Here is a 72,089-nt window from a genome sequence, read left to right as displayed (position 1 = left end):
TTTCATGAGTTACTACAACACCATTCTTGTCAAAGGCACACGTTAGTCCAAGATCACATAATTGAGCAATTGAAATAAGATTAAAACTAAGTGCTTCTACAAACAAAACATTAGAAATAGATAAATCTTTAGAAATTGCTATTCTACCCAAACCTAAAACTTTTCCCCTTGAGTTATCACCATAGGTGACGTGTTCATGATCGCCGGGGTCTTCAAGGGAGGTGAACATGCTATCATTGCCGGTCATGTGTTGAGAGCAACCGCTATCAAGTACCCAATGTTTTCCACCGGCTTTGTAGTTCACCTACACACATGAGAATTCACTTTTGAGTTTTAGGAACCCAAACAAGCTTTGGGCCTTGCACATGTGTGACAAGAGCTTTTGGGACCCAAAGTTGCTTGGGGAGCTTCTTCTTTGACTCCTTAGTGAGTTTGCCAATGAATTTGGCCTTCACCTTGCCCTTCACTTTACTCAAGAGAAAATGGTTATTTTCAAACATTGAAGAGTAATTCTTGGGTAATTTAGGAAGAGGACGTGATGGTAAAGTGCACTCCCTAGTGTGGTGCCCGGTGACTTGGCAATGTTGGCAATATGATCCAACTTCCTTGATGAAGCTAATCTTGATCTCCGGAGAAGGAGTAGTGCCTTGATTTGGCTCCGGAAATGAACCAAGACCTCTCTTGCCATAGTCACGTGCATTGTTGAAGAGAATTTCCTTGTGGATGTATTCTCCTCTTGAGAGCTTCTCCACACTACTCTTGAGGCTTGCAACTTGATCCATCAATTCCTTTTCCCTAGAAGGTGCAAGCTCGGGCAAAGCATTAGTAGCATTTGCATTAATGAGTAGGTCATCACATGAAGTAGAAGCATTGACCTTCTCAATAGTTTCATGAGCAAAGTTCTCAAGACTTGGGTCAATTGCTTCATAGGCAAATTCAAGTTCTTGATACTTGTGAGCCAACTCCCTATGCTCTTGTTTAAGCTTTTTGTGGCTCTCTTCAACTTGCTTAGCAAGTACAAGTGACTCATTGTGCTTTTTGAGCAAGTCATTGTACTTGCCAAGCAAATCGGAGTGGGCAAGCTCTAACTTGGCACGAGTGCTCTCAAGAACCTTGACTTTGCCCTTTTCCCTCTTGATGACGGATGTATACTCATTAATGAGGTTAGCAAACTCATTAGGGTCAAGCTCATCATCACTATCATCTTCACTCTCACATACCTTAGAGTTACCTTTGGCCATGAGGCACATTGGAGGTGGAGGTAGTGATGGTTCTTCATTTGTGAGGGCGATGGTGACTATGTCTTCTTCATCACTTGAATCTTCGCTTGATGAGACATCGGTCACCCACTCTTGTTTTTCCACCAAGAAACTTCTCTTGGTGTGCCCTTTCTTCTTTGGGAAGAGCTTGGTCTTCTTGTCATGGCTCTTTTTCTTCCCAAGTCTCTTGTTTTTGTTCTTCCTTTCTTCTTCTTCATCATCGCTTGAATCATGGCGATGCTTGCTCTTGTGATCCTTGTTTCTTTTGTCCGGCTTGGGGCAATTTGGACGGATGTGACCTTTTTCTCCACAATTGTAGCAAATTTTGTTCTTGACATCCATTGGCCGGAACATTCCCTTCTTAGAGTCAAAGTTGAACCCCTTCTTGTTGATCTTGTCATTCAAGTGGGTGAACTTTCTCATCATAAGAGCAAGCTCTCCATCATCTTCAACATCGGATGAGCTTTCATGATGATCATCTTCTTCATTGCTTGAGCTTGAATCTTGCTTGATCATCTTGAGCTTGCGGTGCTTGTTGGCCTTGGTTTTGAGAGCAATTGATTTGCTTGTTGTTGGCTCTTCGGTCATACCAAGGATACTCATTTCATGAGCGCGAATTTCGCCCACAAGCTCTCCCACTTCCATTGTATCAAGATTCTCCTTTTGAAGCATAGCATTGATAATGTTGTACTTGGGCTTCGGAAGGAGCATGAGAATCTTGCGGTTGATGGAGCCACTGTCAATTTTGGAAACTTCAAGAGCATTAATGTCCTTGACAATGACATTCAAGCGGGAATACATATCATTGCAATTTTCATGAGCAAGCATTTTAAAAGAATCATATTTAGCTCTAAACAAGTGATATTTTTGTTCACGGACTTTTGTGGAGCCTTCATGAATTTCAATTAGCTCTTTCCATATATCACTTGCTAAGTCCATGCCATTTACTCTAGCAAAGACTTCCTCACTAATGGCTTCGAAAATTGCATTTCTAGCCTTTGCATTCCATTTTAATTGCTCGGCGGTGGGAGTTCCGGTGAATCCGGTCTTAGTGGCCAACCACACTTCGGGGGCAATCGCATCAAGGTATGCGGCCATGCGAACTTTCCAATAGGCAAAGTTCTTGCCCTCGAAGTGAGGCGGCGATCCACCCATCTTGGCCATAGCTCTAGGCGGTGAAGCCTAATGATCCAAATGAGCAACGAGGCTTTGATACCAATTGTAAGGATCGATGGACCAAGAGGGGGGGTGAATTGGGCCTTTTTCAATTTCTAAAACAAAGTAAGGCAACCTTAACCTATGCAAAGCTAGTAGGGCACCAATTCACCAACCGGATAACTAAGCTACCTACACAAGCTAAGAGAGATAAAAACAAAGTAAAGCCTAGCAAGGTAGAGCTAAGTTATGATCTCTAAGTCAAGCACATGAGTAAATTGCATGAAGGAAAATGCTTGAATAAAAGGAATGGACAAGAGACAACCGGATTTTTTCCCGTGGTATCGATGTGTTGGCACACACCCCTAATCCACGTTGTGACACTCTCAAAGAGTCTTGTCACCTCCCAAGTCACCGAGACGAGGGCGCTCACTAAGAGTCTCCGTTCACCATCCCGGCGTGGTGGAGATCAAGCCACGTACAATCTTCTTCTCCGGGCTCCCACAATCCTTGGCAAGCTCCGCGAGAAACACCTCGATCACCAAGATCGCCTAGGTGATGCCAATCACCAAGAGTAACAAGCTAAGGCCTTCACTTGAGCAAGAACCGATCACCAAGAACGGATGCACACTAGCTTCTCTCTACTCAAGTCCTTAATCTTGCTTCTTGATTGATTGAATGCACAAGTATGTGAATGATGAAGCTCAAGGTGGCTCTTGACTATGGTATGAGTGTTTGGATGTTGCCTGGTGTCAAGAGTAGGCGAAATGACCCATTGGAGGGGTATATATAGGCAGCTCACACAAATAGAGCCGTTGGAGAAAAGCTGCCAGAAAACTGCGTAGCGCCGGTTAATCCGACGTACCCCCCATTGTCATCGTCGGTTTAACCGGTGAATGTAAACTGCCTCCTCTGAAAACTAGCCGTTACAACTGGGGCAGATTAACCGACGCAGCATCGGTTTAACCGGTGAGTGTAGTTGTCCACTGAACCACTGAAAAACCAAGTCTCTGGACAACTGCACCGACGTTATCTCAAACCTATCGTCGGTTTAACCGGTGAGTACAACTTTTGAATTCCTCTGAAAAAACCATCTCACTGGTCAATTGCACCGACGTCTTGATTCAAACAGCGTCGGTTAATCCGGTGAATAGAACTTGAATTGCCCTGGAAAAACCAACTCTGGACTAATGCACCGACGTTACATTCAAACACGTCGGTTTAACCGGTGTATTGAATTTGTCCAGACTCTGCTGACTTCGTTTAACCGACGTATGGAAAATTGAGAGCGTCGGTTAAACCGGTGTATAGACTTTTTTCTGATTTTGTCTTTTCTGATTTGAGTCTTGAGTGAAATCCAAATATTCTTGAGATATAGTTTGAGAACCACTTATTTGAACTTCTAGAAACCTGAGTGACCATAGTGTGCATCCATTTTCAAATGACCATGTCCATGCTCAAGTTACTAAGCCTTAACCCCTCTTAATAGTGCGATCACTACAAAACTATAAAACCTATACTAACCTAAGTGTCCTTCTCAACCTTGTGACACTTAGGACTAGAAAGATCCTTAGCCTTGACATATATAAGTTGAAAACCGAGATCGCCTTTTAGAATAACCGAAATTGAGGGGCCTCTTTTGACATATGACCAAATGAGCGATAATGATCTATTAAGCTGCACAAACTCATTAGTCACAATAATGGTTGTCATTAATCACCGAAACATACCTTGAGGGCCTAGATGCTTACAGCGGCCTTCCTCCGCCGCCCGCACCCCCAACTACCCTGAGCCGCCCGATTAGGAACCAACGGGTGAGATTAGATCCAGACCCAATCTGTTCTTAGCCATCCGATCCAGATCCAAGCGCCTAGATTCAAACATACCCCTTCGGCCTGGCTAATTTGTTAAAGAGCCCCTGCCTTTTTTGGTAATCAACCCGCCGTCCATAGTAGTGTAAAACTATTTACACCCAGGCCCAGTTTTTAACACATAGACCCCCGAATTTCTTTAAAATACAACCCGCCGTCCAGCCTGGTAGTTTTTGCGAGTTAGACCCTGGAGTTAGCGTTTAATTATGTTTAGGCCCTCGGTTTTAGCAGAAAAGTCCCTGGAACCCTGTTTTTCTTACAAATAAGCCCTTAGAACTTGTTTTTAGCATAGAATATGCGTTTTAGCTCCGTTTTTAGCGTTCTTTATATCCACGTGATCGTTGTAATGCGTAGAATAGTTTAGTGTGCTATTTTTATGTATTGATGTACTGTTCCTTAGTTTTTGTTAGTGTTTGCTTGTATGCTTATTATTGTGCATTGTTTTGGCCATGTGTTCGTGAGTAGACGTTGATCCATCTGAGGAGCCCCAGTACCAGTACCCGGAGCAGCCGTCTTCGGAGCAGTTTGAGCAGCAGCCTGAGCAGTATGAGGAAGGCAAGTGTAACATGAACAACCTATCACTTTAAATACATTTTCATACTGCATTTTAATACTGTATGCCCATAAGGATTTCCTAGCCACTTTATATCCTTTATATATATCCTTTGGGTTGCATTTTGGGTTAGTTGTGCTAGGTTGCTACGCTATAACACACTCTGGTCCTTTTTAATTAATTTGATTAATGGTTTACTTGAATTTAATTCTGAGAGTGGCACTCTGTGTGGCTTGAGTGGCTCACTTCTCGTTAAAATTGGTTTTTGTAGAAACATGGTTTAGGGGGCCAGCACGGTGCTTAGTGCTTGGTTGGCCACTCTCCATAAGGACCGGTTCATAGAGCGACAACCTGGGACAACAGCGCTACCAGAAGGCTAGAATGGGATAGACTTGGCTTACTAATTAGGTCTTTTTGGTTTGGAGTAACTTACCTGCGGGGCAAGAGTAGTAAGCTTCAATGGTCCCTGCTCCTCCGGCTTGGTCTGTGCTTGGATTGCGCTCCTGTGCTTGTACCCCCGGAGGTGGGCCCCATCGTCGCTGACCTAACTCTCGCGGTTACGCCTTACCAACGAGATTCTTTGTAACGGCCTCGTAGTGAGTCGCTAGTCATCTCACCTAAGGAAGTGTGATGAACCCCTAGCGTAGCTCACGACTTGTGGGTAAAGATGTGCAACCTCTGCAGAGTGTAAAACTGGGATACTAGCCGTGCTCACGGTTATGAGCGGCCCAGATCCTCCTTTTGATTAGTGGGGTTGTCTCCTTCCGACGAGGGAGGTGCCTCTCGGGGTTACCTTGGTGGCTTGGTTTTGGTTTGGTTCTCAGTAGTATCATGTTTAATCTTGATTAATTACTATGTAACTGGGTTAATGGTAATTCATCAACTCGTAGTAAATAGCTTTAATAAAATTTTGCCAAGACTTAAAAGCTAATGCAGTCAGTCAGCCAGCCTAGAGCCTCATAGTTTGTGTTATACTTGTTGAGTACAAGTTGTGTACTCACTCTTGCCTCTTCTCTACTTTTTCCTCTTGGCTACGCTACTGCTGCTCAGTTCCTGCCGACACGAGGGAGTTCGTCCAGCGCTACCAGGACTACGAGGACTTCTAGGCGTTCGTCTCCCAGTCGACGTCCCTGTGGCGCCCTGCTTCAGCTTCGGAGAGCTTTATTCGTATTTGTACTTCGCTTCCGCTGTATCAGACATTTTTGTCATTAATGTAATAAATAACATTTGTATTCGCTTTATTATGTCTTTTTACGTGATATGTGCTATGATATACTGTTCATTCTGTTGTATATACGTGTGACTTGATCCTGGCACGTATATGATTGCTCGGTTTATGTTCTTTTATAAACCGGGTGTTACAGAGTGGTATCAGAGCCGTATCGACTGTAGGACGAAGCCTAGATAGAACTGGTCGAGTTTTAGGACTTCTTCTCCCCAATCCTTGCCTGCTGAAACTATTTTACTATTATACCCCTTGACTTCTATGACTCTTTACCCGTCATGCCTTGATTTTTCTCTCTGAATAATAGTTTTTGTAGACTTTGGCCTGAATCAGTCGTCTGACCACCATGAGTAAGCTAGGTGACCCTTATATAATAATACAATAGCACGCTCCGCGACGTATTGTGTTAGTCGAGTCGTATGCTAAACTCGGCTAAGTTGTGAAAATTGTCTGCTTGTTATTATGTTATATGTATGATTTGGATTTTTGACTGATTGCATAGCTTAGTAGTTTAAATTTGTTTAAAGAAAATCACTTTTATGTTAAAAGTTAACTAATTAATAAAATGAGTTAGATCGTTGGGGGTAAAACAGTCCACTCTATCCTGTCTACTTTATCATGGCTGAGTCTTTTTCCGCAAAGAGTTATCATATCCATCTGAATTTATTCCTGCAATATCCTTACTCGTGAAATCTTTTGTCCAAAATCAGATGGTGAACACCAGGCGTGGTTCTGACCAGTAGGGGCAGAACAACCAGGGTCAGAACACCCAGGGGACCGGGATCCCGATGCCGCCACCCTTGACTCCGGAGCAATACTTCCAGCTCCAGATGCAGATGATGGCTACCCTGAACAACACTGTTCAGGCACTTCAGCAGGCTCACACTCAGCCTCCGCCGCAGCCTCGCGACAGGCGTGCTGAGTTCCTGAGGGGTCACCCGCCAACGTTCTCTCATACGTCCGACCCTCTTCAGGCTGACGACTGGCTCCGTGCAGTGGAGCGTCAGCTGGACATCGCCCAGTGCGATGATCGGGAGCGAGTTCTGTACGCAGCAGGACAGCTGCGAGGGGCAGCCTTGGACTGGTGGGAGTCCCACCCAGTTCACGGCCGTGAGGCTCTCACTTGGCTCCAGTTCAGGGAGCGTTTCCGCAGCCCCAACGTCCCCGTGGGCGTTATGAAGATGAAGCAGAAGGAGTTCCTTGCACTGAAGCAGGTAATCTTAAATATAATCATTCAGCGGTTTCTTTTGAGCTAATACCCCTTGTTCTGTCCTTATGAATCTTGAGTTAATCTTTCGATATCTATCTGTCTTTATCACTTCAGGGGACTATGTCGGTCACGGAGTATCGTGATCGCTTTCTGCAGCTTGCTCGCTACGCCCCTGCCGATGTTGCGGATGACCGCAAGAAGCAGGAGCACTTCATGGAGGACCTTGAGGACTACGTCCAGTACGCGCTGCTCAACCTCCGCTTCGACGACTTCAACCATCTGGTTGACAGTGCGCTCAACACTGAGCGCAAGCACCTGGAGATGGAGGACAAGAAGAGGAAAATTGTCCCCGTTGCTTCCGGCAGCAACACTCGTCCTCGACTCCAGCCGCCTCAGCCGTACCAGCAGCAGCAGTACCGGCCTCCCCAGCAGTACCAGCAGAGGCCACAGCAGTACCTGCCTCGACAGCAGCAGGCAGGTCAGGGCCCGAGGTTACCGGCACCTCCGGCTCGTACTGCTCTTCCAGCTCCGCCAGCACCACAGGCTCCACGTCCGGCAGCTCCTACCGGGCAGCAGGCTCAGGGACCTCCTCGCGCCTGCTTTCACTGCGGCCAGCCGGGGCACTACGCCAACGCTTGCCCTCGGAAGGCGCAGGCGGGACAGCAGGGGCGCCCAGCTCAGCCCAGGGCACCACTTCAGGGCAGAGTGAACCACGTGACGGCCGAGTCAGCGGCCGAGGCTCCCAACGTGGTTATTGGTACGTTCATGGTTAATTCATATCCAGCTACAGTGCTTTTCGATACTGGTGCTACGCATTCCTTCATTACTCAGTCTTTTGTCGAGCATCATGGTATTCATACTAGCACATTAAAGAGGTGCCTGTTAGTATCTTCACCGGGAGGACAGTTGAGGTCTCACACTTACTGCCCGAGAGTCAGTGTTTCTTTGAGGGGAGTAGAGTTCTGTACTGATCTGATGGTGCTAGACACCAAGGGCATTGATGTCATTCTGGGAATGGAGACTCTGGCCAAGTGGGGAGTCCGGATAGATTGTGCTCAGAGGACAGTCTTGCTATCAGCTTCCAGTGGCCAAGAGGTTGTTATCAGTGCCGTAGAGCCTTCGGGATTTCTTCATCAGATGGATGCAAAATGTTACATACTCCATATGGCCTGTTATCCTAATACCTTACAATTTGCCTCCATGGTTGTGTCAGAAACAATCTAACTGATTGTTGTCAATGTTGATACCTGGTCCAAAATCTCCTGGAATGAATATTGATGTATATTTGAGGCCCCTTATATTGGAGCTCAAGGAGCTTTGGGACAAGGGTGTTACAACATGGGATGCAGGGACTAGGAAGAATTTTAAATTGCATGCTCTTCTTCTTTGGACAATTAATGACTTCCCAGCTTATGCTATGCTTTCTGGTTGGAGCACGAAAGGAAAGTTTGCATGTCCATACTGCCACAAAGATACTGAGTATTTGTGGTTGAAACATGGGAGGAAGCACTGCTACATGGGACATCGACATTTCTTGCCCCCGGACCATCCATGGCGCAACAACAAGGTCAGCTTCAACAACAAGGTCTAAACTAGGGAGGCACCAGTACCACTGACTGGTGCACAGGTACTTGAGCAGTTTGAAAGTTTTGAACAAGTGAAATTTGGAAAGACGACAGCATCAAAAAAAAAGGAAGCACGACGAAGACAAAAGATGGCACAACTGGAGGAAGAAGAGTATTTTTTTGAGCTCCCTTACTGGTCTTCTTTGCTCATCAGGCATAATTTGGATGTCTTGCACATTGAGAAAAATATATGCGAGAGCATATTAGGCACTTTGCTTGAATTGTAAGGTAAATGTAAGGACGGGGAGAAGGCCCGGCTTGACATGGAGCATCTACGGATACGACCAGATCAACATCCTGTGATTAATAATGATGAGTATACCTTGCCACAATCCTTATACAAGTTAGATAAGGAGGACAAGGAAAGTTTGTGTGCATTTCTATATGGAGTGAAGATGCCTGATGGGGTTTCCTCCAATATAAGAAGATGTGTTGACGTAAAGTCATGTAAGGTGTCTGGCTTGAAAACTCACGATTACCATCTAATTCTACAGAAACTGTTACCCTTAGTGGTGCGTAGGATTTCGCTAGAAGCTGTTGTCATCGCATTGATTCAGCTTAGTAATTTCTTCGATGCACTTTGTTCCAAGGAGCTGGTGGAAGCAGACTTGAACAGACTTAGCAGTTCAATTAGGGAGGCTGTTTGTCGACTTGAGATGCTATTCCCACCTTCATTTTTTGATATCATGATGCATTTGCCTGTTCATCTAGCTGAAGAAGCTAAACTTGGCGGGCCCGTGTATTACGGATGGATGTATCTAGTGGAGCGGTACCTACGTACTGCGAAAGGATATGTGAGGAACAAGGCATACCCTGAAGGTTCAATAGCCGAGGGATACATACTTGAGGAGTGCCTTACATTCTGCTCAAAATTCTTGGACGTGGATACCAAACTGAATTGTGTTGATCGACATGAAAGAATTGCTGTGAATGAGCCACCATCTGGTCTGAGCATATTTGCTGAAATGGATTACAAGAGGAGAGGACAGGCTATCGAGATCATGGACACATATGAGATGCTGAAGAAGAGGCACTACATAATTTCAAATTGTGATGAAGCTAAACCATGGATCGAGTAAGATACGTTATTCAACATCATTACTTTTAAATTTTATATTTTAAACTAACAGTAATATTCATTTCTATGCAGTGCACATTTGGAAGAACTGAAGAAATATGGATCACAAAATCTTAATAAGCGACACGAGGATCAATTTGTAAGATGGTTCGAAGGCAAGATCAGAGATCTATATGCGAAAGGGGAAGTAAGTTCAGAGATGTTTGCACTTGCTCAAGGACCGGACAGTCGAGCTCGTAGATTGCATAGATGTCATATCAATAATTGGCTGTTTCGAACCGCTGACATTGAGAAAAGCCTCGTAACACAAAATAGTGGTGTGCTTGTCAAGGGCGACGGTACTAGTGGCAACATGAACTGGTATAGGGTGATTAAAAGAATGATCTCACTAGAATTTCCTAGACGAAAAGAAGTTATTTTGTTCCAGTGTGACTGGTTTGATGTGCCTGCTGCCACTACCAACAGAGGTAGAGGATACAATAAGGATCAATTTGGGGTTATTGATATCGATACTACTAGATACAGGTATAAGGATGAACCCTATATTCTGGCGGCACAGGCAAAACTGGTGTTTTATGTGAATCTGGTAAACAAACCTGGTTGGAGCAGTGTTATTACGTTGAAACCAAGGGACTTGTTTGCCATGCCTAAATTAGAACTTGAGGACTCAATTGATGTGGGTATCGAAGGCATTAATTTACTCGGTGGACAACAGGATTTGATGAATTGGACAAGATCGGACAAGGAAGGCACAACTGGGGATGTCTCAGTTATTACTCAAGTGCGATTGATGAACCAGATGATGTGGTCTTTGATGTTGATGATGAAGATGATCAAGATGACACATACATTGATGATGGAGTTGTTGCACCAGTTGATTCTGCGGTACAAGGCCAAGATGATGACTTTTTTATTTGATACTTGCACGATTTGTGGGCCATGTGTGAGCCAAGACGTGGCTGGGTCCACGCGTCAGGGACAAGGGGATTAGTGAATTTATTACTGAATTTATGTTTGATGCTATTCTGAAATTGGATGTGGGGACAAGGGGATTAGTGAATTTATTATTGAATTTATGTTTGATGCTTTTCTGAAATTGGATGTGGGGACAAGGGGACAAGTTTATGAACCATCCAAAGTAGTAGTTCATACATATACATAGGAAATTGGATGCTATTCTGAAATATAAACATTCACTGCAATACAACATAAACCAAAGTAGGAGTTCATAAACCAAACCATTTCTTGTTGCCCGGTGTGGCAAAGGAAAGGGTAGCAAAAGATTTAAACGTTTCCAAAAGAAGAAGAAACGACCCCAAACAACATCAATCGTCGCCCTCCTCGCTGGTAACATCAGAGAAATCATCATACTCAGCTTCAGGAGCCTCCTCCTCGTCACCATGAAGGTGTCGGCGAGCAAGCCTACGATGCTGCTCGGCGAGGGGGTCATCTGGGTTGAAGTTGAGGGCGTGCTCGATCAGGTGACACATGTTGTCCGTCTCCATGGTGTTGGGGCAGAACGGGCATTGGAACCACACCTTGCCGCTGGCCGTGGTCCTTTCAGAGAACCGCAGGGGCTCCTCGGCATGTCCTTGCGGCGGCGGCGGCGGCGAGGGAGCCGGACGGCTGGGGCCATTGCCACCGGAACCCTGCGGTGGCGGTGGTGGTGGCGGTGGCGGCGGCGGCGGAACCGCCGAGGCCGCCGGGTCGATGCCAGGGCAATGCCGCTTCGCCGGTGGCGAGGGATACCCGCTGCGCCGGATGGACGATGCTGGTGGCGTGTCGGAACCGCCGCTTTACTGCAACATGCAATGGACAGAAATCAAGAACACAAAATCCAAATCGATCTCACCAATCAAGAATAACAGTAGGGTTTTTTTTGCGAAAACCTTATTGACGACGAGGAGCGAGGAGGGGAGCTTGCCGACGGGATGCTTGCCTTTTGCTTCCCCTTGGGGTCCATGGCGTCGGTCGACGGTGGCGGAGCGTGCACAGGAAGCGAGGAGAAGGCGAAGAAGTTGCCGATGAAGATGAAGCGTGGCTTGGTAATTAATTGAAGTGATGGGACAGTTTGGGGGAGAAAGGGGAGTAGGAGGTAGAGAGAGGCACCCCCCGGCAGTTAATTGTTTCCATCCAAAAGAGAAACACCTTTTGTCCCCGACATGCGGGACCCACCGTCCCAGGCCGGGTCCACCTGTCGGTGCAAGGTTCATGGCGTAATCCTCCTGTGCGCTTTTGTATGTGTGATTGAAACACAGGCCCCACCTGTCGGCGCTGGGTTCATGGCCAAGTCTTCATCAGTTCTTCATGGATCTACGTATTTTGTGTTTTGATTCATAACAAAAACTTAAATCGTGGTTAGATTTCTCATTTCTTGTCCGATCCAGTTCGTTCTTTTTTCTAACTTCATATATAATCAATATCTATGTCATGGGTTCCACTGTGCACATAGACTCTAGTTTGATTTTGTACCTTGCTAGCATTGCAGACACTAAGTCCTAATAACTCTCCAATGTAGGTGTATTTGTCAATGAAATTTGGTGTATAGGCCAATATGTCACACATGTACATATAGAATTATATGATGGACTGTTTAAATGCACCATTTAAACTACATGCTCCACTCTCATTGGATTTGGTCTATAAGGACCATATAGCATAGGTCACATGCACATAGTCATCTTACACGAATGTAGGTTCAATTTTAAACGTGCCGTATGTAGGTTCTGTCCATAACATTTTCTTCTGATGTTGAGGCACAGTGTGTTGCTGTTTTTCTGGTTTGCTCGATTTCCATAGTCTTGTGGTGATCGGAATTCTTGCCCGAGCAATAACCCCATATTGGTTGACAAATTTCGTGCTAGCAGCCTCTGGAGCACTTGGACAGCCCTCCACGTCCACTTCTGTGACGACATGTCTTCCCTCCATTTTCTTGGTTGGCCGGCGTCTCCCTTTTGATTGGCTCAACGAAGTCGATGCGGAGGTTGACTAAATTACATAAAACATATGTTAATCACAAAACTAATCTACCGAAGGCACCATGCATATATAATTAAGATACGTACTGGAACGTGCTGCTGATGATTGGGCGGCGGCGCAAAGTCATCATCTTCTTCATCGGCATCTCTAGACATATTTAGAAATTAATCAGCTGTCCGGGTATCTTCTTCACCGATTTGGCTGGGTGGTGTTGGCCCTCGTATCTTCGTTTATTGCATCCAACATGTATTGCCCGGCGGCCTCCTCATCACCGAAGGGGTCCATCCTTAACTAAAACCGTAAAAATGTATAGAGTCTGTGACCATCCAGAACTGAAGCACGAGTGTATTAGAGTAAAGGAACCGAGTCGAGGAACGGAGTCGAGGGTTGAGGCTCGATACTTTGTACAATTGTGTTAGTGTGTGTGTGTGTGTGTGTGTGTGTGTCGAGGAACCGGGTCAATGAACGGGGTCGAGGAACCAGGTCGAGGAACGGGGTCGAGGGTTGAGGGTCGAGGGACGGGGTTGAGGGTCGGGGTCGAGGGTCGAGGGACGGCGAATGCGTGAGTGAGTTAGAGAGCGAATACGAACGGGTTCGAGCTCGAGAATTAATTTAAATCAATCTAAATTACAAATGCAATACATGTAATCAAGAATTACAAAATAAAATAATAAATACTTGGTAAATTGAATTCTTTGAATACAAGTACACACATGTCGTCATTACTCGTCGTCGTCATCATTAGTTGTCGTCATTATACATTATACAGTGTAATAAAATTATACATAAAAGTAATAAAATTCTAAAAAGCATTATTCTATCTAATACTAATAGTAATAGTTAAAAGCATTATTCTATCTAAATACTAATATACATAAATTATATAATATATACCTAAATTATATACTATATACATATATACATAAATAATACAAACTAAATTCTATCTAATTATACAAACTAATTAAAAACTAAAATCTATCTAATTAAAAACTAAATTCCATCTAATTATACAAACTAATATAATAAATTATATACTATATACCAAATTATATACTATATACATATATATACATATATAATACAAACTAATTATACAGAATATATAAATAAAACAATTGAGAAAAAAAGGGGCGGCGAGCAGCGGCGCCGCCATTCCTTACGTCGTCGACGCGCGCGGGGGCACTGCTCGGCGCGGTGGTGGGGGGCGAGTCGCCGGCGCGATGGAGGGTGGGCGGCGTCGATTAATTCTATTAATTGCCTAATAAATCATTTGAATGCACAATAATTCTATTAATTGCCTAATAAATCATTTGAATGCATAAGAAATCATTAAATTACATAATAAATCTGGTAATTGTCATAACAATCAGAGATAATCATTAATAGCATGTTCACAGAAAATATTACTAGACATACTCATTCAACTAAGGGAATATTAACGATGGTTCGCTTTACAATCGTCCCTTCATTATGATCATGACGTGCGTAGGGAGCCTCCTCTTTGGCTAAAAGAATACTTGTGTCAACCTCCACTGCGAACGGAGTCATATCTTCAATCTTATTGTATTCTTCTTCATCTGTGACATCGTCGACTCCCATAAATTTCCTTTTGCCTGCTAGAACAATATGGCGCTTTGGCTCATCTCCGGCAAGTAGAAAATTTGATTTATTCCTGAACTTGTCCTTTCTCGGTTTGCTCGACATGTCCTGCACATAGAAAACTTGAGTGACATCTTTAGCTAGGATGAATGGTTCGTCTCGATAGCCGAGCTCTTTGAGGTCTAACGTTGTCATTTCATACTCGTCGATATCAACACATTTTCCTGTCAGTTTAACCCATTGGCAACGAAATAGAGAAATCTTCAACGACCCATAGTCGAGTTCCCAGATCTCTTCAATGTAACTAAAATATGAGTTCATTTGGCCACTAGAGTCAGTGGCATCAATACGGACACCACTATTTTAATTGGTGCTTTTGTTATCTTGGGCTCTTGTATAAAATGTGTAACCATTAATTTCATACCCTTGGTACATCAGGATTGAATTTGCCGGACCCTTGGCTAGCCAAGCTAGCTGCTCATGAATTTCATCGTTGGCCATGACTTCCTTCTGCAACCAGGTAGCGAATGTATCGTTATGATGTTTTGTAATCCATGTCTCAGACTTGAAAGGGTACATGCTTCGCACAATTTGCATGTGCTCCTCCATGTATGGAGCCACCAAGACTGATTGTTGTAGAACTGTGAGATGTGTTTTGCTCAACGTGGCATGATCTGTGGCATTTACTGATTTTCTTCCAAGTGTGCCCTTTCCAATCCGCCGCCCCTCATGATATGATACTGGAATCCCAATTGGGCAGAGTTCTTCCACATAGTCAACACAAAACTCAATGACCTCCTCTATGATGTAACCCTTCGCAATGCTTCCTTCTGGACAAGCATGATTACGAATGTATTTCTTTAGGACTGCAAAGTATCGTTCAAAAGGGAACATATTATGAAGGAAAACAGGACCGAGAATACCAATCTCTTTGACCAGGTGAACTAGAAGATGCATCATAATATTGAAGAATGATGGAGGAAATATCATCTCAAGACTCACTAAACTTTGAACAACATCCTCTTGTAGCCTGCTTAAACTCGATGGATCGATTGCCTTCTGAGAAATTATGTTGAGAAAGGCGCATAGCTTTATGATTGTTGCTCAAACATTAGCTGGTAGAATACCTCTAAGTGCAACTGAAATCAGTTGCGTCATCAACATGTGATAGTCATGGGACTTTATGTGTGTGAATTTCTCCTCTTTCAAGTTTAGTAGCCTCTTTATGTTTGAAGAGTAGCCTGATGGGACTTATATACTGTTCAAACAGTCGAACATACTTTGCTTCTCTTCCTTACTAAGAGTGTAGCACGCAGGACCTAGGTAATGATGTCCTTTATTCCTTTTTTCTGGATGTAGGGCGGGCCGTTGTTTTATACGTTGAAGATCTTGCCGTGCTTCCAATGTATCCTTTGGCTTACCGTAGACACCAAGGAAGCCTAAAAGGTTCACACAAAGATTATTTGTTAGGTGCATCACATCAATGGCGTGGCGGACGTCTAAGACTTCCCAATAAGGTAACTCCCAAAAAAATACTCTTCTTCTTCCACATAGGTGCACGTCCGTCATCACTCTGCACTGATCTGCTGCCAGGTCCTTTTCTGAATACTACTTTTATATCTTTGACCATTTCAAACACCATTTTCCCACAACGGTGCCTAGGCTAGGTACGATGACATGTCTTTCCACCATAGTGAGCATGCCTCCTCCTTAATGGGTGCTTGATCGGAAGAAATCGACGATGACCCATATACACGATCTTCCTACAGTGCTTGAGGTACGTGATGTCAGTTTCTTCTAAACAATGGGTGCATGCCCTATAACCCTTTTTGGAATGTCCGAAGAGGTTGCTTAGTGCTGGCCAATCGTTGGTGGTTATGAAAAGCAATGCACGAGGTTAAAATGTTCCTCTGCGTGCGCATCCCACATACGAACACCCTCCTCTTTCCACAACAATAGAAGATCCTCAATCAGTGGTTTCAAATACACATCTATATCATTACCAGGTTGCTTCGGGCCGGGGATAAGCACCGGCATCATAATGAATTTCTGCTTCATACACAACCAGGGAGGAAGGTTGTATATACAGAGTATCACAGGCCAGGTACTATGGCCACAGCTCTGCTCACCGAAAGGATTCATGCCATCTGTACTTAAGCCGAACCTTATATTCCTCGCATCATTTGCAAATGTTGGGAATGTTTTGTCCACCTTTCTCCACTACGACCCATCAGCGGGGTGTCTCAACATATTGTCTTGCTTACGTTCTTCTTTGTGCCATCGCATTAATTTAGCATTCGTTTTGTTTATGAACAAACGTTTCAGATGTGGTATTAGAGGAAAATACCACATCACCTTGGCAGGCACCCTCTTCTTGACACGCATCCCCTCAACGTCGCTTGGATCATCTCGAGGGATACCAGCATGCATTGCATACAGGGCATGAATCCAAATTTTCATGCTCACCTCGATATAGGATGCAGTCATTAGGACAAGCATGTATCTTCTGTGCCTCTAATCCTAAAGGACAAACAATCTTTTTTTCCTCGTATGTTGTCTCCGGCAAGGTGTTACCCTCAGGGAGTAAGTTTTTTATAAGTTTCAGTCACTCCTCGAATCCCTTGTCAGACAAACCATTTGATGCCTTCCATTACAATAATTCCAATGTGGTACCCAACTTTTTTTGGTCTTGTTTGCAATCTGGGTACAACAATGTTTTGTAGTCCTCCAACATACGCTTCAGATCTCTCGATTCCTTTTCTATTTCGCAAACTTCCTCAGCTTCGCGCAGCATTTGACCCAGATCATCTTCTACATCGTGTCCTTCAATATCTTCTTCAGGCTCACCCACTGCAGTGTCATCAAAAAAGTCACCGTAATTGCCTGCAAAGTCAGGAATCCTGTCATCTTCTTCTTCATTATTATCCAGCATTATTCCTCTTTCTCCATGCTTGGTCCAAACATAATAGTTCGGCATGAAACCACTACTGAACAAGTGACTGTAGATGGTTCTTGATGATGAGTAATCCTTCTCATTCTTGCAGTTTTTGCATGGACAGCGAACGAAACCACCGTACTTGTGGTTCTCAGCAACTTTTATGAATTCATGCACACCATCGATGAACTCCATTGAACGCCAGTCCGTCATGTACATCCATTGCTGATTCATCTGGGTTCACATTTCATTTATTAACATCAAACGAGTGTCAACATAAACCATTTTTAAATAAATATTGGAAGTAATAATAATAAATTGAATTAATCAATGATTGATTACGAAACATATTAAATTGGAGTGTCATCAAAATTATATACTATAAATATATATATTATGCATGCCTAATATAAAAATAAAATAATTCAAATCCTAACTATATATAAATAAATAGTTATCTTATGCCTAATAATTTATATAACAATAATATGAAACCATAAACTAAATTGTGTCCAAACTACATCTACAAATATTTATCATGTGTAAAAACTAAAACAAGTGCTTACTACATCTACAAATTTAATTTCCTAAACCATTGGAAAAAATATTACTAACCTTTTAAAAAAATTGAAAAAATTTGCCCCCCCTCCCCTCACTCGACTGCCATGAACAGTGAGTTCACGGCAGCTTAGAGGGGGGAAGGGGGTGGGGTATTTATAGTGGGGGCACAAAGGAACCGGTTGGTGCCTAGCAACTGGTGCTAAAAGTAATCGATCAGTACCGGTTGAAGGCACCAACCCGTGCCTATATCCAGGGCATGCCCTGGCACCGGGTTATGGCGTGACCCGGTGCCAATGTCTGCACCAATAGCACCGGTTAGTTCCACCACCCGGTGCCATTGATGCATCGTCCATTTGGTACCGGCTCATGACATTAACCGGTGCCTTTGTCAGTGCATTAGCACCGGTTTGTGCCGTGGCGCGCCTTGCCAGCGCTCGGCGCAGGCCAAGAGTACCGGCTATTGTTGCAGTCGGTGCTGATGCCTCACATTAGTATCGGTTCAAACAACAAGTGGTACTTTTGGCCTGGATCTTTGGCCTGTTTTCTAGTAGTGCATGGACATACAAAACGATAGACTCAAGGAGTACATGACAGGTATGCACAAAACCGTCACACAAACACGTGCTACTAGCATGCACAAGCAATTCTCCACTTTTTTTTTTGACAAATGTAGTTTTCAATCATGGCTGGCATCACTTGTTCCCTCTGAAGTACATGTACACTCTCTGCATCCATAACACAAACAATAGCAAATGTTTAGCATTAGCACAATGCTTTACATGTTTCAGAAGAGGAAGCCAAAACATGTAATAATAATGAAAAGCAAAAGCAATTAAACATCATGACATTCATATTGGAGTTACTTCTGATGCAACAGATTCTTAGGATCATCAAAATATATCTTCTATGCAAAGAACTTAAAGCTTAAAAATAGGTAATTGCTCATCTATAATATTAACCACCAAGACAAGAACAGCATGGCACATCAGGAGATATTGTTAAGCATTCAGACACTAACAAATCGGTAACAATGTCATGTGTTTTTCTACGAAGTGATACTGTAAAACTATAGAGGGGAAATCAAACATCCTTTCCTAATTTACAATAAAATTACTTGACTCTGCAGATACAGATATATAAAACATAATTCTTAGACTTGTTACAACACTCATGAAGTTATTGTCCAAAATACTTTATTTATTAAAAAAAGTGAATTAAGGCAGGGAAATTTCAGACTTAAAACATAAATTCTTGAACAGTTTAGCATGCTGTGAACAATGGACCGTTTCCTAGAATGCATGCATACACACCAAGGGGAAAAGCAGGAATGAATGAGAATGTTGATTGCTGAGAATTAGATTTTATTTTAGACCTGAAGAACTGCAATGCTCAGCAGCGTCTCCAAACAGAACAGCCCAAACCCCACAAAGTAGAAGATCTGCAAGAGGAAAACATTCATTCTTAATGCCCTAAAACATCTGAAAGTTACTTCAGAAAACCTGACACATTCAGAAAATGGCAGGCAAACTTTGCGCGGCATTCACAGGGCTAGAGCTGTGAACGAAAGGTAATGTTCAGCTTACCCCAATTATGATATGGGCTGTGTTTAGTTCCAAAAAACTTCCCCCCAAAATCCAAATTTTCCATCACATCTCCATCACATCAAAACATTAAATATAGCAAATGACTCATACATGGAATACTAAATGTAGGTAAATAAAAAACTAATTGCATAGTTTTGATGTACGTTGCGAGACGAATCTTTTGAGCCTAGTTAGGTCGTGGTAGGACAATATTTGCCACAAACAAACGAAACATGCTACAGTACGCCACAGGGTTTTTTCTGACGCTACAGTGTTTTTTCCGGTGGAACTAAACACAGCCATGCTCAGAGAAGGTGTCGATCGCATCCAGTATACTGCTGAAATGGAAACAAAAAGGTTTTGCATTAGATGAAACAGAACATTTCCAAAGCAGACAGGTAACCTAAGAGCAGAAGATATCCACTGCCAATAAGAGCAGATTTGCTGGTTAAATAAAATGGAAAATGGCATATAGGTTCACCAGGGATATTAACATTCAACTGGTACATTATCAAACATATCTTGTTTGAAGAGAATGAAAACAGCCATCCCATTTCATATCTCGCAGATGGAGATAAAAACATCCAGTTTACAATTTTAAGGGTTGTATATTTTACGCAGGAAATTCCAAGATTATGAAGCCACCAACAAGAACTCTGCCAATGTATACCGATGCAATGAAAATTAAATATAACAATGGCTTGTCAGTGTAAAAACAGAAGTGAGACCTTACGTTAATGATTTCCCATTTCTAAAATGAAAGGGCGGGCAAAAGTCTCGCCCCAGGGCTATACATGTCATCCAAAATAGTGTCGTCCGTTCGATCTTTTGGCCATGTTTGGTTTAGACGTGAAAATGTTTTCATGAGAGAGAAATGATGCTTTGACCACTAATTAGGGGTATTAAATAAAGTCTAATTACAAAATTACCTCCACAACTATGGTACTGTATCACTTACTCTAATTAATGAGGTCTTTGACCGTACAATTAGTGAATAATTGAGCACGGTCACTGTAGCATCACTGTCGCTAATCAAGACGGGAACTTGAGTCATTAGATTCGTCTCGAAAAGTTACACTCATCCCTGAAAAGGTTTTGCAAATAGACTTCATTTATTACTCCATGCGAACATTCGTCTTTTTGTGAAATTGTGATGTGATGTGTAGCCAAACATGGCCTTTATCTACGTTGCTCCTGCCTTCAATGGTTTCAGCTTCTACACGCTCGTTCGATCTTTTCTTGCATTCACACGTTTGCCTGAGTTCGACGGGAAGCTTCCGTTCCCTTTCTCGGCTCGTGTTTTCTTTTACCCGTCCCGCACGCCGCCGACCGAAAAAAATCTCGCCCCCTCTATCCTGCCTGTCGCACGTCTTCCTCCTGCGTAGCTGCTGCTCCCGCCGCCAGTCCCCTTGCCCATACCCTGTCACTCCCGCGTGCCCCCTTCTCCCCGCACCGTCGTTGGCCTCCGCCTGGCTCGCCGCGGCGAGGCGCCGGTAGCCCCGCTGCCGCACCTTGCCGGCGGCGAGCACGGCGCTGTAGTGGGCGCCGTTGACGCTTCTGCTCGCCAACGCCGCCGCCTTCAGCCTCATCACCGCCGCCACGGCCCGCCCTGCATCCGCGCCTGCGACCACCGCCTTCGCTCCGGCCATCAAGGGGCACGGCGCCCTGCGCCTCCTCTGCGCCTCGCTCGCAGCCGGTCTGGCGGCCAGAGCTCGGTTCCCGGCCGTGGTGCTTTTTTTCTCCTTTTCTCTGATCCAATCCCTTCGACACCGCTTCTCTCCGCACCGTCCTCCTCCTCGCTCGCTTGCTCTCTCTCTCTCTCTCTCTCTCTCTCTCTCTCTCTCTCTCTCTCCTGAGGGCGGCTAGGGTTTCCTCTTGATCCAATCGAGATCTGGCGGGTGCTCTCCTCGCGCGGGCGACTCCGCCGGCCGCGTGCTGCGGCAGCGATGGCGGCCGCAGCTCAAGCAGGCGCGTGCGGTGGGGGCGGCGGAGGGCGCGGCTGTCCGCAGGGCAAGCGCAGCTCGGGCGGGCGCGTCGCGCACTGAACAGCGGCGAGAGCGGCGGGGCATGCTGCGTTGCGGTGGCTGGCTCGACTCCGGCAGCCGGCGGCGGGAGGCTCGTGGGTTGCGAGGCCAGCACGGCTCCGGCAGTGTGCTGCAGCAGCGACGGCGGCCGCGGTTCAAGCTAGCACGTGCCTGGGGAGGCGGAGGGCGCGCCTGGCCGCCGGGCAAGCGCGGCTCGGGCGGGCGCGTTGCGCACCGGGCAGCGGCGAGCGCGGCGGTGCGTTGCGATGGTAGGCCCAGCTCTGGCGGCAGGCCGCGGGCATCTCGTGGGCCGCGAGGCCAGCACGGCTCGAGTGAGCGCGTCGTGAGACAGTCAACGGTCTGCGCGGCTCAGTCGTTTCAGCTAATAACACTGGAGCAAAGAACCTATACATCATTTCAGTGAAGGGAATCAAAGGGCGCCTTAGGCCTTGTTTGGCTCCAGGACTTTTTCCAGAAGTCCCTATCACATCAAAAGGAATTTTACTATTTTATAGTATTAAATAAAATCTGTTTATAAATGTTTTTTGACAGCTGAGTGCTTTTTCGCGAGATGAATCTAATGAGCCTAATTAATTCATAATTTGTTATAGTGATGCTACAGTAACCATTCGCTAATCATAGATTAAGATACCTCATTAAATTCGTCTCGCAGTTTAACCCCAGGGTTCTGCAGTTAGTTTTATAATTAATATTTATTTAATACTTCTAAATACTAAAAAGTCCCTATGACTTTTTTGAAGTCCCTGTTTCTAAACACCCCCTTAACAGGCTTCCTTCAGCCTGTGTTGGTGACATGGTTATGGCAACTGTGAAGAAGGGAAAGCCTGACCTCAGGAAGAAGGTGATGCCAGCTGTTATTGTGAGGCAGCGCAAGCCATGGCGCCGAAAGGATGGTGTCTACATGTACTTTGAAGGTACATCTCTTATGATGAGTGGGTGATTGACTTTGCAAGGATTTAATTGTTTTAGCTAAACTGACTATACTTCTCTTGAATATGTGACTTCCATTCATTTGGTTTTTCTTTAGAATCTGCAGTCTACGGTCCTTCGCCGCTGCGACCGCCGGCGGTGCCTCTGCTCGCCCGAGCCCTCCGCCTCCACGCTCCACAACCCTCAATCGTGGCTCGAACACCCCCTCCGGCTGCACTTGGCTCCACAACGTGGCTCCGGCGCGCCACTGTGTACCCTCCCGTCGTGCCTACAGCAGCGTGGGTGCTCACCGCGCAACAGCGCGCAGCTCTCTGGTCGTCGCCGCTGCAGCAGCGCGTGGGTGCTCACCACCGCCTCCTTCGTCTTGAGTGCCTTTGCTCGCCCCTCCACCCGCTAGCACGAGCGCGCCTGCGCCGCCCTCACTGCAGCAGCGCCGCCCGTCGGCCGTCGTCGTCGTGATCGCTCACCACGGCAGAGTGGCGCCACCCTCCTTTCCTCATCAAGGTATGGAATTTGCCCCTCCTAATTTGTAGGCAAATCTCTAGTAGAATAAGCAGCAACACAATACATGAATCAAAGAACTTGGAACCAATATTGAATAATTATCTATTTTTGTTCTAAAGCTACCCAGCAGCACCACAATACTCTCATGTTGATCCATGTTTTCATTAATGGACTTGCAGATGGTGGCTGATGATCGGGGTTGAATGTACAGAGAACCCTGACATTGGGAGACATTACTAAACGGGGTCAATGGTTTTCTTGATAAAGCGGAGGAGGACATGAGAATCGGGCAAAAGAAGTTTGCACAACGGGACAATATTTTCGACCACTTGATCACACATGGATTCAAAAAGAAATATACGTGTTGGAATAGGCACGGCGAGGAAGGCAATAATGAAGGTGAAGCAGAATGCCTTAATGAAGGTGAATCGCTACGCCATGCTCGAGGCCTTAATGAAGGGGCAGCGCGACGCCATGATGATGAAGCCCTTAATGAAGGTGAACTCATTCATTTCTCATTGTTACAGGGTAAAGCAGAATGTCTTACCTCATTAGAATATTTTTATGACTCATTCATTTGTCATTATTATAGGGGAAGAATGCGGAAGTTTTGGGAAGAAGAATGCAGAAACTTTGGGGAAGATGAATCATTCCCGCCCGAAGATCTCACTGAACAAGAAATTTCTGGCTTCAATGATGATGATGTGCAAGCCCGTGTGGACAGCGTTGATGAAATGGTGAGGGATGCTGAGTTCCAAGGGGTGTACACATCTTCTGAACTAGCGAGACTGAAACAACTAATTGAAGATTCAAAGAAAGTACTATATCCTGGTTGTGCCAAGTACTCTCGCCTTTCTGGTGGCCTCAAGCTTTTGCAGTTGAAGGCAGATCATGGTTGGACTGACAAAAGTTTCAAACAACTCTCGGATTCGCTAAAAGACATGCTATCAAAGGGGAACCAAGTGGCTGAGTCTGTCTACGAGGCCAAGAAGATAATTTGTCCTTTGGGTTTAGAGGTTGAAAGAATCCATGCATGTAAGAATAGTTGTGTTCTGTTTCGTGGAGATTATGAGGACCTTGACAATTGCCCTAAGTGTGGGTATCATCGATACAAGAGGAAAAGAGATGGTGATAATGGCGATGACGTCGATGATGGGGGTCATATGATCAAAGGCAAGAAAGGTAACCGAGTGGGTCCTGTGCGGGTGGCATGGTATTTCCCAATCATTTTCCGCTTGAAACGTATGTTTGCCACACGAAAGGAGGCCCGGCTCTTGCGTTGGCATAAGGAAGGATGAAAGAAGGAGCCAAATAAGCTTAGGCACCCAACAGATGCAGCACGGTGGGGTAACATTGATTCCCACTATGGTTGGTTTGCCGATGATTGCAGGAACATTCGGTTCGCAATGAGCACAGATGGTGTGAACCTATTTGGTAACCAGAGTTCAACGCATAGCACCTGGCCTATTGTACTGACAATTTACAACCTTCCACCCTGGCTATGCAAGAAACAAAAAAAATGATGCTGACAATCTTGGTATACGGTCCAAAGCAACCCGGTGACCTAATTGATGTCTACTTGAGGTCTTTAGTTGATGACTTGAAGACACTTTGGAAGCTTGGTGTGAAGGAGATTTGTGATGAGTTCAAGCATGAGCGCTTTACATTGCACGACATGTTGTTCACCACCATCAACGACAATCCAGCTCATCGCAACTTGTCCGAGCAGAGTAAAAGAAAGGGTAAAGCTTGCCCCCATTCCTTAGATGAAACCTGCTCGTTGTGGCTGAGAAACTCGAAGAAATTTTTATTTATGGGGCATCGTCGTTTCCTCCGCAAGAAACATCCATATGGGAACATGGATGGTCAGTTTGATGGAAGAAAGGAGAATCGAACGGTGCCTCCGTATGTGTGTGGAATGGAGGTCCACTTGCAAGTGAAAGACATAAAAACTATGGAGGAATTATCGAAAAAGACCATCCTTGGCAAAAGAAAGAAGTGAGATGGTGAAGAAGAAGATGTGCAAGGGACATGGAAGAAGAAATCAATACTATGGGAGCTAGAGTACTGTGAGTTGTTGGATGTTCATCACTCGATTGACAACATGCACATCAAGAAGAAATCAGTAACGGGCGTTACCACTATGCCTATTACGTATGACACAATTCACAGAACACTTAACATATATGGCACATATGGTCTGATGCATTCCCATTCTATCAGGCATTTAGCAGAAATCATAGATGACAGATGACACAAGATATTCAAGCATTCCCAGAAGTTCATTTTCACTGACATAACACATATAACACATATATACACACATCACACAAACACATATATCATTAGGAGGAACACATGTCTAGAGAGTGTTATATGATCCTTAGTGGGCACAGACATGGACAAAATTTGTGTGCCCTATCCACTTCAACCCTAAATGTTGCAACTATCAGCTCGCCCCCCCCCCCAAACCAAAAGCTTCGACCACCAGCTTCTTTTAATCCACTAAATGTTAGGTCTTGCCTTCTTGGCTGCATCTTGAAGTGCACGCTGAAGTGCCTTCTTCCTTTGCTTTTCTTTTGCAAGCTCATCTGCAAGTGCCTTCTCCCTCTCCTGTGATGCTACCAAATTGTTGTGCAAGTCCCAGGAGCTTATCATTTTAAGAGGGACCTGCAAGATAAAAAATAACTACAATCATGCATACTGAATTGTATATTGAGATTGTAGTATACCGAATTGTGCTAGATGAAGACTGTATACTGAATTGAGATAACATTAGCACTAAAAACCATGCTAGATGAAGACTGTATACTAAATTCAGATAACATTGGCACTAAAAAGCATGCTAGATGAAGACTGTATACTGAATTCAGATAACATTAGCACTAAAAACCATGCTAGATGAAGACTGTATACTGAATTCAGATAACATTAGCACTAAAAAATTATTTTGCATAGTTACATGAATTGAAGCAAGCTAATAAATTTCATTAATTAAGACAAAAAAATCAAGGCTCGGAAAACATACAAGAGTAACAACATAAATGTTTCACACCACAACAGACACTTCAGCAAATAAATAGGGGATAAGAAATCATCATTGTTGCAAAATTAATTTCACACCAACATCATCTTCCAAGACAACCAGACTATTGGCTGGCAATATGGCCACCACAACACAACACAGCACAGATCCACATCACCTAAGGTTAACTAGCTCAATTATATTTGAAATAATTCCATAACTGCTAACAAAATATAGAACATAACACAAAACTCTGTGTCCTGAGGCCAAAATCCACATATATGCTAGAAGACCATAACAAAACACTGATCATCAATTGAGATCTGTAAATTGTTGGTTTATAAAAGGCTTCTAACAAAATATAGTCATAAAACAAATGCTAGCACAAGCACAATTAAATAGGCATCCACAAAACAACTTAACAACGAAGGTTGTGCTAACTGCTCAGATCTGAAAGCTATTCTTGCACTCTTATCTCATATCATTTGTTCCTAGCTTTGAACTTGCTGAATTATAATCTCACACCAAAATCTTTTGTTCCTAAGTCCACTCTCTTATCTCATATAATCATGAACTTGCTGAATTGAAATTGCATTGCAGGATTGACACTAAACCCTAAAACAAGATGGTATGCTTATTGTTTCTAGAGAAGTTGCATTGCAGGATTAACTCAAATATAATCATGAAGTTGCTGAATTTTTTTGCATTGCAAGATTGACACTAAACCCTAAAACAAGATGGTATGCTTATTATTTCTAGAGAAATTGCATTGCAGGATTAACTCAAATATAAGAACAGTGGATTGAACCCTACAAAAGCATCTCTTTGAAATTGCACAAGATGGTTGAATCGTTCAACCAGAGCTTGAGGTCCTTCCCCTTGTTCGCCGTCCCCTTCTCCTTCTTGTTAGAGGTCGTCGTCCCCTTCTTCTTCTCCTCCTCAGTGCTTGAGGTCACGTCGATGAAGAGCGCCGGCAGGTAGGAGGTGGTGCAGCGCCGGGCGTTCGAAAGGGCCGCACAATCGAAGCCCGGCGGGTAGGGTAGAAGAGGGGAAGCGCCGCGGGCCTCCAACTTCTGCCACTTGGCGCCTTCACCGCCGCCTGTTGGGAAGGGGGAAGCGCGGCGGGCCTCCAGCTTCTGCCGCCTGGCGCCGTCACCGCCGTCTGTTGGGGAGGGGGAGGTGCGGAGGGTCTACAGCTTGTGAGGCTTGGCGCCGTCGCCGCCACGTGTTGGGGAGGAGGGGCAAGTGAGGCGGGCGCTTGGGTACCGTGGTGGAGTAGCGCCGCCGCCGCCGCCTGTTGGGGAGGAGGGGGGAGCGCGGCGGGCCTGTCGGGGCTGTGGTGGAGTACCGCCACCCATGGAGATGAAAAAACCATCGCTGCCCCGAGTTTGTAGCCGCGCATAGATCTGCCGCTTCAGGACAACATCGTCGTGCGCCATCGCCATCGAGAGAGGGAAGGGGTGGGAGATGCGCCACCGCCGTCGAGGGAAGGGGTGGGAGATGTGCCGCCGCCGTCAAGGGAGAGGAAGAGTCTGACAGTCTGAGGAGATGAGCTCGAGGGAGAGGAAGAGTCCACATCCGGTCCATGAGTTATAGTCATGGATCACCATTTTTGTAATGGGCATTATGTGTATACTATCTATTTAAGTGAATAGATAGATTGATACTATTTGAACTTACTTCAGTAGTGCGATGGTATGGCTCTTTGCTTTGGAACGCCGCGACCGCGGTTTGAGTCCTGCTTCAGTCACCCCTTTTTTTTGCCAAAAAGAGTTGTGCCAAAAAAAAAGGAGTGGAACATGGGATTCGAACCTGAGACCTGCTGCTACTCTAGTGCAAGCACTACCACTGCACCACTTTGGCGTTTGGTCATGGACTCTGAATTCATTTTACCAATATTTTTTCTATAGCTGCAGGAGTGGAACATGGGATTCGAACCTTAGACCTGCTGCTACTCTAGTGCAAGCACTACCACTGCACCACTTCGGCGTTTGGTCATGGACTCTGAATTCATTATACCTGTATTTTTTCTATAGCCGCTGCGGGCACACTAGCATTTTACAGGTGTTAGCCCGCGATTGGTCCAGTTCTATGGGATGCAGATAGAGTTGGTATTTATCCTTCTAACCTAGAATTAAAATTTGTAACTGGTATTTCTCCGTCATACTTAATCCAAATTTGATGTTTCTTTTTCCTGAATTATTCTAAAATCACCCTCCTTTCGTTAATAGCATTTTTAATTACAAATTCTATTTCATAGATCCTATTTCTATGCCTTATCTTGTTTTTTCTAAATACCATATAGAAAAAAACATTTGTTTTGCACAACCATTACTTTCTACAACATTGTATTTTGTAATATTAAGGTGAGAACAATGTTATTTTCAAATTTGACATGCATATGAGTTCGAACATGTGGTAAAGTATGGAAAACTTCAATGTTCAAGTAATATTGTATGGAACTATGTGAGTGAAAACGATCGGGTGCTCTAGCCTAAGAGGGGGAGGGGGTGAATTAGGCACTATTAAAACCTTAACCTATGGCTCCAACTAGTTTGCACAAAAACTTAAACTAAAACAAGCTAACTAAATGTGCAACTACGGTTCACCTTAGTGTGTAACCCTCATCCCAAAAGAGTTTTGCAACCTATAGCCAATCCTATCAAGATACTACACTAAGAAGGTAAAGGCACACAAGTTGCAATATGAAATGCGGAAGCTTAAAGAGAGGGATGAGAGGAAGCGAACTCTCGACACGAGAATTTATCCCGTGGTTCGGATTGCCACAAAGGCGCCCCTATGTCCACATTGTTGAAGCACTCACGAAGAGTATCGCTTCCCGGCAATCAAGTCTCTTCCGTGAACACAATCATGGTCACCTTGATCCCGATCTTCATTAAGGGAGATTGCCCACGAAGGAGGGGTCTCTGTCCCCTACACAATGTCGTCGACGCCGCTCCACACCAAGTAGGAGGGTCGTTGACTTGCCGGCGAGCCACCAATTGCTCCAAGGGGCCGGCGCACCGTAATACAAGTGTGGTTCACTCTAGAACCAGCCACAAGGATCTCAACCTTGCTTGTTCACTCACTCAAGAGCTAATCTAGCACTCACACTTTACAAAGCTAGTGCTAAAACCTAAGGATATGATCAATGAGCTCTTGTATGGCTTGGAGATGTTCTCGGGTGTGTGTATGACTTCTTGCAACTCCAGCAAACTCCAAATGGCTGGGAGAGCACATATATATAGGCCTCCAAGTCGAACTAGCCATTTGTAGCCGTTGGCAGATTTCTGCGCAGGCATCAGAACTTCCGGTGCAGAGGCATCGGTTCTTCCGGTCACTCTGTGCTCTGAACTAGCCTTTGGCTTCTCTGACATGGCCGAAGCAACTTCAGGAACCATCGGTTGAACCGATGCTTAGGCGTCGGTTCTTCCGGTGACACTTGATCCGCAGATAGCCATTGCACCTTACTGACATCATTGCACCGACGCTTGCTCCGATGGGGCATCGGTTCATCCGGTGCTGAAAGGTTGGCTGCGGCATGCTTGACAACGTCTCTGGAACATAGTACGTTGATTGCACCGATGCTTTACTTGACACCGTCGGTTCAACCGGTGCTTCACTTCATTCTTCACTTGATCTCCAGAGGCGCTCAGTCTTGCACCTAAAGCAGGGCCGTCGGATCTTCCGACAACCATCGGATGCACCGATGCTATGGGCATCGGTTCTTCCGGTGCTACTGATTTCAGTAGAACTCGTCCAATTCAGTGTTTCTTTGAGTTCTTTCTTCGTGTTTTGCTCTGTATGGCCTTTTTACTTCATCCCTGGGATCTAGAAATGTTCACTTAACAAAATCATTAGTCCCATTGATTGCGTTGTCATACGATCACCAAAATCACTCGAAATGGCATAAAAGGTGCCATGTTGGTTACAGTGAGAGATGTAGGCATTTGTATACAATGTATATTCTTCCTTTATCGTAACCATTTGAAATTTTTATATAAAGTTTAGGGACCCAAATCAGGTTGCCACATCAATTTGTAGAATATTTAGACCATTAAGATGTTATTAAAATTACTATATCATAAATTTGAGATATAAGTTTGAATTATCCCTATCAAACTTGCACATTTTTGAACTATCTCCAAGATATGAGTTCAAATGGAACATATGAGCATCATAAGAATCATTTGGGCATAATTAGTGGAACATTCATCAACATTCATTTAAGTTCATGCATATTTATTTATACAACATTCATCATCTTGTAAAGTTAGTTATATTTTTATTACACAACCATGACTGATGTTATTTTATTCAAATACTAGATGTCAAATGATGAATTTTGACATTTTTTATGAATTTTAGGTGATATTTTCTGGGCTCTAAAATTAGTGGAACATTCAGTTTGGGTTGTTTTTCTTTTTGAGTTGTGATCAAACCATAGCAGATCCAAGGATGAACCATGTCTTAGATTGTTACCTCTATTTTTATCTTTCAGAAACATTTTTTGTTGATTTTGAACTCGAGTAGCTTAGGCATTTGAAGGCAGCAAGTTTAGTTTCAAAAAAATAATGTCAGGCCCACGCGTCAGCGTCTTCCTACCCGGCCAAATTTTCAACACGGTCTCCTCTTAAAATTTCGAACGAGGCCCGCTCCCCTCTTCTCTCCTCTCATCTCTGTCTCTCCTCTTCCCAAATCGCCGCCACCGTCGCCGCTCTCTCCTCTTCTTCTCCTCTGCCACCGCCGCTCCTCTCCGCTTGCCTTAGCCGCTGCAGCCCTGCTCTTCTCCAACCCCCAATGCGCGTCCTCTTCTCTAGCCCCGCTCACATCAGCTCAACCTGTTGTGGCTAGGGTTTCGACCAACAAACCCTAACCCATTGCGGCGTGATGATGGCAACCCGACCACCCCGAAGACGGTGACGCGGACGGATCCGGCATCCCCGGCCACCCCGAAGATGGTGATGTGGATGGATCCGGCATCCCCGGCCACCCCAAAGACGGTGACACAGACTGATCCGGCATTCTGCGGCCAGCGAGCGCCACCCTCGCTCGTCCGCTCGCCCTCCGCAGCGGCGGCTCATGTTCGAGGACGAGTGAGTTCCCTTCATCCCCCATGTCTCCTCAATTTTTCTAGTTGTACTTGCATTGATTTCTATGAGTAGTAGTTGAAATGAGTGAACTAGAGTTCATAGTAGTGCTTCTATTGTTCATGACTGCAATGAACTAGGGTTCAAAGGATATAGCTAGCCTATGAGGAGTAGTTGAAATCAGTGAACTAGTGCTTCCATTGTTGAATTCATTGAACTTAGTTGTTTCACCATGTCATGGTCCAATTATTACGAATTTCATCTATGCGTGCCTATGTGTAGTCCAAGGATATAGCTAGCTGAACGAATTATGTTTGTTTTGTCTTTGCATGCTTGATGAAATGGAGCAACAGGATGTCATATCATGTGTTGCCTTTGCATGTTTGATAATTGCTATATATGCTCGTGCTGTGTGCAAAATTAGTCTATTCTGCACTAATATCATTCAACAATGTTTCTTCAGTGATTACAAAATTCAATATTGTTAGTCTATTCTCTCCTCTACTAGCTTGCTTTGATTACAAAATTTGAAGTTCTGAATTTTCATACTATTGTTCAGTTAGCATTTATTCTACTCACTATTGAACTTAAGTTAGCTAAACATGCTGTTCTTCTTTAGGTATCTGGTGGGTGCTAGGCTGCGTAAGTCTTTATTTGGGGCAAAAAAAACCCAATAGAGCGGCTTGTGGTATTGTGGTGTATACCCTGTAAGACCCGGTGTGGTGGCCCGCTCGATGCATGCAAGCATAGCACCTACCATTGTTTGTACCTTCTTTACATTGTATAGTTTTTTGCTATCATAATCTTTATTCTGCTATCAGTTTGCATGATTGTCAAAGTTAAACTAGAGCTCTCCGTTTCATACTATTATTCAGTTAGCATGATATTAATTTTATACTATTTGGGTAAGCAACATTTATTCTACTCACTATTGAACCTACTTTGGTTAGCTAAACATGTTGTTCTTCTTTAGTTATGTGGTGGGTGCTAGGCTACGTAACTCTTTATTTGGGGCAAAAAAAAACCAACGGAGTGGCTTGTGGTATTGTGGTGTATACCCTATAAGACCCGGTGTGGTGGCCCCCTCGATGCACGCAAGCTTAGCACCTACCATTGTTTGTACCTTCTTTACATTGTATAGTTTTTTGCTATCATAATCTTTATTCTGCTATCAGTTTGCATGATTGTCAAAGTTAAACTAGAGCTCTCCATTTCATACTATTATTCAGTTAGCATGATATTAATTTTATACTATTTGGCTAAGAAACATTTGGTCTACTCACTGATTGCCAGGTATGTCAACAATCACTATTGAACCTACTTTGGTTTGCGAAACATTGTTGTTCTTCTTTAGTTATGTAGTGGGTGCTATGCTGCATAAGTCTTTATTCGGGGCTGAAAAAAATCCAACGGAGCGGCTTGTGGTATTGTGGTGTATACCCTGTAAGACCCGGTGCGGTGGCCCCATCGATGCATGCAAGCTTAGCACCTACCATTGTTTTTACCTTCTTTACATTGTATAGTTTTTGTGGTTGATAGTACATATTCTGATTGTTGCTATGATATAGGTAATTTGTACTTATCTACTCATCTCTGGTGCTTGACCTTGGGAAATTAGAGCATTGCTTTGCCCTATCCAAATGGTTAGTACCTATCCCCAACCAGTATATAATTACTGGTGCTAATTTTGAATGCTTATGTTTCTCTACTGACAACCTGAAATATCATCTATGCAGGCTCACTCACAACGAGCTCCTCTAGTGACAGTGCACCTGCTACACAGGCCAACAGCGCACCTGCTACATAGGCCAGTAGTGCACCTGCTTCACAGGCTCACTCAACACACACTACTGGGAGTAGCACTCGAGCCCGCAAGTCAAGGACACAAACCAAATGGCCAGAAGACAAGTTGTGACACCCTAGGTGTCTGCACATTAGTGTTGCATACCTTTTATACATCATGTGCTTGTTTTGCTTAAAAAGGACCTTTTTGTAATTAGAAAAGGTTATATGTGTAATATTGATTTTATGCAAGGGTCTTTCTATAGTTTAATTTGAATTGAATGTGTGATTATAGCTTTTGTGGAGGGTGTTTTTGCAAAATGTGGTGTAATCATTACATGGCAGGAAACTTTTCAAATCAGCCCAAGTTTGAAGTGAAATTTCATTGAAAAAGACAAGTTTCCTTTGAATTCAATTCCCTTCTATGTTTTCAAAATTAGGTCTTGAATCTTTGATCAAATAAATTTTTGCACAACATCAAAGTTGTAGATCTTGAAAAGTTGAACAACTTTCATGTTGGGTACTTTTTCATTTGAGCCTTATTTTAAAAGTTATCGCTGGTTTACAGACTAGTCCCTGGAATTTTCAGAAATTGCAAAATAGCCCTTATCCCCTTCCTCCAGCACCTCTCCTCTGTTTTTCCTGCCGCCGCCGCTGTGCAGTATCGCCGGCGCCGTGGAGAGCTCGCCCGGCCACGTTCTGCGTCGCGCTGGCTTCCACGCGTCACCCTGATGCTCCTCCACCGCCCTTGGCTGCGCGCTGGTGCCTCCTCGCCTTGCCACGCCGCCTAGAGCAGCCCGCGCGGCCGCCACCTCGCCGTCGCGGTGGCGAGCCCGCTGCAGAGGCCACCGCCTTCTCCTAGCGCGCGCCCGAGCACTACATAAACCCCAGCGACCCATTCCGCACACCCTTTCGCTTGCTCATTGCTCCAACGCCACAGAACGCGCCGCCGCTCCACCCAGAACGCCGGCGAGCTTGACGCCACCGTCGATCCGCTTCACTACAGCTTCACCGCCCACGCTGAGCACTCCAGCAGTTGCGCCTCGACCTCGCGCAACTCCCAGACCTCTTCCCCTCGCCCAATCCGCACCGAAGCACCCTCGCCGTCGGTTGCCTCCGCCGCCGACCCGCCCTGCTCCGTCGAGCCGCCGCCTCCGAGCCTCTCCCCGCACCCCAAGACCACCTTGTGGTGCGCCTTGAACCCGTGAAGCTCCCACACCCCTCCACCCTCGCCGCCGGTGAGCCCCTCGCCGGGAAATGGCCGGTCAAACCCCGCCTCCCCTCTCTGACCCGGCCCAGGGACCTCGGGGTGGAAGAAACAAAACCCCAGGGTGTTATTTGAATAGCCATAGACTCAGTTGAATAGTACTCTAAGGACTCCTTTGTAATTTTTGCAGTGAACTTTGAAATTTCATAGAAATTCGTAGAAAATTTGTAAAATAGCAAATCTTGATGTTCTGGAATCTTTGTGTAAAGATCTTTGCATTAGAACCATAATATTGTAGGTGTTTGTTGCAAGTTTTTGCTGTACAAGTTGTTTTGTGTCACTAGGTAAATAAAGACTAGTTATATAATCTTTTTCTTATCTGATGATTAAAAGCTTGTCTTGCTCTTAAATTTTTATGGTAGTTTACTCATGTGACACTAGTTTTTCTAAAAAAATTTCATGCTTAGTTCTCATGTGTAACTATTTCTTTGATTTAAACCTTGTTTATTAGACTTTAATTATGATAAATAGTTTTTACTGATGATAAATCATGAAAATATTTTTTAATGATATTTTTGGATAGTATGGCTTGTACATGAAGTTTGAGGCCCAGTTCATGACTATAACAGGAGCTAAAAATGAATCTTGCTAATCTATTGTTCTGTTTTGTTTATTTTCTCAGAATTAATTTTTTGTAGATAAAATCATGGAAAATTCACAGTAGCTAACTCATCCCTGTGTAGGTCTTCTGTTAAATTTTGAGCTTTTGTTTTGCTATGGTTTAGTCTATGTAATTCAATCTTTTTCTAGGTGTTATCTGAGTGATTGAATTGTTGTGATTATTTGGCTACATATTTTGGCATGAATTTTACAGGATAGCTTAATCTATTCATGTTATGTTTAGGGTAATGTTTTCTAAATTTATTAATGTTTGTGCTCTGAGTTGTTAATTTATTAGCAAACCTTGGTTTGATTGCTATAGGATTCAACCACCACTTACTTTATGAAGTTAGTATAGCTTTCTTGTGCTGTTGATCATGATGCCTTGTATAGTTAGATTTGTTATTTAACTACTCTATAAATGATTGCCCATGTGTGTTTATAATGTTGTTCTTGCATTACATATAGATACGACTACTTTGTCGGACGGGACGTACGAGCTGATCCCGTAGTCTGACGGAGGTGATCTCGAAGCTCAAGTGAACACTGCTGAACTAACTGAAGCTCCGGACCAAAGTTCGGAAGAGCCTAGGGCTGAAATAGTTAGCAACTACCGAGAAGGCAAGCCCCGGACATAACCTATATTTCAAATCAATATCATTTACTATTATTACTTGCTTATGCATTTACAGTTCTTAGGATTTGAATTGAAACCCTAGATGCATGATCCTAGGAACCTATGTACTGAACACTAGACTTGAGTTCGACTACTTGCTAAGCTTATAGGACCGGTAAAAGTCGAGTGATTGCCTGTCACTCGTGAGCTTTATAGGAACTGCTTGTTTACTTTCTGTTATCAATATAAGGACGACAGACGGGGTTGTGTTCGATATCATGACCTTTATGTGAGACCCCGTCTGTGTTGATGAACTTGCTAAGGTCGCAGTGTGTGGTAGCGGTGGTTAAGTTTTTGAAAGTACTAGCCACATGCCGTAAATATGGTACGCGGCAAGCCTAGTAGCCAATTGGACCGGGGAGTGGATATACCTCCCACTCTCTCTTAGGGGTAGGTTTTATTTTTATGTTGCACAACACTACGACTTCAAGGGACAAGGTTCGGCCTTGGAGCCCTGTAGTCGGGGAGAGTGGCACTATCCACAAGCCGGAAAGAAAGGTCAACGGTTGTTTGGGAACGACCCGACGGTGTTTCAGACGTGTGTGTTAGGTTTGCCTGGCCAGGTTAAGAAATTCGATTCGAATCGTCTGCTTCTCACAGTTTGGGACTGCTTGATCCCTTTGCCACACAGAGTAATAAGAGCAACAATATTATTTATCAATCTTGATGTTTGCTTAGTTTTCTACCATGATTGGATAGTAGTTGCTTACATAGAATGGTTAATCAACTAGAATCTTGAAAGCTAAAACTTGAAAGTAAGGACCTACTCTTTATTGCTTTTCAGCAAAAAGGAAAACCAGAGCCTCACTGAACCTTGCATAGTCTAGCTAAAGTGGGCTACTTATACCTGTTGACGGTTAAGTCTTGCTAAGTATTAGAATACTCAGCCTTGCTGTTGAAACCCTTTTTCAGGTATGAGTTTTGAGGAACAGATCGCTAGCTTGACCTATCCTTGCTCATTGCTTCCTGGCTGGTCCGTAGAGTGGGATACGTCTTCGACCAGCAATGACTATGATGAGTGATACCATGCTTGGGCTAGCCTGGTGTCCTTTTGCGACGTGTTGTAGCCGTCGTGTTTTATCTTCCGCTGTCTAAACTCTGAACTTATAGTTATGGCTTGTATAACTGCTTTACTTAAGTTGGTTTTGTAATAATGGTTTGAACTGGTTTGTAATCATTACTATGTCTGTGTTGTAAAATGGTGGTTGTAATATCTCTGGACTCGCCTTCGTGCGGGGTATGCTTGTTCGATCCGAGAACCGGTGGTTGTATCGGGACGTTACCCGATAGACCAAGGATTGTTCTGTTTGAAGTGCGTTTGAGCCGGTGTTGCCTTTATGGTGATGGCCTGCGCACTTGAGCCGGGATAATTCAAGTGGTTCTGCCACACAAGTTGACTGCAACTGGTCTTGATGACCAAGGTTGTCCTACCCCAGATGCTGCGAGGGACATATTTGTATTGGTATGTGGCCTCATTGCTCGGGAGAGTGTGTCAATCAACACCAAGCTTGAGGATCTCGCATTGGACGAGAAGAATGAGTTGTTCACAGTTTTAGAGGAAAAGCTAGAGTACCCAGCCAATCTGTCCATAGCTGATCACAACAAGGCAATTAATGAAAGAGATTGCGAGTTTGCAACAGCGATTCAAGCCCCATTTAAGAGCAGATTTTGTGACACAAGACGAGCTTCCCTTTGAGAAGCATCCTTTTTTGAAGCCAGAAGATTGGGAGGAGTTTGTGGATACAACCAATTCTCCATTTTTTGAGCATGTGAGCCAAGATATGAAAGATAAGAGAGCAAAGCACAATAAGCCCCACAAGATGGACAGAAAAGGTTATTATGGTAAAAGGAAAGAGTGGGAGGAGGAGGAGGACCAAAAGCTAGCCGCAGAAGGAAAAGAAAACCCTTGGGAGCAATATCCTGGCCGTTCGAGGCCATATCTGTGGGCAAGGTCAGGAAAGAACACTAGTGGAAAGCGGGGACGTAGCATTCAGTTCCCCTATGGTGGCGGAGGTAGTAGATAAGGTGAAAAGAATTGCAGCTCAAGCTAGCGATGGTTCTTTCATTGGGGTTAAGGAGAATGATCTTATGACCGAGGCACTTGAGAATGCAAAGCATCGAGGTCGGGTCCGAGGTGTGTCTAGTTCAGTTGGCTGGGGTAAAGAGTTTGGCGAAGAGTGTGCTGGATGTACAGGAAGAAGAAAAAAAGGAGGTCTGATGTGGACAAGGAAGAGATAGTTGGTGAAGCAATCACTAGAGTTATGGAGTTGCTAAGAGTTGCAGGCGTGCACATACCAGAGGGTCTGTGTATCACCCAAGGCCGCAAGGGTAATGGCTGTGAGGAAGAAGAAGCAAATGTCAACGAGGAGAACAATGAGTTTCAACCATTCTGTCCATCACCTGAGCCGGACACAATAGACCTGCTCACAGGGCCTACTAAGTGCAGTCTTTTGGATGGCGGCTGTAAGGATCACCGGGGTGTCCGACCCTAGAGGGGGAGGGGGTGAATAGGGTCGCTAATCGCTTTCTATCCTAGGGCTCAATCTATTTGCATAAGATAAACCTAACACGTCCTACACATGCTAGTTATGACTAAGGTTTATCTATGCTACTCTCTACTTACCCCTAAAAGACTTGCAACCTATAGCCAATCCTAATCAAACTAACAAGGAAAGTAAATGCACGCAAGATAGAGCAAATGCGGAAACGTAATACGGTAAGTAAAGAGGTAAGGGAGAGAATATGCAAACTCCCGTGAAGACACCAAGACACACGATTTAACGTGGTTCGGTTAGGACACCAAGTCCCTCCCTACGTCCACGGCCACTTGTCCAACACGAACAAGTGTGATGCCGAGTCTCTTCGCTTGATCACCGTCTTGCGTTCGCCACCAAGGCTTAAGGCAAGCAAAGGCTAAGTGGCGCCAAATCACCAAGACAAGGCCACCGCCACCGTCTCTCTCAAAGCGTCACCAACGGCACCGTCTTCACTATTGGAGCTTCTCACCAAGAGGGGTCTCCTTCCCCGCACAAAGTGTCGTTGCCGCTCCACACCAAGTCAGAGGGTCACACGACGAGTACACGATTGCTTGCCGCAGCAAGACTTTGCTCAAGGGAGCTCTCGTAAGAACTAATCCCTATACAAGTGCACAAAGCACTCTCTCACAAGCTAGATATGACACTAAGCTTTGCTAGGATGGTTGGAGATGTTAGTTTGCTTGGGCAACACTTCCTTCAACTTTTCTGGTGTCCAACCATATGCAGCAACCGGCCTTGGGGGGTATATATAGCCCACACACCCCAAACGAGCCGTTGGAAAAGTGGCTGAAAAAAAGCGCTGTCACCGGTTAAACCGATGATCCACTTTGTGCCATCACCGGTTTAACTGGTGAGCACCTTTTTCCAACTAGCCGTTATACTTCAACGGTTACATTAATCAACCGACGTAATCAACCGGTGAATGCATCTTCATCGCCGGTTTAACCGGTGCATGTAACTGTCCCAGAGTTCCCGAAAACCAACTCTCTGGACAACTACACCGACGTAATTGACCGGTGTATCATCGGTTCAACCGATGTATGCATTTCCCTTGGTCTTCTTCTGCCGTTGCACCGATATATTCAATATCTTCATCGTCGGTTCAACCGACGCAAAACCCTAGCCTCAGCTTCTGGGTTCATTGCACCGGTGAGTACAATTTGCTCATCATCGGTTTAACCGGTGATAGCAAAAAGTCTCTGTCTTGATCTTTTCGACTTGGATTCTTTCACGGTCTCTTCAATTCTTGTCCTTTGGACCGAAGAGGTTAGCGGAACCACCGTAGGTGCGGCCCTTCGGGCCTAGCTACGCCTATCTTCTCTTTGTCATCACTTGAACCTAAAAGCCTGAGAATGGTCATCTTAACAATCATATTAGTCCAAGTGTTGTGTTGTCTATATCAATCACCAAAACATTATATTGAAATATGGCATGAGAGGCCATTTTTCGCTACAATCTCCCCCTTTTTGGTGATTGATGACAACACAACCAAAGCAAGCAAGATGAATTGCAAGAATATGAAATTGATACCAATTTGAAAAGTTAGAAACTACTTAGCTTGCTCGGATGACATTTCAATACTCATTTTAAAAGCTACCGGCATTTGATTAGTCCATAGGAAAAAGTACTTCCGGCTTGATAGCAATTGTGAAACAATGGCTTGTGGCCAATGTAAGACAATTGTGTGGTTTGAACCATATGAGCAATGAAAATTTTGTACCTTAGTCCATGGGATCATCAAATTGCACTTCTCCCACACATTGACTAAGTACCTCCCCCTATCACCATGCATCCTTTTGCATTGCATTTTCCATTCCTCCCCTTGCTTTTAGGGTACATTTCTCCCCCTTTGTCATCAAACACCTAAAAAGCTTCATAACCACTAGCAACAAGGAGCATTAGTAGCAAAAGAAATTTACTAGTGATAGAGTGCTATACCCACTAAATTTGGCATATCTCCCTTTGTTTGAACAAGCTCCCCCTTTTTCAAAGCTTGTGGCACCTCCTATCTTGACACCAATTGTGATGCCAATTGTGACTTGTAGGGGTAGTGTTCAAAAGAAATTTGAACTCATGGAGATAGCTCTAGGTGACTACAACAAATAGCACTTTTAAAGCATATTAGTCACACTAACATAAGTTATAGAGTTAGCTCCCCCTAAATGTGTGCATTAGTGTTGTGTTGTCTATATCAATCACCAAAACATTATATTGAAATATGGCATGAGATGCCATTTTCGCTACAGCGGCAACTATAGCATGGAGCTCGCATTAGCCACTGTCTATCCAAATCAAGAGACTTGTCATACAATACCGGTAGAGTATGGGTATGTAGTGGTGCAACCTACTTATGTGTGGGTCAATTCAAGGCACATCAAACTGCCTATCCGAGAAGGGGATGAGATCACAACCCTAGGTGATTCTCTCTTGCAACAGATACAGTGGCCAAGGCTAAGAATTGTTATACCACCCAGGTCAAGAGCTCCCACCTCTGCAGCCACATCAGCTGGTACAACTTCAGATGGACCTACTGCTTAGAATCAGCCAAAGCAGCCTTAGTAGAATCAGCACCTCAATCAGCAGCAGATTAAGCAGCAGCAGCATGTGTAGAAGGAGCATGAGCAGAAGGAGCAGCTCAGCCAGCAGCAGCAGCATGAGCAGAAGGAGCATGAGTAGAAGGCCCAGCTCAGCCAGCAGCATGAGCAGCATGAGCAGAAGGAGGAGATCAGCCAGTAGCATCAGCATGAGCACCTGCAGCACCTCAACCAACCTCAGACTATGCCTAAGCAGCAGCCACAACAGGAGTAACACTAAAAACTCAAATGTTGGCACTATTTGGACTACTGCTAATCCAAAATACAAGCTTGGTGAGCCTTTGTCGTCAGAAGAGGCTTTAGAGGCTGCTGGGCAAAGTTGTCAATCCTTGCATGCTTACTTCATGGAACAAAGTGCAAAGGGTGCTGATAGCATTACTGCAAAGGTGGCTGCATCCTACTTTGAAAGTGATGGTGAATTAAGCATCACAATTGGATTCAATGACTTGTATGACCTTTTCAACATGGACAGTCTGGATGTTGGCTTGTTGAGGTGCTGGACATTGTAAGTACCTTCAAACTAAAATCAATATTCTTTAATTTTTACCACAAAAATGCATGCTAACAATTCGTTCATTTGTAGGAGAATGAAGCAATAGGCAAATCAGATGCAGAACGATGTCGGGTTTTTGGATCCACAAGTATTCTCAGCCACAATGCTTCAATTCCAGACGAAAGAGGTAACACAAGCAATTACAAAGGCTACGAAGCACGACTTTGTGGTGGGTGCCTAAAACACCGGTGGACACTGGATACTAGTGATCATTGCTATGAAGTGGGATGTTGTTTTGTATTTAGATTATGCTAAAACTTGGCCAATGAGAAAGTTCAAGGACGTCATAACTGATGTGAACTGGTAAGTATATTGAAGGTTTTGTTCACACAAATTCCATCGCTTAATGTTTTTAATTGATATTGCTGATCACGCAGGGCCTATTCAGAGCACATGGACAAAATTGAGAAAAAGATGACGAAAACAAAGTCAAAAAGCAAAGCTAAACTCACGCACAAGACAGATTTCCCGGTAAGAGAGAGGTTTTATTTTTGGCCCCTTAATACATATTTGGAACTGCCTTAACTTGTGTCATTTTGGTACCTTCATGCAGTGCGCTCAACATCCATCGGGGAGCATGTTGTGTGGATTCTATGTTGCATTGAACATGATGGACTCTGACATAAGCATCATGAAAAAAGCATCTGTAAATGTATACTGCTCAGCCTTGTCTCTACTCAAACTCTCCATTTGACTTTAGAAACTGATTTTTACTTGTATTCTCATAAAAATTGTATTTTTGCAGAATTACAAAGTGATCACAGGAAAGGCAGATCAAGGAGCAATGAGAATGGTCCAGGGCATGCTGTGCGAGTCATTCCCACAAACCATAGGAAACAGGCGCGCCAAGGCACGAGCACCCAAGGGATAAGGTTAGGGCCCACCTGTCAGCCAACCAGAGGAAGGTGGGCCTGGGGGAGTGCCATCTAGGGACGCCTGAACCCAGACAGGCTCCCATCTAGGTGCTTCTTGGCAGAAGATTCGATCTTATCCTCTAGAAGACGGTGCCCACATATTTCCATATCAATTATGGCGGGAAACGATCTCCTTGGACTATAAAAGGGGCTCCCCTCACCCCTCACAAACCACTCATCCATTCATCCATTCTCTCATTCATTCCACGCCCACATGCCACTAGAGGACATATGTAGAGGGGCTCCAGTTGTAAGATTAGGCCAGGGAGTATGCGAGGAGAAGTTCGGGAGGAGGGCTGAAGTTGTCGGCTTCCCTGTGCTTGTACCTTGGTGGATATGAGCCTCTTTCGAGTAAGTATCCGGGTCTTCGTCTACTTGGTCAGTTTTTTATCAGAGTTAAGTTTTTGTTTTCATTTGCTTGCAGGATCATCGTCCATCCTCGTGGTGGGTGTTCTAGTCTAAGGACTCGAGTCTTGGATAGAGTCGGGGCTAAAGCAGTAATCGATAGAGAAGACGTGGTGTCTAGGTTAGAGGTTACCTTTGTTTGCATACTTTCTCCACGGTCTATCGGGGCAGGTGGCAGGTGGTGACAGCCTGTCCGTTCTTTGTAGTCCCCCACATGAGTGTTGGGTATAGAGCTAATAGCCGGATACTCTTAGCAGACCAGGAATAAATCGGTGCCCGAAGCAAACGGGTGAGAGTTGAGTTTTTCTCTCTTAAGCATCTCTTCTCTTAGACAACCACACTACCGAAAGGCCACCCTTCTCTCTCTCTTCCTCCGGGTAAACTAGTTAGAAGACCGTTACACCTTCGTTCCCTGAGATAATACGATACTCTGAATACTCACGGGTGAAGTGATACAACGGTATCTCCGTGCACTTGCGGATCTTATCTATGAACATTAAGAAATATCAACAGCCGCCTAGGAGCATCCAACGTGGCAGTGATGCTAGTGAATGCCAACACATGGCCAGTGGGGCGGCGGCTCGACGGCATGTTCTCATTCTTTTGTGACAAGCATGCCGCGTCTAGAAGTGGTGGTGATGGCCTGCTAGGTCTAGAACCGGTGGTGATGGCCCAAGTCATCACTGTCGACCCTAATCCAACGGGTCCGGGAACCGGCGGTGATGTCACTATTGACCAGGCAGTGAGGTAGTGTAGCATTCAACTGGAAGAGGCGCAGGTTTAATCCTGTCTCCAACTAGAGAAGTATATATATAATAACAACATTAACAACAAATTATGTGAGCCCGTAAATACCTTAGCCAATGCCAATGGGTGGTTTCATTTTATTATTTCTAAGAGTGCCAAGTCAACAAAACAAAAATAAAACCATAGATGAAACTCACTCCACAATGAATTACACTATGGCAGAAAAGCATACAATAATTATTTCACGTTTGCTATTTCGGCTCTAATCATATATTTAATTCTATCCTTATTAATCAAGTGCCACATTATCTAAAAGCATACATAATTTTATCTAGATGAAACCTATTTCATATCTATCCTTATTAATCAAGTGCCACATTATCTAAAATTATAACATATGGCACCCTATTTGCATGAACTCATAAAACCTCCACTCGGAATGGCCCTAGGCCTGATATTGAAACTTGTCATCCATCGTTTAGCAAACATTAATTAATTAATTGAACGCAACGAAATTAAAACTCGAGCTGCTATACAAAGATGATATTAGATGACGAAGACCGCTTACTGAAACACAAGCACATCAAGCTAAGATAACATCATCCAGCAGCTAATTAATACCGCTTACACAACTCTGAGCCTAGTATCGAATATCGATCAGCATGCAGGACTAGCCACAGCCCACATGGAGTTTTATTCTTGACAAAACGTAGCTATAAATAATTTATGAGAGATAATTAAGGATAGAACTTCCCCAACACATTATTTACGACTCTAATCTCTTGACGTCGGGTCGAGGACGTGTCCCATGAAGACGATGGTAGCAGACACCTCCTCCACCACAAAGAACGCAAATGGATGGTCCGCAACAAATTTCACAGGGGTAGTATAACTTAACAACCGCACCACGCAGGCGGTAGAGGCCGCTGCTTCTGTCCCCTCCTCGTCCACCTCGATGACCGCCTTGTGGAACACATGCTCCACTACCAGAGGCAGGTCGCCCTCCAGCATGTCTTTCAGGTCGGCCCTGGCTGGGTCAAAGGCGGTTTGCACCCCCCATGGCCTCAAGAACGCCATTGAATCGGCTGGAGAAGGAGAGCTTGAACTTTGGCAGCCGCACCTCGCCGGTGTTGCGGCGATCCGTCGGCAGGTGGTCCCAGAGGAAGTTGGGGTGGGAGGCCATCTTGTCCACGAGCTCGGGCAGGCCGTCGCGGGCGTCGGGGAGGAAGACGCACATCGAAAACCGTGGCTGCTCGTCGTCGGAGGCGGAGCCCTTCTGCTTGCTTCCGCGCCCACCGAGATACCGATCCTGCCAGCGGGGCAGCCGGTAGGGCAGGTACGCTAGCTTGAGCACCTTGAACCCTTTGTGCACAGCGACCGCCTGATCCTCGTCTCCGTGCTGCCGTCGAGGAGGTGGAACTGCCTCGTCTCCGTGTCCACCCTGTCGAATGGCAGGGACCACATGCCCTTGAAGTAGATGGCGTTGGCGACCACGAGGCCGGTATCAGAGTTCACAGAACCAGGAGGAAGAATCGATGTGATGAGATCCTTCGTGGCTTTCGAGACCCACCTGTTTCTTGCCTTTTCTGGCTGCGAGCATGTTTACAGGTTCAGATATAATTCAGCATGCGTATGCTATGTATGAACGATCTCACCTTTGTGCTGAAATCGGCAGAGCGCGCATCGGCCTTGTAGGATTCCACGGCGACTGCGCGGTAGGCCGGCTTCAGCGCCACCGTCTTCTCGTGCCAGAGCCCGCACGCGAAGGCGACGAGCGGACCGCCGCCGCGGGACCCGGATTGGTCCGCGAGGGTGCGCTCCGCCACGTCACGGGCGAACACGGCGAGCTCGTCTCGCGACGCCGCGCCGAGCGAGGCGAGGAGCTCGTCCAGGGTGGTGCCGCGTGCCCCGGCCGCCACCAGGGACAGCGCGGTGTAGATGGACACCGGCGAGAAGACGAGGTTCTGCTGGTTCTGGTCGCCACCGTCGGCATCGCCCACGGCGAGGCGAGGCGCTTCGCCAGGCGGAGCGCGAACGCCGTCAGGCGGGAGCCAGCGCCCCCGCCGCGTGCCTTCTTGCTCGGCCTCGCCTCCTCCTCCATGGTGTCGTGCGTCTTAGGGTTCTCGGACTAGGATGATGGAAGCCAACAAGGCGGCGCACGGTTGAAATATATATGTCAAGGACTCATTCAACCGGACGGAAATCTAATAACCTATATATTCTAACGGAAAATATTCTACTGTCGCGTGCAATGCAAGGAAAAGATCCGCCGGTAATTAAAATTTAGCAAATTTGATAAAGTTTAGCAAATCTGATAAAGACGATATTTATGAGCAAATTGGAGGTCGGACCTAACCAATGCAGCCCTACTCACCGAAGAATATGTCAAGTTCTACTCTACTCCTACTTCTAGGTTTTGGTGTGAAGCTCAGGGCCGTGCCGGCGTAAACCAGGCTGTGTGCAAAACTCTAAAGTGAGGTCTTGAAATAGAACAATTAAATATTAAATATAATATAATAATTATATAGGAACAAAATATGTCACATTTAATCTTAGTTGCATAACTTTTACTTAAACAGTTTTATTCTTGTTATGTTCTTTAAAATAAAAATTTCAATATTTAGGCCGGCAACTGGCAAGACTCGAGGGAAATCCAAGACTTAGAAAGCAACTCGGTAAGCTAGCAGGCGGGTGGTCTTTTAGTCCGGTGCGTGCGTCCAGCGTCGAATATCTCCTTGTTCATCAATAGCTTAGTAGTAGAGCTTTTGCTACTATAACCTTCCCCACCACGATTTGTTATTCTATTCTCTTCACTTATTTCGCATAGAAATAACAAATTATAATGATATTAAAAAACAAATGTCAGTTACATTTTGGTCGGTCGGTTAGGAACAATATACTCTCTCTCTCCCATGAAAGAGTGCGAACCTAGAGATTGGATCTCAACTAACTGCCTAATTAAGTGGTCAAATTTGATTTGCATGCCAAAACTAACCGCATGTGACAAACAAATAAGGGTATAAAACCCTTTTGACACCACTAATGTGTTCGAAAAAACTAGAATTGCACTCTACATAGGACGGAGTGAGTAGGAGCTAGTCCCTCTGTCCCCAAAAAGAAGAAAGGTACCTAAACAACGATAACAATGGGAAGCGCAATAATGATCGTGGAGGCCCCAGTAACCAGCGGGATCCTGCACGCAAACGTAAGCCAGGCGATACTGTCAGCACTATGGATCGCAGCCCGCGTGGTAAGAAAACAGAAAAACCTCATGATCAGTTCGACAAGATCCTGCACAACAAAAAGTGCCCGATCCACCCAAAGAGCAACCACTCGATGTTCGAGTGTACAATCATCCGCAAGTCCCTCTAGTCGACTCTGCCAGATGTACCCAAGAAAAAAGCCGAACAAGGAAAATGAAGATAATGAAAAGAAAGACCTTAATGTGTTCCAGAAACCTAAAAAATGTGGTCAACGTCATATTCGGAGGAGATCCAAACTTTTCCAAACGTGCCCAAAAGCTGCTACTACGGGAGATCCTTTCAGTCGAGCCTACAATTCAGAGACCTCTAAAATACAGCGAGGTCCCCAGTACATTCTCCAGGGAGGATCAATGGACCAGCTTCTCTGAACCAGGAAAGTTTCCACTAGTACTCGATCCAGTCATCCAGGGATCCAAGCTCACTCGAGTACTTATTGACGGCGGAAGCGGGTTCAACCTGATCTTTGCAAGCACTCTAATGAAGATGGGCCTCAACTACATGAGTCTGCTCACACCAAGCAAAGCTCCCTTTCACGGCATTGTCCCAGGAAACTCCTCTACACCAATTGGCTCGGTCACTCTCCCAGTCACATTTGGTACAGAGCAAAACTTCCGGACAGAGTATATAAGTTCGAAGTAGCCGACTTCGAATCATCTTACCACGCCATCTTGAGAAGACCAGCACTGGCCAAATTCATGGCAGTGCCCCCACTATGTCTATCTACTCCTCAAAATACCGGGCAACACTGGAGTCCTCTCCCTACGCGGGGACCTTCTCAAGTCCTTCGAGTGCGACAAGGAGGAAATTGTTCATGCCTCCAGCATTCGAGTACCTAGTTCCCTGAGCGAGATACTCGCTGCTGCCAAGGAACTATCACTCAACAAGGACTCGATGCCCTCGAAGAAGCCAAGCCAATCATTGGTAAAACCAGCCGGCGATGTTGGCACCAAGACTATCCAGCTACAAGAGGGAGATGACTCTAAAACTGCTATTATCGGAGCTGGCTTGAGCGACAAATAGGAACTTGAGCTCGTCAACTTCCTTAGCGCCAACCGAGACGTATTCGCGTGGAAATCAGCAGATATGCTAGGGGTGCCCAAGGAATTGATCGAGCATGCACTGAAAGTCGACTCCAAAGCCATACCAAAGAAGCAGCAGCTACGATGTTTCTCCCCGGACAAGCGAGAAGGCATCAAAAAGGAACTGGCAAAACTACTCGCAGTAGGATTTATCAAAGAGGTTTACCACCCTGAGTGGTTGGGCAACCCTGTACTCGTCCAAAAGAAAAACAACGAGTGGAGGATGTGCGTCGACTACACCGATCTGAACAAGCACTGCCCAAAGGATCCTTTCGGGCTACCTCACATTGATCAGGTAATCGACTCGACAGCAGGATGTGTCCTACTATCATTCCTCGACTGCTATTCAGGCTATCACCAGATTGCCCTAAAAGAAGAAGACCAAATCAAGATGGCATTCATCACCCCATACTGGGCATACGCCTACAAGACCATGTCTTTCGGGTTGAAGAACGCAGGTGCTACCTACCAGCGTGCGATACAGTTGTGCTTTGCTAACCAGCTACATCGCAATGTGGAAGCTTACATTGACGATGTTGTCGTCAAGACCAGGAGTCAGGATCAGTTTATATCTGATATGGAAGAAACCTTCAATAGCCTCCGAAAGTTTCACTGGAAATTCAACCCAACCAAGTGTGTCTTTGGTGTACCCTCTGGAAAACTACTCGGCTTCATCGTCAGCCACCGAGCAATCGAAGCTAATCCAGAAAAGATCAATGATATCATGGCAATGGATGCTCTAGCAACTGTCAAGGATGTCCAGAAGCTTACAGGCTACATGAAAGCCTTAAACCGGTTCTTGTCTAGACTTGGTGAACGGGGCTTACCCTTCTTCAAGCTCCTTAAATGACAAGACAAATTCGAGTGGACTACAGAAGCAGCGGAAGCACTCGAGAACCTTAAGCATCATCTCCAGTCACCGCCAATTCTCACAGCTCCACTACCAAGAGAGGAACTACTCCTCTGCCCAATGTTGTATCATGTCGCGTAGTTCCACCACCATTTTTGGGCGGTTCCGCCCGAAATCACGGTAAAGTGATTGGGTGGTGATGCCATCATGAAAGTAGTGGATGACATCCTCATCGGAGACGTTGGCAATAGTCGCCCTTGTGTCGAAGAAGCGCTTGACGTAGGACCTGATGCTTCGCCTGGCTCTTGCTTGCACATTGCAAGGGCGTGTCGAGTAGCTACTCAATGTAGGGACCCCTAGAAGTTGTCAATGAAGGCCTTCTTGAGATCCTCCCACGAGTGTATGGACTCATGCTTCAAGCTCTCCAGCCAGGTAAGAGGCACAGGCTCCAGGGCCATCGGGAAGTAGAGGAACTTGGTATAGGTGTCTCCTCCTGCAACATTGATAGCGGCCGAGTATAAACGTAACCATTGAGCAGGATCTTGCTTACCGTCATACTTTTGGATGTTGGTAGGTTTGAAATCTTTTGGGTACTGGACGTTGTCGAAGACACTGCTGAGGGCTGGGAACCGGTCGGAATTATCTGCAAGATGCGCTTGGTGCCTTGCGTTGATGATTTCTCGTGTGTCTATCCCGAAATCGGCTACTTCTTCATGGTTGTGGCCGCGGCTGTTGTTGTGATTCTGTTGATCATTCTGAGTCCGAGTAGAACTTGAGTTGGCGTCGAGTTTCTGCTCAATCTCCAGGGCGAGGTCGGGAAGCAGCGTGTTGCCAGGGGTGGAGTTACAGCTTTCCGACGAGACCGCCTCTGGACCCTCGGGTTTGTTCAGGTGGCTGTCGAAGCCACCTGAACCATTGGCAATGCAGACCCATGAGCCGAAGACGAAGGTGATGCCTTGAGGAAGCGCCATGGTGTTGAAAGCGAAAGTGGCCATCGAATTCGCCGATGAACTCGCCGACTCCCCTACCTGGCGCGCCAGCTGTCGGTGTTTAGCCGCCAAGCTTGCTCAGGGATACCTTTAGCAGTATGATTGTAGGCAAGGGATCGACTACCTCTGGAACTCGATGGTGCAAGGAATATAAGGATTTAGACAGGTTCGGGTCGCGAGGTGCGTAATACCTTAAGTCCTGTGTGGTTGGTTGTATTGCCTTAGGTGTTGATGTGTTTTGAGAGGGTCCCTGCCCGCCCTTATATACTCTGGGGGACAAGGTTACATGAAAAGTCCTAGCCAAGTACTGTTGGAGTCCAACTACAACCCGATCGGGTAGTTTTTTTGTACTACAGCTAATTCTACGTCTATTCGGGTAGTTACAAAAGAAGTAAGGTACATCCATGCGATATCCCTTACTCTAGAACGTTCTATGCCTATGGCAGTCCCGCTACCCCAGGTCTGACACCCACCTTGTGGCTGCTCATATTTACCAGCTGCATCTTACTCCCTCCTTCCCCGTTTATAAGGCATACACGTATATCAAGATTCAAACCTTCTCATCTTTGACCAATAATTTGACTATTAAATTTTTATTTTTATAATGCAAATTTCATATGATTGGATTCATAATCAAATATAGTTTACAATGATTATAAGTTTATAATCAAAAGTGATATAATATATGATAAATAAATGGTCAAAGTGTTGTTTAGAAGACCGTGTCATGTTCCACCATGCCTTATAAACGGGGAAGGAGGGAGTATTTCTTGTGGTGCCAACTCGCGAGTATCTCATCGTTATCTCATCCGTGCCTCTTTGTTTCCTCGTTGACAGTGGCCGCCGATCACCAATGGCTTCTGCTGCAAACTTGTTGAGTTTCTTCTTCAAACTTTATCCATTGGGCCTTCATCAGTTTTGAGGCTGAAAATACCAAAACCAAAACTGGGGTACACATTTAAGAGACTAAGACTTTGCACCGTTTGATTAAATCCCACCTTCATCCAATCGGTTTCAGTAAAAATCCTCCAGTCTTGGGCATGCATCCTCCTCTTGAGTAATTGTATTTTGGAAAAAGTCTACTTTGCCTCCCTCAACTATTGCAAAAGTTTGATATTCCTCCCTCAAATGCAAAAATGGGTATCCAACCTCCCCCAACTATCAAAACGTTTATTTTATCTCCCTCGGCGATTTTACACACGGATTTATATTTTATCTATTTTTTCACTCAACTGAGGAAGCAACATGGTTCAAAAATCATAAAAAATTGGCATAGTGGTAGAGGGGAGTACAAAGAACCCAATTTCGCAAAGTTTAAACCTAAAGAAATTTAAAACTTTAAATTTTAAAGAAAGAAAGAATTCAAAATTCATTGAATTTTAAGGCATCAATATCAGCTCCATCTTTTTGAACTGTGTGACACGTATTAGAGGTATATCACTCGGGATTTTTTGTGAGTATAGGTTCCATAGCAAAGTATTTTATGAAGTGTCAAATTTGTGCCATATAAATTTTTTATTTATTTCCAAATAATTTAAATATACTTAAGAATTTGCATAGGTATAAATCAAATATGCAAATAAGGATCAAATTTAGCTCAAATTTGACCCTTCCTAAAAGACTTAAAGTTTTGCTATAGAACTTATACTCACAAAATTCTCTAAGGGTACTACTCTAATATGTATCACACAATTCAAATTTTGTCAAATATGGAGCACATCTTGATGCTTTAAAAATTCAATGAAGTTTGAATTCTTTCTTTCTTCAAAATTTCAAATTTCAATATTGTTTGGGATTTAACTTCAAAAAGTTGAAAATTTTTGTTCTCTATACTCTCCTTTACCACTGTGCCAATTTTTTTTATCCACATTTAGTATCTCAATCAAGTATTCTCCTCTACCACTATGCCAATTTTATATTTTGTTATCCACGTTTAGTATCTCAATTGAGTGGAAAAAAAGTGAGAAGAAAAAAATCTATGAAAAAAATATAAAAACCACTTGTAAAACCACCGAGGGAGGTAAAACAAACGGTTTTGATAGTTAGGGAGGCTGAGTACTCAATTTTGGAGCTGGGGGAGAAAAATTAGACTTTTGCTGCAGTTGAGAAAGGCTAAGTAGACTTTTCCCTTGTGTTTTGGCCATGTGCTGTGCAAGGCATGCTCCATTGGGCTGTAGCCCGCCACCCTTTTCACTAGGGCATGAGGCGCGCCATTGGCGCGCGCGTGCATCAAGTGCAAAAGCGGTGTGAGTTGTTTGAGCCGAAAAAAGGGGCGCTGCTTTTACAGCAGCATCCATATGGCACGACGGAGGTTGCATAGTCCATGAGAAAATAAACTTAAAGCAGCATACAAAGTACGGATAATAATACATGAGAAATGACCTCTTGAAGTACAAATAGGATGGAAAAGGGGACATGATTTTGAGGAAGTTTGATTTATGGGCTAATTATTTTTGCTTTTGGCCTTGGGCCTGGGAAAAATTTGTTGTGTCGTCTTTAAAATAGCTCCATTTTTTCCTCTGCACCGCCAGTCGGAGAATGTTGTGCAGATAGGGCTAGGCTGCTTAAATGTTGGGATGGCACAACATTGAAAATTGAAGCAGCAAGCGGAGAAGAAAGAGGCTTCGCTATTTTTCTCCATCCTGAAAGACTGTGACATAAATCAGAGCAAGTCCGTATAGGACTAAGTCGAAAAATATAATCTAGAGATGCAGTTTAGAAGAATTGCGTTTTAGTCAATGTGTTTATGTTTGAATGGACATAGATCAAAGAAATTGTTCCATACCTTTGGATCTCTAATGATTAAAGCAGAAAATACAGCGAGCAATAAATTCCCCTATTTTATTAAAAAAAAGATTTGAACAACAATTCAATATTCTTGGTTTCACACTCTAAAGTACCTTAACCAATGTTGGCTATCCTGTTCTGGTACGGAGATGGGAGGAGGAAAAAATGGAGACTTGTATTCCATGTGTTAGAGTATATTTGGTAGTTTAGATATTGTATCCGGACTGCCATACATATCCGGTGGGGTTGCCTTGCACCCCAAGTCTTGTACTCTTATATATACCGGCTGAGGCCTCAAGCTAATAATAACCAATCCATTCATTATACAACAATTCTATTACTCCTACATGGTATCACGAGACTACGGTTCCTAATCCTAGACCTAGCTTCCGCTGCCGTCGCCACCGCCGCGCGCCCCCGGGGAGATCCATCTCCGCCGGGGCAGCGCCCTCCTAGATGCGCGACCGGTCCCTCTGACCGCTGTGTTCGTCATCATCCTCGAGTCTGCGGTGGATCCATCTGATCCCGCCGCCTGTCGTCGTGTCATCAAGCTCCAGCAGATCGAAGACCTCATCGCTGTGCCGCCGGTCGCGCCCCTCCTTCACGCCGCCGGCTGGGCCCTCCCTTCCGCGCAGCCGTCGTGGTGGCGGCTGCACTCCTCGCCGCCGATGCAGCGCGCCACCGTGGTGGTGACCGCACCCTTAGTCGTGGTGGAGGAGGCCTGGATGGGTCCTTTTCACCGGTGGCCGTCGCTCCGTCCTATCCGCGTCGCTCCACCGTCGCTTCGCCTGATCCGCGCCACCCCGTCGTCCGCCCACGGACCAGCACCCTGTCGCCTTCCCGATCGGTTATTGCTGTTGTTTTCTTTTTCCCGATCTGTGATCGGGTTTGCGTCCCCATCGCCCACCGCCGTCGACTCGCGCATCATCGACATCGGCTTCGACAACACCGACTTCCTCATCTCCTTCGACTGTGTTGCCGGCGTGGCCTGCGGCGTAACCGGAACGCCTGCCTGTGCCGCGCCCCTTCGTCTGCACGTCGACCTACATCGGCTCGTCTTCGCCACCACCGATCGGGAGGCTCCACCTTCGACATCGCCTTCGCCATCGTTGTCTTCGCCTCGCACGCCGTCGGCCTGATCAACCGATCGCGCGAACCACCCTCTTGAGACGTTTGTCTTCTATCGCGCGATGCTTCGCCAAGCAAGAGGGCTGCCGCTGCGTCGCCTCCTCGGGCAGCAGTGTCGCCGCATATCGTCGTCCTCGCCGTTGCATCTACATGCTGTCGACTCTATCGGTGCGCGTCTTTCGCGCATGGTCTTCGTCAAGCTGTACGAGTTCTTCGCCGTCTCCTTCGAGCACCGCCGCCGCGTCATCCGGATCAATCGGCCTTGTGCTAGAAAGTCTGGATTCCCCTCATCGCTTCGTCTAGCACAACCACGTCGCCAGCGTCGCCATCTCGTCCCCGACTACTTCGTCTACTCCAGCAACAGCAGGCGTTGGCGTCTTCTACCTCGCCTTCTTCTGCGCCTGCGACCGCCATGGAGGCCTTCTCTGCTGGTCCCTCGGCGACGGCGTCTGGTTGTGCATCCTCCCTTGCACGTCCGGTATTGGCAACACTGGTGCGTGCCCATCGTCCCTGATGCGTTCCCGAGCCTGGCAAACTCGGGCATGTGTCGCCTGATGGCCTAACTGCATCGACTTCGGCATCGCTCCCTCTACGACTGCCTCGACGCGTCGCCATCTTCGTCTCCGGCGTCTTCTCCATTACGCCACCACCATGGCGCCTCCTCGTGCGCCCGCGGCTTTATGTGCGGCTACCTCGTCTTCGGCAACTTCGACAGCTCTACGTCGACCACAGCTACTCTACGCACGGCATCTTCGACCATGGCTCCTTCAGCTCGGCTATCTCGACATCAGCACAAAGGGCTACCATCCGCATGAGTTTCTCGCCGGTTCTCTCCAGTCGCAGCATCCGCATTGCGCCGACGCTACAACTGCGGGGAGGGGTGTCAGTCCGTCGGTTCCTACCTTCGGCTTCTCCTCCAGTCTCACCGTCTGCAGTGCTCCCACTGTGACTGCGGGGGGATGTTAGAGTATATTTGGTAGTTTAGATATTGTATCCGGACTGCCATACATATCCGGTGGAGTTGCTTTGCACCCCAAGTCTTGTACTCTTATATATACCGGCCGAGGCCTCAAGCTAATAATAACCAATCCATTCATTATACACCAATTCTATTACTCCTACACCATGGCAGATTTCTGGGTACATGATGGAGATGCTCAGAACATTGTCAATGGAAGGAAAAATGTCAGTGGGTGTTGGAACCTGAGGACGATGTAGGATGTAGCCCCGCCGGTCAAGATTGGTAGCTTCCTGATCGAGTTTCTTGTGTTCATACCAGCTTTGATGGGAAAAGAAGACGAGGCAGGCTGTGTTTAGATGAGGTGAAAAGGGGAGAAAAAGTCGCATCAGTTGCTGTAGCACACTGTAGCACTTTTCGTTTGTTTTTGGTAAATATTGTCCTACCATGACCTAACTAGGCTCAAAAGATTCGTCTCGCAACATACATCAAAACTATGTAATTAGTTTTTTTATTTAACTACATTTAGTACTCCATGCATGTGTTATTTACTATATTTAATGTATCGATGTGATAGGAGATGTGATGGATGTGATGGAAAGTTTGGAAATTTGGTGGGAACTAAACACACCCGCAGTCAAAATCGGAGGCTGCCAGGTACAGTTTCACTGTTGTAGGTGCAGGATGCGCAGGTCACCGTGAAGCCCCCCAAGCACAGTAGGGTGAAATGTACTATTTCTTTAGCAATTCTAGTCCGGTTGTGTTTAGTTGCAAAATCTCTCAATCCAAACTTCACTATTCATCTATCACATCAAATCTTTTGTCTCATACATGGAGTACTAAATGTAGGTAAATAAAAAAACTAATCATAGTTTTGATGTACATTGCGAGACGAATTTTTTGAGCCTAGCTAGCCTATGATAGAACAATATTTACCACAAACAAACGAAAAGTGATACAGTATACTACAGTATCCGATGTAACCCTTTTTACCACCTTTTTGCGGATCTAAACACAGCCTCAAGTGTGAATATGAGCTCCTCAACAATTTTACATGGCCTTTTCGTATCAGCCTAAATTGGCAAGGTGCTGCAAGGCAAGTCGGCATCTGGGGGAAAAGCAGCATACTGAAATATGACCCCGAACAAACTTAAAATGTGAAGAGAAAGATACTAACCGAAGCAAGCAGAAAGATTTTAGTGAAGCTAAGATGAGATAAGAGCCATTGCCTGGGCCGATGTGAAGTCAAGGATGGAAAACCTTCTGTAACGGGAGCATTGAAATCTTGTAGCTCGTCGACTGTGCAGTCTCACATGATAGCTGTGGTTTATTTATATGAAAGGAATGAGCAGCATGAAATAAGTTTAACAAATCTGCTGGGTGCATCATTCAATTTGATGGTTTGCAAAGAATGGCATAATCTTTTAATCACAATGAGCTTAAATATAACTTTGTATTATGGATGGTTGTGGTCAACTCACAAGCCTGATAACCCTACTAACAAGAGAGTTTCAAAACTCTTCAGATAGATACAGGCTCATTATTCCTTTCGTACTTATAAGCCCCATGAGCAGACTGGTTTCAACTTCTTAGTGGTAGGTGTCTTAACCTTTCCTATAAGCTAATAAGTGGTAACCCTTATTCATCTATATTTATTGAAAGACCGAAGTCATCATAGTTTATTTCTACAAAACTAAAGACAAGAAAAGGGAAAGGCATCTAATGGCAAATAATCCATTTTGTTGCATGCTACAATCTTATATCTGAATCTGTAGCTGCAAAACTTCGCAGCAGAATGTCAAAGAATTAAACATAATTTTATTCTGTTACTCTGAAAGTAGATTCCAGCACGAGTATGTATCAGTGAAAAATGGTATTATCGTGAAAAGAGGAAAAATAGTAGGATTGCATATTTTGACCAGCCCTTGACAACCGATGGTCTAAACTATTAACAGTAGGATCTTTTTTCGCCAACTGCGTACGAAAAGAAAAAAGAAAAAGGCGCATCAATTTTGGGCTCGCACCTAATGGAACAGTAAGTTGAGTTAAATTAAAGCATTTTACGTATTGGGAAATTTTGTTGCCAAAATAAAATAGTAAATCAGTCACAAAATCTTGTTTCTGGCATACTGAATCCAATGGTGGGTAAAGGCTCAAAGAGAATAAGAAAGTCCAGCAAGGTTCAATATTGGAAAAATTCATGCTGCATTTCCAGATTATATAAGCAGAATAACACCTTTTGAAGATCTATTGGATTATGTAGGTGATTAAAAAAAATTGCATGCTAAGCCACCAAAGCATATAATTTCCTACAGACTATTGGGAAATGCAATAGAAAATGATTCTTTAAATCTGTGCGTACATATTCATAAACTTTTAGACTTTGAAAAGATGCTATTGGCCCTATTATGGAGGTTGCTGAACCTGGGTGGGTGCATTTTTCTAACCAAAACAGTCAACATCTTTGTAGAAAATATAATCTTCAAAAATAAAAGTCACAATCCATCTGCCTTAAACAGGAATGAAAGTCCAATTAACAAAAAGGGAATACCTATAGTATCAACTTCTCCTATCTTGTGCATTTATGCCAAAAAAAAACGAACCTATATTACTAAATGCTGAATGGATAGATTAGTATGGTGCAGAGCTCAATAATCTTAGAGCTAAAAATATCTTTGAATGAACATAGCTAAGGAAATTAGTAGATCTAGATTTCAAACTAACCTATGGAAGAGAAACTGGATGCAACGCATTTGATAGGATTAAATAGAAATAGAAGTGGAGAGGGAAAAGAATTAGTGCTGCAGATCCACATCCACCCGAGCTCGATGGCAGGGAGCTTCAGTTCCGCTATCCACGCCGGCGACCATGCCACCCGTAGCAAAGGCGGCGGTAGGCAGCACCTGGCGGGGCTAGCCGCGGACGAGGAGCAATAACGTTCTTGAACACGTTCAGGAAGTCCCAGGAGCTCGCCTTGGGCGGCGAAGGCGGAGCTGTCGCCGGCGGCGGCCGCAGCGCAGCCGCCACGGGCGGTGGCGCCTGGTCACCGTAGGCGTAGTGCAGCGGGTAGCCGCCGGCGCCGTCGAAGGAGCCGTAGCGCACGCGCTGCGGCGGCCCCGGCGCGCGCTGCGTGACGGCGACGGACGCCGGGGGCGGGCGTCTGCGCGCGTAGTAGAACTGCAGCAAGCCCTGAGGCGGCGGGTATGCGTACGCGGGCAGCGGCGCGTAGCTGTACCCGTACGCGTACTGCGCCTGCGCCTGCGGCTCCGTCAGCTGTTCGGGGACGCCGCGGGGAGGCGAGGCAGGCGGCGACGCCGGCTCGGATCCGGACGACGCGGCGAACTGGATGTGCGACGGACGGCCGCGCGGAGCCGGCTCCGGCGCGTCGAGGGAGCGCGGCAGCCCGGTGGTCGCGCCGCCCTTGCGCTCGGAGGGCAGCGCCTCCGCGTGCTGCAAGCGGAGGAGGCGGTGCAGCGGCGCCGCGACCGACTCGATGGTCAGCGGAGAAGACGTGCAGCGAATGGGTAGGGAAGCGGCCAGGACTCAGGAGGGATGGATGGGGAAAAAATGAAGGGTGGGGGAAGAAGCGCGGAAGTTTCCTGGAAGTCCCGATGCCGCGAAGGCGGACACAATCGGGCAGCACCGGGACGCGTTCGTCGCCTACGCGCGGGCGTCCGCGCTCGTGCCCCACGACGACCTCAGAGCGCGGTGCGCGACCTCCGCGTCACGGTCAAGCAGCCCTCCTTCCCGGCGGAGGTGGAGCAAGGCGCGGCCGCGGCAGCGGCCTGGCGAAGGGCCGCCCTGCGCCATGAACGCCCGTTGCCCTGCTCCACGGCCATGGCTGCGCGCCGCCCTGCGCCATGGCTTGCTCGTCGCCACCCCGCACGTCGCCCTGCGCTTGCGCTCGCGCGGGCCGCCAGCAGAGGACGCGACTACCGCGGCAGTGGAGGGGAGGAGGAAGCCGGCAGCGCGCGCTCATGCGGGCTGCCGCCGCGCAGCGTCGCGCGGGCTGCCGGCAGAGGACGCGACTGCCGCGGCAGGGGAGGGGAGGAGGAAGCCGGCCGCGCGCGCAGGGTAGGGGGCCGGCCGGCGCGGCGCTTCGCCTCGGAGAGCTGGAGGAGCAATTTGCCGGTGGGGGAGGGGGCGCTGGGCGGAGGGCGCGACGGCTGGCGACGGAGCGGCGACCGAGCGCGGCGGAGAGGGAGGGAGCGGGAAAGGAGTTCTAAAAATATCAGATGGCTCGTGAGGTCTTTCAGCTTGCGTGAGGATCGATATGAATGTGCGATTTCTAAAATGAATGGAGTGCGGCGGGACGGGTGGGAAGGCTCAGAGGAACGCTTCACCTGTGTTCTGTTAGAAAAGGAACGACCGCAGAAATGACCCCTGTGCGCGTCAAGAGGAAGCCAGGGATGTCCGATGGCCATCGAACGAATACGAAAAAAAAAAGACGACGTGGATGCCTGGGTGATCGCATAGCTCCCCCGCTTTCATCTATAGAGATTCTAGCATAGGGGACGGCCTAAAGACTTTCGTTTATTCATAAAAAAAATACAGCACAGAGCAGACAACATACTGTATGAAGCTAGTTGGCTATTATTCTTTCTGTTCTGAAATACAAGATAAATTCCATTTTTAAATGGAGAACACTTTGCATTCGCTAACCAGCTGATCTCAAAATTCCAATTACTATACATTCATTGAAAGACAGTTCAGCTACGTACTCTCTCTGTCCTACAAATACTGTTCGTTTAGAAAATTTCAAACATATTACTAGTACTGGAAAATTATCATGTTACCCCTAATTAACTATATATATATATATATATATATATATATATATATATATATATATATATATATATATATATATATGCTATGGCTAAATTGCACCATTACAGGAACCTTCCCAATTACACTTAGATAGTGTTCCACAAAATAGATTGAATGTTTGGGGGTAGATACATGGATATTTTTCCAAAATAAAATCGTTTGCAAACTAACAAAAGTAGACCAAATTTCCATTAAGATACTGTAAAAAAAATCTTTGCGTAATAACATTATACAAGATATTGAGTCGATGGAGTGGCAATCAAGATAGTTAACTGCAATCAAACGTCAAACCATTGCTCACAATAATTATGCTAAAGAAAATGTTTTTTTTGTCTCGGTTAGAAATTATATAAACAAAATTCATTGAACAAAACTACCATGTACAGCTAATGTATCCTTAATGACAACATGTTATTATCCAAGGGGGGAAAGAAAGAGCCTCGAACATTTTTCGTGGCTTGCTGTCCTGGGTATGTTCCCCTTTTCCGTCTACTAGAATCTCACGCGGAATCACAACTGCAAACCTACGTCCCTACAGCTGGCTACTCCCTTTTGCTATCCGGTGGTCAGTACTGTGTGCTTGCTTACGTGCTGCTTATGCTATGAAATCTATGCGAAGGGACTCGCAATCCAACTCGTTATCCACGTCGGACTGTACAGTCACATCGTACCAGTACCTAAAGCCTGAAGACAGTAGGGTGTGTTTAGTTCGCGAAAAATTTGCGAAAAAGTTGTTGTAGCACGTTTCGGTTTTATTTGGCAATTATTGTCCAACCATGGAGTAATTAGTCTCAAAAGATTCGTCTCGTCATTTACAACCAAACTGTGCAATTAGTTATATTTTTTAACTATATTTAATACTCCATGCATATATCGTAAGATTCGATGTGATGTACGTTAGTGAAAAATTTTGGGAACTTTTCACGAAACTAAACACAGCCTAGGAGTCTTCACTCATCACCAACAACAGCAAACAACCGGTAGTACATACTGGCAGCATCTTCTAGACAGTAGACTGTAGTACTCAGGGGGCGTTTAGTTCCCAAAAACAAAAATTTTGGGTGTCACATCAGTGTTTGACCAGATGTCGGGAGGGCTTTTCGAACACTAATTAGAAAACTAATTTCAGAACTCACTTGGAAACCGCAAGACGAATCTTTTGAGGCCTTTGACCGCATCATTAGCACATGTGGGTTACTGTAGCACTTATGGCTAATCATGCCCTAATTAGGCTCAAAAGATTTGTCTCGTCGTGTACATCCAAACTGTGTAATTAGTTTTATTATATAATTATATTTAGTGCTTCATATATCTGTTCAAAGGGGAGGTGAAAATTTTTGGGTGAAAATTTTTGGGAACTAAACGGGGCCTCATTTGTTCAAAAGGAAAACAAATAATACTCCTAGTCCTAGCTGAAGAACAATGAGCTAATACGTATTTTATAAAAAAATAACTACTAACTTGTACTCCTAGCAATTTATTGCAAATATGGAATATCCATTAGTACATTTGTTGAGAGTGTTTTCAGTCGGTCGTGCACAATTATCATGCTCCAAACAAGCTAATAAGCCGTCTTCACTGTACCGTGAAAAATGCTTTAGCCATAATAATATCACTGCTTTCGAAACGAGTTGTTTCTTGTATAATTTATGCGTAACTATTTTTGGATATTCATGCACTTCGAAGCAGGCCTAACAAACGCGCGCATTATTAATTCTGGTCACATGATCGTTTCGTTAAATTTGCTTTTGCAAGCACGGTGCTCAATCCGATCCACTATATATCCCGGTGATACTGAAACCTATCAGCAGGTTCTGTTAATTATGGGATGTTTGACCCTGCAATGCCATGCTAGCATACTAGGAAGAGAACCGTTTTGGGAAGAGAATGTCTTCAACAGAGAAAGAGCGGGAGGGGAAGCTCACGTGAAAGAAAGACAGGTATCATACTGGGAAGCCGGAGGTAGGTGCAGCCGTGCAGGACCATCTCTCACATCACCAAAAAGGACTGGAGAGAGCTTTCGCCATGGCCCATAGATTTGAGAGGTCAGCGATACAGGATAGAGAGATCCAGACATCATCAGTTTTCTGCTGCTTCAGTGTGATTCATCTCCAAGAGTCCAACACATTTCTAGGTTGTAGATTTTTTTTTCTTTGTAGGTTGCAAGTGTTCCTTTTTTCAAGTAGCATAACTGACAAAAAAAATTGATGAAACAGGAGGAGTTCTCCCCTACTGATTATATATTAAAATAAAATAAAAGTGTTGAAGTGTACAAGTTGATCAAGAAACAAAGAAAGAAACAAAAAAGATCATGACAATTATACAAGTTCTTCTAGCCATGAAGACATTGGCTCTCTGATACTAGCTTTTGCCCTGAGTAAAACCTGGGAAAATTCCTTCTGAAAGTGTCTGAAACATTGAACTTGTGTGGGTGGAATGTTACGGAAAATGAAATCATTGCGTTGCATCCAGATGCACCAGTTCATAGTGATGATAATCTCCATAAAGAACGGCAGAGCCAGTTGTAGTTTCAAGTTCTCCAGAGTGGTGAAGGCATCATCAAATCCCACCATGACCCCAATGGAAGCCCAGCAAAGTTGTGCAAAATTGCAGTGGATGAACAAGTGCTCCAGTGATTCTTCTATCGACTGATTACAACAAACACAAGAGTATGAAGGTAGGGCCATATTCTTTCTTCTTAACAGTTCTCTGGTAGATAGCCGATCATTCAACAGTAACCAAAAGAAAACTTTGTGTTTGTTCTGACAAGCCGATTTCCATAGCCATTTGAATGCAACACGACTCACTCTATGCCCAGTAAGATGCTTGTAAGCTTTAGAGGATGAGAAAAATGGGGATCCCCAAATGTAGGACCAAACATCTGAATTAGAAGAATCCTGAATGGAGGCAAGTTCTAGAGCCAATTCAGTCAGTTGATGTAATGCAATTCCAGAAAGTGGAAGGTGAAGCAAATCTTGGGGACCCTCTGCCTCAATGGCAAATCTGACTGAAATACTTGCAGACTTGGCAAATGAAAATAATTCAGGGAAGTGAAGTTTTGGAACTCTATTGTTCCACAGCTCTTCCCAGAAGAGACATGAAGCTCCATCTTGAATAGTGACACTAGCCATTCCTTTATATGCATCCAGTAATTTAATGATATCTCTCCACCAGAATGAACCCTTTTTCTGAGATGAAGGCAAAGAACCATTACCATAATATTTTTCCGAGACCAAGTGAACCCAAGGGATATCTTCTCTGTTAAAAAATTTATGCAGACTTTTCAACAGCAGTGCTTCATTCTGAGTTCTCAGGTTTAAAACCCCTAAACCCCCTTCATCTTTGGGCAAGCAGACCAAATCCCAGGCAGCTTTTGGTGGTGACTTGTCATTAACATCAGCCCCTCTCCAGAGATAATGTTTTCTATACTTATCAATTTGCTTAATCACCGTTTTATGAAGACTGAATGTGCACATGAAATACATTGGCAATGATGAGAAGATTGCATTAGTCACTTCAAGTCTGCCTGCTTGTGAGAGAAAGGTTGAAGTGCATGCTAACCTATTTTCACATTTAGTCACCATTGGAACAAAATCAACCACCTTCGGTTTGGTCAGCCCCAAAGGAAGACCAAGATATCTAAATGGTAATGCACCAACTATACAGCCAAATGCCTGGGCTAAGCTGAGAGCTTCATCTTCAACAATGTTGATAGGTACTAGCATAGATTTGGAATAATTGACTTTAAGTCCAGTAGATGCAGAGAAGGTTTGTAAGATGTTTTCAGGTTTGAGAGTTGGGAAACATCACCCTCCATAAAGATCAGGGTGTCATCAGCATATTGTAAGATAGGAAAATCTTCAGTGTAATCAAGGTTGATGGGCAATTGAGATTGCCCAAAGACTTCTCAAAATTTAAGATACTCTGTAGCAGATCAGCTGCAAGAACAAAAAAAAAAGAGGTGATAGAGGATCACCTTGCCTAACTCCCCTCCTGCAGTGGATAGTTTTCCCAGGAACACCATTTAGTAGGACAGATGAAGTGCCTGAAGTAAAAAATTAATTTCATCCAATGGAGCCACTTTTTGCCAAAGCCCTTTTTCTCCATGATTTTAAGCATAGCATGGTGCTCAACTTTGTCAAATGCCTTCTCAAAATCTAATTTCAAGATGATAATTTTCTTGTTTGACTTATGGCACAGATGGAGATATTCCATTGCCCAAGCAATGCAATCTTGAATAGTCCTTGTTTGAATGAAACTGTCGGGTACCATGATTAGGGGCACCCTAACCAGGGGACTAAAATCGCCCTAAAAAACGCAAACACGTGTTAGGCAACCGGGCCCACGAAGGCCTACAGCCTCCTTCCAATCTGGAAGAAAGGAAATGACTCAAAGAAGCCCAACGCGCGGCCCACGTACGCAGTGCGGCCCATCCGCACCCCCCTCGAACCCGCGGGGCGATCTCCGCCTCGCTCGAGGGCTCCCCACCGAGGCCCTCGACCACGCCCCGCGTCTCCGCCTCGCTCGAGGCCACCCCTTGACGGAACGGACAACGGCCCTTCCGCCAACCCTCCCGCCGTACCAAGGCATTAAATTCCAACCACTCTTCCACAGCGCCCGGGTCAGACGGCGTCAGGCCGCCACTCCGCATAGTGGCTGTGACCGGAGTCCCGTTCACCAACTCCGGTCACTGCTCCACCATTCCGGACGCTGTGGCGACACTTTGGGAACCTGCGACGCGGTGCAAGACGTGCTCGGCACTGCTCCAACTACTGTACTGCCAACTCCCCATACCTCCTTCGTACTTTCCCCTCCGCGGAGCCCTCGAACGGCATGGGCACGACCCTCGGAAGCAGCTCCGGCCTTGACCAAGACAAGACTCTGGCCTGTAGGACCCTCGGAACGCCGCCACGCCACGCCTGGAGGACGGTACCCCCTACAGCAATGACCACGCCGTCCGCTGGAGCCGCCAGGACGCCGGCGCGATCTCCGCAAGACCAAGGACGATGCCCAGGACTACTGCCACGCCCGGCGCCATACCCCATAGTGTACTTCCCACAGTGCTCGACCACTGCACCCCCGCGATTCGGGGAGAAGATGACGACTTCCACGATCCCCTGTGCATGTACATCGTCCCTCTTTGTGTCTATAAAAGGAGGAGGCGGGCTTTCCCTTAAGGGGGGTGGGACGATCCGATAGAACACAACACTCAGCGCTACTCACAGAGCCCAAACGCTCTTTTGGGTCCCGATATTGGCACTCGCCTCAATCAACTCCTCCTTTAGCAGAGACCAGGGAGCTTCCCTCTCTCTCTCGCCTCGCTTGTACCCCTTACTACAGGCACCCCCGGTGTAAGACAGTACAGTGCTCTCGCACACCCTTTTGCTGGACGTACGGCCTCACGGCCGGAACCAGGATAAATCCGTGCGTGACTGTGTTGCCTCTTGCATCAACATCTGGGACGAGGAACACGCAGCATCATCACTAGTTGGGTCCGGGCCGCCGGGTCAGGACACTGACAGTTGGCACGCCAGGTAAGGGAAGCTGCGTGACATTTCTCTTTTGTTCCCATTTGATCTCCAGGGATGGCGAGCAGATCCAACCCATTTCCCATGGGCGCCTCGGATCCGCTCCAAGCGGGAAATGTGATTTGGTTTGGGAGTCTTGAGTTCAGGGCAACCGGTAACGGTTACCTCATGGAGCTCCTCTCTCCCAGACGCAACCCCGACGCTCCGACTTCACCAGCCCGGCGCAACAGGCGCTCGGGCCAGCACTCGCGACAAGTGCACATGGAGCGGCGCAGGGCGGCACGCCTCAGCTCCCCCACGTGGGTTGAGGTTGTCATGTCGCAGCTCAGTGTCGCGGCCGACGGTGCCACCACTTCGTCATTACGTGCCCCGGCGCCGTCTGCGCCGGCACCATCATTGACTGCAGCTCCGGCGCCTCCCAGGGAGGGCGCGACTATGCCGTCGCCCTTTCCCTTCGGGATGCGCAATGCTGCCACCTATGCCTCTTCGTCCAGCACCAACTTCACCGAGTACGAGGATCTGCCGGGTCATCACCTTCTCTCGATCCGCAACCTCATCGCGTCATCTCCTGACGACTACTACCCCGAGACGGAGGGATCGATCGCCGATGACGTCAGCTTCTTCATGGACAACTTCATGGCCGAGGAGGCCGAGGACTACTCCGGGGTCCGCGACCCCGACGCTTTCCGCTCGTTCCAGCTTGCGGCGGCTTACTGCCTCACCTGCTCCGAGGACTCCAGCAAGGGGGATTACGATCCCACTCGGGAGTGCTTCATGGTCGAGCTCGCGGACGGACAAAATGACAACGCCCCGGGAGATGACGTGAACGGCGGGGCAGACGCGCAGGCAAACCAACCAGTGGTGCCTGTCGCGACCCCTTCTTCTTCATCAAGCTCGGCGGCGCGGCAGGCACAGCTGGCACAACTCAAGGAGCTTCAAGCCAAGCTCGATGAGCAGCATCTGCAGACACAGGAGCTACGCACTGCACTCGAGCAGCAGCGCACCGCACGTGGCGCACATGCTCAGGCGGCGGCGCGCGTTGCCCGGGAGCGGATCCGAGCAGACAACAACGTCGACAAACCTCCGGAACTGAAAACGGCCGGCGAGAAACTCGTCGTTGCGGCCTACCTACTCCAAGCAATGCCCGAGCCATCTACGACTTCAGGTCGCAATCTGCGTCGCGAGGCGCAAGTGCTCATCGAGCAGGCTGCTGTGCAGCAAGCCGAGAGCTCTGCGTCTCGCATACGGTCGACGGTCCCGAAGCAAGCCGATGGGACTGCACAGCAGGACCACAAGGCTTCGGTGCACACTCCACCAGGAGGGAAGAGCAAGGCTGCCGCAGCGGACGGTGCGAAAGCACCCTCGGTGCACGACCGCATCGAAAAGACTCCCGCGAGGGAGCGACTCCACGACACGCGCGGACACGCCGGCGACGGCGAAGCCCGCAACATCATCAATGACAGGAAGTACACCCCTCGACGGGGTGGACGTTTCGACCCCGAACATGACAGGGGCGAGTCACCGGAGCCTCCGGGCACCCGTGTGTTCAGCCGTGAGATTCGTACCGCTCCTTTTCCCCCGCGCTTTCGACAGCCCACCACCCTCGTCAAGTACTCGGGCGAGATAGATCCTGTAGTCTGGCTCAACGACTACCGCCTAGCATGCCAGCTGGGCGGCGCGACGGACGACACGGTCATTATCCGCAACCTTCCCCTTCACCTCGCTGACGCCACACGAACGTGGCTCAAGCACTTGCCCGCGGACCAGATCCGTAACTGGGCCGACCTAGTCAAGGTCTTCGAGGGCAACTTCCAGGGCACGTACGTGCGCCCTGGGAACTCCTGGGACCTCAAAGGGTGTCGGCAGAAGCCCAATGAGTCCCTGCGCGACTACGTGCGGCGCTTCTCCAAGCAGTGCACCGAGCTCCCCATCGTCACCCACGTCGAGGTCATCAACGCCTTCCTCGAAGGCACGACGTGCAGGAACCTGGTGCACGAGCTTGCGCGAAACCGTCCTGCCAACACCAACGAGTTGTCCGACGCTGCCACCAACTACGCCGCCGGCGAGGAGGCTGTTGGTGCCATCTTTGACGACAAGCCGAACAAGCGCAAGGAAGACGCGCCCGCGGAGGGCGGCAGTGCCAAGACCAACGGCCCCGCCAAGAAGCAGAAGCGGGGGGAGAAAGGAAAGAAGCCGATCCCACCGAACCAGTGCGGACCGGGACAGGCGGAGGATTCCAACGAGGCCTTCGCCGCTACCCCGGACCGCAAAGGACCTCGAGGTCCCCCTCGAGGCGGTGGCGGCCTGTTCAACGACATGCTCAAGAAGCCGTGCCCTTACCACAGGGGCTCGGTCAACCACACCCTCGAGCAGTGCGAGATGCTCCGGAAATACTACAACCGCGTCGCGCATCGCGACGAAGACAAGAAGAAGGATGCTGGCGACAAAGGTGGAGACGACGAGTTCCCCCCGGTGGAGAACACCTTCTTCATCTTTGGAGGGCCGACAATGAACATGACCTCTCGGCAGCGTAAGCGTGAGCGCCGGGAAGTCTTCTCCGTCACCAAGTCCACGCCATCCTACCTCGACTGGTTGGAAGACACCATTTCCTTCGGCCGCGAGGACCACCCCGACTACATCCCGCACCCGGGACAGTATCCACTCGTTGTCGACCCCATCATCGGCAACACCCGCTTCTCCAAGGTGCTCATGGACGGAGGCAGCAGCCTCAACATCATATACGCCCACACCTTGGAGCTCATGGGGATTGGATTGAATAAGCTCTACCCCAGCAAGTCGCCATTCCATGGTGTTGCGCCGGGGAAGCGAGTCCAACCCCTCGGCCAGATCGACCTACCCGTCTGTTTCGGCACGGCAGCCAACTTCCGCAAGGAAGTGCTCACCTTCGAGGTGGTGGGGTTTCGGGGAGCCTACCATGCCATCCTTGGCCGTCCCTGCTACGCCAAGTTCATGGCCATCCCCAACTACACCACCTCAAGCTAAATATGCTGAATCCAAAGGGTGTCATCACCATCGGCTCCTCGTTCGAGCACGCCTACGAGTGCGACGTCGAGTGCGTCGAGCACGCGGAGGCTCAAGCGGAGGACGAGGCCCTCGCAGCCACCCTCGACAAGATGGCAAGCGAGGCCTTGGACTCCACACACCGGCACGCGGGCAGCTTCGAACCCGCCGAAGGTATCAAGAAGGTGCCCCTCGACCCGAATCACCCCGATGACAAGGCGTTGCAGGTCAGCGCCACCCTCGACAGCAAATAGGAAGTGGTGCTCGTCGACTTTCTCCGCGCCAACATAGACATCTTTGCGTGGAGTCCCTCGGACATGCTTGGCATACCGAGGGAGGTCGCCGAGCACTCCCTTGACATCCAACCCAACTCCAAGCCGGTGAAGCAGCGCCTACGACGCTTCGACGAGCTCAAGCGCCGGGCGATCGGCGAAGAGCTGCAGAAACTTCTGGCGGCCAGATTCATCAAGGAGGTATTCCATCCCAAGTGGTTAGCTAATCCTGTATTAGTGAAGAAAAAGAATGGAAGTTGGAGGATGTGCATAGACTACACCAGTTTAAATAAAGCGTGTCCAAAGGTTCCCTTTCCTTTGTCGCGCATTGATCAAATTGTTGATTCGACTGCGGGATGCGAACTTTTATCATTTCTTGATGCTTATTCTGGTTACCACCAAATCAAGATGAAGGAGTCCGACCAGCTCGCGACCTCTTTTATCACCCCTTTCGGCATGTACTGCTATGTCACGATGCCTTTTGGCCTCAGAAACGCCGGAGCTACATATCAGCGGTGTATGCTCCACGTTTTCGGGGACCACATCGGGTGCAACGTAGAAGCATATGTCGATGACATTGTTGTAAAATCCAAGAAGGCAGACGACCTGGTCGCTGATCTCAGGAACGCGTTCGATTGCCTGAGGGCAAAGGGGGTAAAACTCAACCCCGAGAAGTGCGTGTTCGGAGTCCCTCGAGGCATGCTCTTGGGCTTCATTGTCTCCCAGCGGGGCATTGAACCCAACCCTGAGAAAGGCTCGGCCATCACTCGGATGGGACTGATCCGAGACCTAAAGGGGGTACAGAGGGTCATGGGATGCCTAGCGTCCCTTAGCCGATTCATCTCGCGCCTCGGCGAGAAAGGCTTACCTCTGCATCGGCTCCTGAGAAAAACCGAACGCTTCTCATGGACCCCCGAGGCTCAAGAAGCCCTCGACAGGCTGAAGGCATCGCTCACTCATGCCCCCATTCTCACACCACCCATAGACAACGAGCCCCTCTACCTATATGTAGCTGCGACGACCCAAGTGGTCAGTGCGGTGATCGTTGTCGAAAAACAAGAGGAGGGCCATGCTCTGCCTGTCCAACGGACGGTGTACTACATCAGCGAAGTGTTATCTGAAACCAAGACACGCTATCCGCAGATCTAGAAGCTGCTATACACAGTGGTTTTGTCTCGGCGCAAGCTGCGCCACTACTTCGAGATCCATCCCGTCACCGTGGTCTCGTCTTTCCCTCTGGGAGAGATAGTCCGCAACAGGGAAGCCGAGGGTAGAATTGCCAAGTGGTCTGTGGAGCTGATGAGAGAAACTCTCACCTACACCCCCCCCCCCCGCAAGGCGATCAAGTCCCAATTCCTGGCCGACTTCATCGCTGAGTAGACGGACACTCAGCTACCCCCACCACAAATCCAAGCCGAATGCTGGACCATGTACTTCGACGGGTCGGTGATGAAAACCGGCGCCGACGCCAGCCTCCTCTTCATCTCACCCCTCGGAGAGCACATGCGCTACATAATACGCCTACACTTCCCTGCGTCCAACAACATGGCAGAGTACGAGGCCCACCTCGGTGGCCTCCGCATCGCCATCGAGCTTGGTGTCAAGCGCCTCGATGTACGCGGTGACTCTCAGCTCGTCACCGACCAAGTGATGAAGGAGTCTAGCTGTCATGATCCGAAGATGGAGGCATACTGCAAATACGTGTTAGGCAACCAGGCCCACGAAGGCCTACAGCCTCCTTCCAATCTGGAAGTGAAAGAGCATCTAGGCCCCTAGTGGGTTTTGGTGTATTGATTGACAATACGATTAAAGAACTAACTTGTTTGCATGAGATTATGAGCAGGTATTTAATTTGTGGAATGATATAGCTCATATATTACAAGCAAATGTGTATGTCCCATTGACAATCATTATATGTGACAAGCTAGAATGAGAAAGAAAAATGGAAGAGCAAGGTATTCATGTGTAGTATGAATGCTCTAATATTGTGTTGAAGCTTGTTAGTTTATGTGGGACTCAAAGTGGCAAGCAAAAGATGTAAAATAAAATAGAGCAAGGTATTCATGGTTGATATAAAGACTCTAATATGCGAAGGCTTGTTTCGGATGTATATGACAAGCAAAACAAGAAAAAGAAAAATGTGAGCAAGTGTTCATGATTGACATGAAGGCTCAAATATCTATTAAAGGCTTATTCGACTTATGATAGAATTCGTATAACAAGTAAAGGTTATGAGAATGAGACACAATATGTTGATGCATAGTCTCAAATTGGAAAGACTTGTCGTATGAGATGAATATTATTGTACAAGGGAAGCAAGCAAGAGAAAAGTGAATGAGACATGAGTAGATGTGCATATGTTATCTCAAATTGGAAGGCTTGTATATAAGATTGAATTGAGAATTCAAATTGACAACGAAAATTTCATGCATGACACAAATCAATATGAGTTCAAGATGGACGGCTAGGATAAAGGTAGAGGACCGAGAGGCGTGTTTCAGGAGGCTACGCAAGCGACGGCTTGGGGGGAGCAAGGAAACCGATACGAGTCAAAATACCGGAGATCCTAGAGTCATAAAGAGCTCTATGTTGAAGAGTGTCATTATTTGAAAAATGGGAGTGACTTGTGAATCAAAGATGGATTCCATTCTTATATGAAGGAAGATTCAAAGTCACTAGCTCAAGCAGGCATGCTCACTGAAATTAAGGATGTTGACAACCTCAAGATATTGATTGAAGAAGTTCGGCTTGATCAAGACATAAAAGCTCAAGTGTTGTGTATGTCATTATATGTGAACTTGAGTATAGGATGCCGTACTATCAAGAGGGATACAACATCAGTGGTTTGACATTTCCAAAAGTGCTCATAGCTATCCCATGTGAGAAAAATCAGAGAGAAACACTTGGAAGCAGAAAACCTACTTGGACCGGTCTGACCGGTCCAGCCGACCGGTCTAACCGGTCGGGGTCCAACGGCTAGTTAATTTGAACTGACCGGTCTGACCGGTCTGGGGGACCGGTCTGAGTCTGACAGAGCAACGGCTAGTTTTTGAGAGAGGGGTATTTATACCCCACACCCTCACCCATTCGTGGGTGTTGATGCCATTACATTCCAGAGCCATCTCTGAGCCGTGAGAGCACTTGAGAAGTCCTCCCCAACCTCTCTTTGTGAGATTTGAGTGATTAGAGTTGAATCCTTTGAGTTGGGTTGAGTGAAACTCTTGCTAAGAGAGCATTTGAGCAGTGAGAGCATAAACCCTAGCTTGAGCACTTGCGGTTGCGTCGCTAACTTGATTGAAGCATTTGTTACTCTTGGAGGTGAAGCCTCCTAGACGGCTAGGCGTCGCCGACTAGCTCCCAAGCTTGTGGTGAGCAGCGGCAAGTTTGTTGCAGCAGCGATCGTGTGTCACGAGGACACATGGTCATATAGTGGAAAGGAGGAGATAGCTTGACCTTGTGGTCGTGATAAGCTTCCTCAACGGAGACTAGGATTCACACGTGGTGAACGTGGTGAATCCGAACTTCGGTGAAACAAATCTCTGTGTCTCCTTGCATTATCTTCATTTAGTTTGCCTCACACTTTGTACTCTAGCTTTATTTGTGCTTCCGCTTCGATCTACTTGGTTTTGTTGTTTCTGTGTGTGCAGGATTAAGAAATACATTTGTAAGCACCTAAAAAGCACCACACCAAGCTGCATTTGTGCTAGAGCTCTTAAAGGGGAGGATTAACACTTTTGTGCAGGTTCTGCGTAGGACCGGTCTAACCTGTCTGCTCAACCGGTCTGACCGGTCTGAGTGTTTGAATCCTGTTTCTAAGCCTAGTACCGGTTTGACCGGTCTGCTGGACCGGTCTGACCGGTTGGTTGCTGACAATTGTGTTAAGTGCTTAAATCTGTAGGATTATTTTTAAACGCCTATTCACCCCCCCCTCTAGGCGACATCACGTGATTAAGGTCCTTTCAATTGGTATCAGAGCTACGGTCTCCGGATTGAAGCTTAACCGCTTGGAGAATCGCGATGTCGACACCACGTGAGGTACCGTTTGAGCTACTTCGTTGTGATGGCTCAAACTATCCTTC

At 46.3% G+C, this 72,089-nt stretch overlaps 1 protein-coding gene, 3 long non-coding RNA genes and 1 pseudogene across 4 annotated transcripts; 2 read left to right on the top strand and 3 right to left on the bottom strand.

Moving 5' to 3' along the window:
- Positions 1-18,715: 18,715 nt before the first annotated feature.
- LOC120658821 lies at positions 18,716-19,654 on the bottom strand. The gene is made up of 3 exons (XR_005668858.1): positions 19,637-19,654; positions 19,426-19,491; positions 18,716-18,778 (listed from the first exon to the last, which is right to left on the bottom strand). It is a non-coding gene; the product is annotated as an uncharacterized LOC120658821 (long non-coding RNA).
- Positions 19,655-23,298: 3,644 nt separating this feature from the next.
- On the top strand, positions 23,299-25,564 carry LOC120660384. The gene is made up of 2 exons (XR_005669570.1): positions 23,299-23,613; positions 23,708-25,564. It is a non-coding gene; the product is annotated as an uncharacterized LOC120660384 (long non-coding RNA).
- Positions 25,565-40,892: 15,328 nt separating this feature from the next.
- Positions 40,893-41,897, top strand: LOC120658820. Its single transcript, XR_005668857.1, has 3 exons — positions 40,893-41,191; positions 41,270-41,710; positions 41,793-41,897. It is a non-coding gene; the product is annotated as an uncharacterized LOC120658820 (long non-coding RNA).
- Positions 41,898-43,962: 2,065 nt separating this feature from the next.
- LOC120662586 lies at positions 43,963-45,406 on the bottom strand (annotated as a pseudogene).
- A 6,895-nt stretch (positions 45,407-52,301) lies between these two features.
- Positions 52,302-58,169, bottom strand: LOC120662585 (leucine-rich repeat extensin-like protein 1). The gene is made up of 3 exons (XM_039941702.1): positions 58,046-58,169; positions 55,356-57,901; positions 52,302-54,708 (listed from the first exon to the last, which is right to left on the bottom strand). The coding sequence occupies exons 1-2, from the start codon at positions 58,167-58,169 to the stop codon at positions 57,210-57,212; spliced, it is 816 nt and encodes a 271-aa protein (XP_039797636.1). The 3' UTR covers positions 52,302-54,708; positions 55,356-57,209.
- Between the last annotated feature and the right edge of the window lie 13,920 nt (positions 58,170-72,089).

Source organism: Panicum virgatum, chromosome 2N, assembly GCF_016808335.1.
Source record: "Panicum virgatum strain AP13 chromosome 2N, P.virgatum_v5, whole genome shotgun sequence".
Lineage (NCBI taxonomy): Eukaryota > Viridiplantae > Streptophyta > Magnoliopsida > Poales > Poaceae > Panicum > Panicum virgatum.
Note: the sequence above shows the minus strand (reverse complement) of the source record. Positions and strands in the feature narration are given on the sequence as shown.

Bases quoted from the DNA above. Each gene is read 5' to 3' on its own strand.
- LOC120662585 (XM_039941702.1), bottom strand. From the start codon at position 58,169: ATGGCGCAGGGCGGCCCTTCGCCAGGCCGCTGCCGCGGCCGCGCCTTG. The intron at 57,902-58,045 runs GCACGAGCGCGG...ATCCCTCCTGAG, and splicing joins CGCTCTGAGGTCGTCGTGGG to TCCTGGCCGCTTCCCTACCC.